This window comes from Stegastes partitus, unplaced genomic scaffold, assembly GCF_000690725.1.
Source record: "Stegastes partitus isolate 25-593 unplaced genomic scaffold, Stegastes_partitus-1.0.2 Scaffold264, whole genome shotgun sequence".
Taxonomy (NCBI): Eukaryota; Metazoa; Chordata; class Actinopteri; family Pomacentridae; genus Stegastes; species Stegastes partitus.
In genome coordinates, this window is record NW_007577995.1 from 166745 (window position 1) to 230164 (window position 63420).

Consider the following 63420-nt stretch of genomic DNA (forward strand, 5'->3'; position numbering starts at 1 on the left):
TACCCCAGCCAGTAACAACTCAATTAGAAAACAATCAGGGCTGTGGCTCCACTTGAGAACACTAAGGCCATGTCCTCTGTAGTTTTGTTTTCTGGGATGTTGGTTAATTTCAACAAGCCTGGGGGCAGTTTACATTTAGGAGTGAAGGGCTTTTCAGGCACAAGGCCACACGCCAAAACATTCAGAATGAAAATATAAAAAGTCAGCGACCAGTTATGTCTGGAACCAACATCTTGGGACGTTTTACTTGGAAACAGTCGACCTCATGGAGAGGAAAAGTCAAGAACTCACTAAATTTATTAAAACAAACAAATGCAAGATATAGATGTTTGGGACAAATTTGTGCCCATTTGTGTTGAACTTGCTGCTGGATAAGTGGTTAGTTTAACTGCTGCTGTTGCTAGATAAAAAAAATAAAAAATCAAGGAATTGCCTTTAAAAACAAAGCAGTCATCCTCTGGGGACCACGAATGCCTGTGCAAAATTACACACAGTCCATTGCTTTCTTCTGCAACACACTGCAAATGTAGATAAAAATGCACATAAGTGGTGTTTAATTGACTGATAACAGCAAAAATATCGAACATATGTTAATTGCAATAATGAAATTAATGATTTGTTATTCCCTCAGCAGGATAGTTTTGTTAAAAAAAATACTTCAAAATCTAAATTATTAAGACATTTTTTGAGACTTTTGTTGTCTGTTCATACTTTTAGCTTATAAAGGACTTGAGCTGAGAATTTCTGTTGGGATGGATCACGTTATTCCTCACTATCATTTAAACTTAATTCTTTATCACTGTAGCACAGTCGGTGCACACGTACAGTATAAGTGTAGAATGTGGTTTTGGAAACATAGAAAATGCCTACTATACTCCTCTGCTGTATATATGCATATAAACCTGTACGACAAAAAATTATCACCGTAAACATTCAGCACACACATAACACCATCTGATCTAAACAAGCTAGAGGGCCTCGTTGGCTGGTTGTCCAAGGTGAAATGGGTACTATCCATGTATACATTACATGTTATTTAAAATATAATGACAAGAACAATATTTTTTGAGTTTGACTTTGAACTATCACTAAATGTCACATCCCCAGTAGGAAGCCTTTACATGGCCTCCAATACGAACAATGTGTCTGTCTTGCACCGTTTTCAAGTTACAGTGCAGTCAAAATTTATGACCTGGAAATATCATCCAAGATCAAATGTAACATCACCAACAGAAAGCCCCAACATGGTTGCTAATCTGCACCAAGCACCATAAATCTACCTTCCACCATTTCAAAGGGATAAGGCATATTTAAAAACGTGACCTTTGACCTCTAGCGGAGCTGTTTTTGCACTGATTGACCTCAAAATCTAATCATTGTGAGGAGAGGCCATTCCTAGCTCACCTGTAAAACATCAGCTTGTTAGACCATAGCACTAAATCTAGAGACTGACACACAGACGGGACCGATTACTATTAATAATAGTTGAATCTACAGACTTTGCAAACATATTCTCCACTCTCTCCAATATGCTGCTCATGGAGAATTTTGGGATGCGCTACCTTGTCCATGGATGATTTTATAGGATGATTATCTTAATTAATAATCTAAAATAGCTGGGTAATTTGTGGTGGTCTTAAGCTTAATGTTTAAACTTCTTGGGTAAATTCGTAACACCAGTCTTATTTCTGAAAGGAGAGCAATCTGGCTCGACTGCTTGTTGTTTAAAACGTGCTGTACAACAGTGACTTGTCCTAAATATTGACTTCACTTCTGGGTATCACTGCTTTTGCTTTGTCTATCACACCCAGCTGATGGCATTTCACAGGATTTACAGTGTCGCTATCGTCATTGATTTATTCAGTTAATTGAGATCAATCAACTTTGTGTAACAATTAAAAATGCATGTACAACAAAAAATAACCCCAAACAATGAAGGATAAGTTAGATTTTTATGGATCAGAAATATCGACAGTAGCAATATATGACATGTTTTAAATATATTTTAGAATATTCAGTTATCAATAATATTCTCAGATGCCTAAATAATGTGGCTGGTGTCTTTATATTGTATCCTGCTGTTAATAGTCATGCTTGTTTTCTGTATTTTTATTTTTTAATTTTTTTTTAACAGCACCCTACTGTCATGATTTGGCTACTTTATAAGAGGGTACAATATGTGGCACTCACAACAACGTGGTGACTCTCTGAGGCTGGACTTTGGGATGTTGTACTGGATTACACATTGTTGTTTCTCTGCCCTCCTAATCTGTTCAAGAGGTGCAAATGTTTTGTTTAGCTACCAGTTGTTTTAGAACCATGAAAATCATCAACCTGGAACGAAGATAAGATAAGATACTGAAAACCAGAACTTTATTAATACTTAAGAAAACATGAAAACAAACTCGGTGCTAGTGTGACAGCAATTAGAAACAAGTATGATAGATAGTAGTAGCAAAAAAAAAGTAACCAGACTAGAAGAAGAAAGAAATAGCAGCAAGAAAGTAACAGTGCACATTATAATGAGATATTGCATACGACATAGAAACTGATACTGCACAAACTATTGAGAAAGTAACACTTTAAATGATATTGATGTTGTTAAAGAGGCCTCCCTGGGGGTAAATACACATCAGGAGTCATCTCATCAGTACTAACTTGATACTTGTGACATTGATTTAACTTTAACTGCAAAATGAATGATAAATAACTAAATGTTTTCTTCATTTTCTTTTAAAACTGTTTGATTATTGCCAGATCATTTTGAATTCAGGGGCAAAAGCTATACCTTCACTATCACCGATTTTTGAAATTCCTGGAAAAACAAAATCATATCAGTAATCATCAGGCGACAGTATTACTTAAAAACATGTTTTTTTGTTTAAACACACCCTTCGTAAGACTCTCACGTAAACAGTAAAAGTGTTTGATTCAATAAGACTAGCTAAGAGAAGTAATAATGGCAGTGATGCTGAAGCAGGTAAAGGGATGTTGCATATGAAAATGAAATATTGCTCATGATGCTGAGAGCGATATCGCACAAAACTATGGTGAAGGTAATGATGTTCATATTATTGTCAGATTAGAGTGTCTGATATTTCCTGCAGAAAGGAGGCAAACAGTTTTTGTGTTGTCAAAACGTTACATCAACATACCTCAAAAAAAAAAAAAAGTCTTATAATTTCCTCCCATCATCCAAGAAAAGCCCTAAAATTAAAATGTTCTATATCTAGTGGGGGGATTATTAAGGAGGGGGGGCTTCTTACCTCAGGGAGGCGTCTTATCCTGCTTTTACCCTGTCTGCATTTTTAATTGATATTCAGGGAGGATGGGGAGTGAATCCAGATTAGACTCTACACCAGGTTTAAAAATACATCAGTTAGAGGACAGTGAGGTTGTGTGCAGGTGAAGGATCAGTGTGAGGAGGCCCAGCATGCGGCTCCTCTCCGCCTCTCTCTCTCTCTCTCTCTCTCTCTCTCCGTGTGGAGGAGGCCTAATGGCCGCCCGGTACAACATGACAGCTTCAACTTAATCCTCATTAAGCACTGTAACAATGCAGGAAGTAGCTGCTGCAGTCACGATTAGACCGGCGCACTATTTGGCAGGAAACGGCTCCTTTTTCAGCAGCTACGTCCAAGACACCGTGAGCGTCCAAAAACTTTTTCTCTGCCCACTGAAAGCTCCCTGTGCGGGGGGGAGACGGACTCCCAGCAGCCCCGGGCACCGGCAGACGACGGAGGAGAGAGGGGGGGTGTGATTAGAGGCGAGTAGTTTCACTTATAAACACATATTTATTTATATAAACCGAAAAAAGACAAAAAAAAATTTGACGTTTGCAGAGGTTACCATTGAATACTGATATCTAGTTTTTATTTGTTTATTTGTTTTAATTTTATTTTATTTCGCTTTTATTCAGCTTTATTCCGCCCTGACATGAAGCGGTTTTGAGGTGGGATGATGCAATGTTTGACAGCACAAAAATAACTCAGCACACGGAAACCTCCAGGGAACCTTTTAAGAACTTTGCTTAAAGACGACTGAGCTTTTTCTTTTATACATATCCAAACTTTTTTTTTTTTTTTTACTGATTACATAAGACTGACATGGAGAGGTATGCCTTAGCTTGAACAAAATATAAATACATTTTCTGCTATGTGTAAAAGTATGAGGGCACAATGTTAAAAAAAAAAAAATCAATAAAAATAAACGTAAAAAATAAAAAATGGTGGAATTCACTTATGTTCAAAAGCTGAAAAAAAAATGAAAATAAAGGAAAATATCTGTAAAATAATGATGCTTTCGGCTGATTTAAATACAATAAAACTGTAGATTTGGGCCACATGTTATAAAAGAACAGTTTGCTTTTGGTGTAAATACAGATTTTTGATGTTTTTGTCGTTGTTGCTGTGATTTTACCAGATATTTGTAATTTAACAAAACAGGAGAAATCTGTAAAACAGCTGTTAAACAACTATTTACCGTTTTAAAATTCTTATTTTACAAAACATTTTTTTTGTTTTGGAACAATGCCAATATTTTTTGCTGAATTAAATACAGTAAAACTGTGATTTTACAGGTGTGCATCATGAAAGAACCAATTACTATTTGTAAAAATATAGATTTTTGATGTGGACATAAAGCACAGTTCCGGTCTTTTTAAAAAAAAAGTATCATTAAGATGTAAATTTATATTTTTATTTTGTAAATTTACTAGATATTATCAGTAATTTAGCAAACTAAGGAAATATGTCATAGATTTTTAAAAAATATTTACAAATTTTCAATCTTTGATATACACATTTTTTCTTTCAAATAATGGCAATATATGGGAAGCAATAACATTTTTAGCTGACTTAAATACAGTACAGCAGTTTCATTTTACAGTCACATATTGTCAAAGAACAAATTTGTGAAAATATTTATCTTGGATTAGAACATTATGTTCAGCTTTGGCCTTTTTTTTTTAGTAACAATGAATTTTTTTTAATGTTTTTTTTTTTTATTGTTGTTGTTTGGAATAGGCAATACAAAATAGTTGAACATTTTCCGAAAGGCACATATGCTTGTTCAATGTCCTTTCCCAGTCTTTTTGTGTGTGTGAGCACCTATAAGTCCTTGGCTGAAATTCTCCACTGGATGCTGGTGTTGTTTGGAGTCTGTACTTGAACTCGTCGGGGCTGCAAAATCCCCCAAAATACATCCCAGAGGGTAAGTCTTAATGTTCTCAGGCTTTGTTTCGCCTTCTTCAACCCACTTGACCATAAGTGACCGCCATCCTCGTTGCTCGTTTCCCTTGTATTGCTTGTTGACCTTTCTTCATCAACCCGTTGTTGATACCAAACAAACACAACATAGAACAAATGAACTGTGGGAGCTTACATTTCCAGCATTTCCAGCGATGTGAGAAGAGTTAGTGGATGAGCAGGAGCGGTTCTCTGAAGCTTTCGGAGGGCTGTGCAAAGTCCGCTCTAATTGGGGCTTTGCATTGGATCCATTTATTGCATATTTAGTGAAATGAGTCCAACTGAACTCTTCCATTTCCACTTCCATTTTGAAAATTTCCAAGATTGCACCGTACCAGTCCTCCACTGTAGGTGGTGATGGTTTTAGCCATCTCCTAGTGATGTTTTTTTTTTTTCACTTGCAGCCAGAAGGGCCTGCAGCAGCTTTATATTCCTCCTCAGCTTCAGACAACATTTCCCAAATATAGACTTTCAAAATTCAAGGGTAGTTGAACCTTGAATACCTTATTTATTGTTTTATGGATGTTGCTCCAATATTGGTTTAATTTAAGACAAGCCCAGAATACGTAGAAGTGGTTTGGCTCCGCTAAGCCACATTGCCTCCAACACTCTGAGTTTGTGTTCATATGTTTTTCTTGATATGGAGTCTTAAAGTATGTAACTGTGTTCTTCCAACAGTGTTCTCTCCAATCATTAGAGTTGGTTAAGGGACACTGGAAACTGCAGATTTCCTCCCATGCCTCTTCAGAAAGCCTCATTCCCACTTATCTTTAATGTGCCATTTTAGCACTAATAAAGGCACACAGACCTGCGTACCCCTTAATTAATATCTGTTAAGACAATTGATTTCATCAGGTGTGCAGTTTCATCAGCGCTGCAGCATCTGTAGTTTGAAATAGAACGTCTATTTCAAGACAAAACTGCTCATGTGGCCCAAAAAGAAGGGTTCATTGCAAGTTTTAGCTCATTCACTATAAATCCTGCACACATTTTTTTTCATAAATGCAGTGAGTGCAGATTATCATTATCCTAACAAAATAAAGTAAAACTACCATAAACTAATGCAGACTTCACAGCAACTACGTCAGAGCCCTCTCGTCTCAGTGTTTGTTCTTCTTAGTGTCGTAACATCTGCAGTTTTTTTCACACTGAAATTGAACTTAAAGACTTCCTACATCTGCACTAAAGTGTGTGTGACTTTTGTTTATGTAGCAAGTCTGATGTAAAACCATGTTAAAATCAGATTATGTTACAATGAGTGTGGTGTAAATGTAACGGAGCCGCCACCCTCTGTCTCCCTCTGTGGCAGGACTCCACAGGCCAGCTGCTCGCTGAAGAGTACAACCCTGCCACCCTCTGCCCCTGGTGGGCCTTCGTTCATACCTCACATGCACCTCGCCGGGGACGACAGACTTTCAGAAATAACCGCACCACTTACATTGTGTCCCACAGGGGCAAATATATCATCCTCAATGAGCTGTGGTTGTTCTGTGTTCAGGCAGCAAACATCTGGTTCTCCGCTGAGGTTTGAGTATGTTGTGACACACACCACATTCCTTTTGACCCAACATCTTCTGCAAAACATTCACTCAAATGTTATTTTGACTTCTTAAAAAAAACAACAACAAAAAAGCCTCGGAATAACTTCAAGGAAATCGATATCACCACTTCTGACCTGAAACATGAGGCCTTTTGATGACTTCTGTCCAAACAAGTGGTGATCCTCATCCCCCTTGTTGGTTTGATGGCCGCTGCGTTACACATGTTTTGTCATGTTGTTCACACTTTTCATCCGCTCGTTCCTCGGAGGTCAGTCGCTGTGTTTGGAGAGCTGGTGCCCACACGTACAGCACACTCTGTGTAGTTCTGCATTATTATACCTATGAGCTTATCCTTCTGCAGAGCTTAATAAAGAGCAAAACCACAAATTGTACACTATATTTTCTAACATCAAAACAATACGATGCTGCAGTTTTTTTTCTGTGAAACGTAAAAAAGCACAGATGCAGAGTGCACATGAACACAACATCCAGGATTTTCATTTTTTAACAGCGTATGGATATTAGTTAGCAGGCACATGATGACACTGATTTACAGGCTTTAACCCAGGGATGCTCGACATGCTTGGCCAGCCACTTTTGCAAAATGTCAGGAGGCCAGTTAATAAAAGACAATTATATCTGAAAAAACATGAAAATGCACAAAATTTCCCTTTGACTTTTTTCCCCTCTGCATCATTTCAAAGCAAAGGAGGCATTTTGAAGCATTTACAGTCTAAATAAACAAGAAAAATTCCCGGTGTGAATCACTTCATTTTCACTGTGAATGAGAAACTAGTCAGTGTGCCAGTTAGCAACACAGTGAGCATCGCTATTTGAACCAACTAAAACTTTTAATAGGTTAGAAATGAAAATCTCAGCTCTTGTGGTTAAAAAATGCACTGAAGCCTTCAATATGAATCTACCATGTGAGGCCTTAAAGACTTGTTCGTTGCAAGTTATGGTTCGTGTACAAAAGCAGCATTTTAACAATGAAAGCTGACTTTCTGATGATTGGATGTATTTTTTTTTTCTACAGTTTTACTACTGTTTCATGTCATTCCCGCCAGTGCGTATCAACCAAACATGCAGTGTGAGTGCAGATTGATGTCTCTACTCTCCATTATCTGAACACAAAGTAACCCTGACATAAAGTAATGCAGCAATCACTTTACAGTAAGAACTTAAGAGTCTTCTAATGTGCAGAAACTAATGGAAACCGATGGATGCGCTGATCAACTGGAAAAACAAACTCGTCCAGATTAAAACGTGACAGCACGGTTTGCATAATGGTCAGCTGTGATGTAGAGTGCACAATATGTGTTTGTACTAAGCAGCACTTTGACTTTATTGCACATTAAAAACAGTTATCTACTCCACCCACTTCTTTCACTATGTGTCATTTGTGCTAAACATCCTGTCAGTTATCAGTGTTGGTCCCTGATTTATTCTATGTGCAGTACAGCAGTGCACAAAGCCTCCACATTTCTCTATATTCATGACCAATTTCCACTGTTTTCATGTTTCATGTGAGATTAAACTGTAAAGACTCATTCAATAAGACAAATCAAGTCATTCAACTTTTGAGTTTTTATTTATAAAAGAAGTCATACAAGTGTCAAAGTGAAGCAGTTAAAAGGACAACAGGGAAAAAAACAAATCAAACATTTCCTTTTATAACATGCTGTAAAGTGCCAATAAAATAAATGGCATTCATACCGTCTCTTTTATTGCAGTAATCGCTATGCAGGTGACCAAACTCAGGAGCTTATTTTTCAATAAACTCTTTTATCAGTGCAGAAATCTGTATAGGTTGATAAAACTAAAATTGTAAACTACCTCTATGAGAATGATTAAATGATAGTCCTACCAGGTATTTGATAATATATCAAAACTGTAATCAGCCATACTGGCAAAGAAGATCTGGTATAATGAAAATCAACATTAAATAAATAAGTTATTTAAATACAGATTCATACCGCCATCGTCTGGAAGAAATGAGTAAAACAGGAACTGAGTAATAAAAACCAAACTGTTATTCCAAAAGGCTTCCATGGAAAAGATAAAAAATGTGAGTTTCATCATGAAACAACATATGTACAGAGAGATAAGAGTCAATCTTATTTAGTAGAAATATTATTACTGGTTTCTTGACCGTGGACAAAATGTGCGCGGCGTACAAACATACATGAGTGAAATGGCAAAACTCTAACGGGAAGAACAGTCAGGCAGCAAGTCGACTGAACCGTAGTGTCAAAAAATACAGTTTTTTTTTTAACGCATCACAGTTTAAAACATGTTTAAATACTACTGGTGTCAAGCAAGCCAGTGTTTCTACGGTCAGCTGGTTCCGAGGACTCGAATTTAAAATAGTCTTCAGCTCAACATTTGTTCCTTTTGAGTGAACAAACTACAAAGATACCACTACACTACATTAAGATCATTAGTGAGATTTAGTATAAGATATATACTGTGTATCGTAACTAATACTGTGTCAGAACTGGACATCCAGTTTGCTTTGGAAATGCAAATATTGAGTTCATGCACAACAACAGACTGAATCCAATTGTACTGTGTCTGATTGTCCAGCCGATGGTTTCAATTTAACAGTAATTTAACCTGAAAAGTTAAGAAGTTGCTTTTTTTTTTTATTTAAAGTTCTACATTTGGAAAACACCTCCCTGATGGTCTTGCAGAAAACAGTTCAGAGATGAGCTAAATGAATAAGTCAGACCAGTTTAAAAGGAAAAGCGTAACATATGGGAACAATACAAATGCTTTGTTTTTGTATGAACAGTACATTAGTGAGCTGCTGTTAGGTGGATTTTGTTACCTCCGCACACAGCCACACTATGTTTCCAGCCTTTGTGCTAAATGAAGTTAGCTGAACCCCCGGAGGGAACAGAGTTACCATACAGGTATAACAGTGGTAGTACTTTTCTCATTTAACTGTATTTTTTCATTATCTTTCGAGGTGGTGGAGAATATGTTACCTACAATCCAGTCCTGATGCCCCAGTGCCCCAAATAAGCGAAGGAATGCACCGAATGGAAACCTGCCAAATGACACAGTGCAGCGTCTCTGTCTAATTTCATTACCCTCGATTTCTTCTCACCCTTTTATCAGCTGCTTCTCTCTTTCCTCTCTCAGTAATCTTGTGTCATTTTCCTACAACAGCTCTTGTGTGTCTCATTTTCCCTGTCAGTGTGGCGTCTTGTTCTCAGAGCAGGCTGGCCAGGCTGGTCGTAGGTCCGTTCTGAGGCTGAAACTGCACGGGGGGGAGGCCGTCTGTCCACTGGAACGCAACGCACAACACAAAAGTTTCTTAGAGAACCCGAGCAGGGCGGGATGACTCACTGTTTACAGTATGACTTGATTGATGTTGTGCTTACACTGATGAGGTTGTGTTCCGGGAGGCTGCAGGCTGCGATGTGGTCCTGCAGGAGCTGCTGGGAAAAGTTCTGATGCATCTGGGCTGCCTCGTGGGCGTCCATGGTGTTTCCACACGCCTTGTTCAGATCTGCTGGGAAAAGATCGTCGTGAATACTGGCGACAGTATATGTTTAACTATGATTTTAGATCCAAACGTCTCAGCTCAACTTGAATAGATGCGTGTAGTTACTGCAGTGGGATTAAGTGTTTCTTAACCCACTTTGTTGTGTTCTCTAAGCCTCGTCCTCTTCTGATTCAGCCGTGGCTTCACTGCTCTGTGATGTACTGAAGCTATAACTGTGTGAGAAATGGGTAAGACTGTCTTCTTTGCATGAGATCTCTCTCTGTATGCTGAATACTGGAAGAAAATAAGATGGGAAACAAACTGCAGTGACACCAAAAAAGGTGCTCCAATGTTTTTTTTATGGCTTAGTTGTTTTTGTATATAAAATGGTTGTGTTCTTCTGTGCTAGCGATATGTTGAGGTGATGTCATGATGTGCTCATGTAATCAGTTACCTTTGGGATTAAAAAAAAGTCAAAATGTTGTCCAAGGAAACTAAATTACATCACCAACAACTGTTTTCTATAAGTGGGAAGCCTAAAAATGGCAGCATTCGTCAGCTGGTCAGTTTATCCTGCACGTCTATCTTTATACTTCCTCCTGGCCAGGCAGCCATGAAACAGAGTGTAGATAATCATTAATTTGTGACTACATTAGAGCTGTAGGCAACCTCGAATTGACTCGAATCAAATCTTTAACCAGTTGATTCTTGTTGCTCTATAACAGCCCATTTGGTTCTGAAAGCAGAACTATGTCAACTTGTGATGCCATGACATGAACTACAGAGGAATATAGCCCAGAAAAGTAAAACCTTTTAAGGCTTTTAGATGTTATATCATGTTGTTTGTTGAGCTGTAACATGCAAACTACTGTTTGCAAAGTGGACACTTGAGTATTTGGCAACCTGTTCAAACAAAATGCAGCCACACTAACGACTTCTTTGTTACGGCGTCAGTCAGTTTGGGGCTGAACCCAAGTAAATGTTTAGTAAATGTTAAATAAGTTAAATCTGGCAGTGTTCATTAGGTTGAGCAAGTCTCAGGTTGTGAAAAAGCAGGAATGTGCGCATGTCGTATGCTCTTCCTGTCGCAAAAAAAAAAAAAAAAGGGATTAATCCTGAAAGACTGCTGACGTAGTGCTTTCCTCCTCCTTTATAGGTAACACTGGTGATTATCTGACCAATAAGAATTTGGTTGGATGACAGCATATTGATCAACCAGTCGATATGGAGACTACAGCTCTGCTCCACATCAGATAAAAAAAAACTGTTCCTATGAGATCTGATACTGATCATAGTGACAAGATACCAAATGAGTGTTTAAACCCAACCTTCCCACTGTTGCCAAAGAGTCCAAAGGCAAGTTTGGATTGTTGGGTCCTCTGTTTGAATTTGTGCTATGTTAAGCGCTGTGACATATGTCGTAAACTGCGCTATACAAATAAAAATGAATTGAACTGAAGTGGCAATTTATTAGGTACACCAAGTTAAAACTAATGAGGTTTAATAAATACGATACATATTGAATTCATACAAGTCTGAAGGTTCAGTTTTACAGTCATAATATTTCTGTGTGCACTCTTGAAGAAACTGAACATTTTAACATTCACGAGGACGATATTGTCACAGGACTTTTGAATTAGCCTGATTAGCCTTAGCTAGACGTACCTAATAAACTACCAACTGAGTGTACAGTCGTCCTCAAATGTATTCATACCTTACCATTAAAGAAGGAAAAAAAACAGCTGTCACTGAAATAAGTTGAAATTGACAAAAGTATAATAAATAAAAAAGAATAATGAAAATCATGACATTGCTTTTGAATTGTGGTTCAACAAGCAAACAAGCATAATGAGGCCTGTAAACTAATATTTTGTTGAACAACCCTTTGAGCCAATCACTGCAATCAAGTGTTTTCTGTAACTCTCAATCAGACTTCTGCACCTATTGACAGGTGTTTTGATTCTGGCCCACTGCTCATCAGCAAAGTGCTTTAATTTGTCCGGGACAGTTTTTTTTTTTTTTTTAAGTTATTCTTTCCAACCACAATTCAAAAGCAATGTCTTATTTCACTCAATTATAATTTTGCATTTTTTTTTTTTATTTATTATTCATTTTATTCAGTTTCTAGTTATTTCAGTGACTATTGTGAATTTTGCCTTTTCTTGAATGGAAGGGTGTGAATATATTTGAGGATGACTGTACACTGTAGGTTGAAGCTGATCCAGTTCGGGACACTCCATATACTTGGCTCTTGTGCCCCCTTTGGGCCAAAATGTAAAGTAAACCCTCAGAGGACAAATTAATCCTATTTTTTGTGGGATGCAATTTCAAACAGCATTTCAGCTGGTACGAGGCCCACAGCAGGACATTACACTTTCACATTTTAAGATCTTTCAGTTGACAGTTGTACCTTTGAGAAGAGCAGAGGACCAGAGCTGCACAGACATGTCTGGGATCTTGCTGGCCAGCTGCATGGCAGGAACCACCATATTGTTGCTTTCCTGAAGAAAACACGCAGAAGCAAACATGTAGTGAAGATCACATCTGCGGCCCGAAGATAACGGCACTACGGCACGTGTAGTCTAACAGATAGGACACGTGACAATTTGCAGACTCACCCTGTGGTTGCCTAGAACAAAGAAGATGTGACCCAGTAGGACTAGTGAGCAGGCGGTCAGCCGATTTAGATCCTCTGCATTAGACATCTTCAAAGTCTCCCTTAGAAATCTTCTGTTGATACAAACTGACATGTTAATCTCTCTTAACCTAAACTAAATGACAAGACAAAATAGCTTTTACAATAACACATTATCATTGTACAGTAGCTGTTCTTACTTGGCCTCGTTATAGCGTCCCTGGAAGAAAGACAGGAGCCCTCTGATGTAAAACGCTGCAGCTCGTAGACAATGAGAGCTGAGGATGCCAAAGTTACACAGTTGTAAGATACATAAAAACACAGAACAAGTTTATATCATGTGCTGTTGTCTACATAGCATCGAGAGCTACCTGACAGGGAAGTTGTGATCGGGGTTAATCCTCTCCAAAAGGCTGTACAGCTGTTGATTCGAAAAGCAAGTGAGAACCAAAGATGAAAAAACACAGATGTGCTTTTGTACTTGTTCAAATGCTTGAGAAAGCACAGCAGCAGCTTTCAGACCTCTTGATGTCTGTTCCCTTCACGGATGTAAACGCTGGCCAAGTTTGTCACAATGAACGTCCACAGCTCCTGGTGTGTTGTCATCTAAGAGAAGAAAGAAGAAAAGAGAGACGCTGACAACCGAGTTGGATCTCACAGTCAGAGCTTCTATACGCCAACTGATACCATTTTGCATTCTTACATTTATTGCTGACACATGGTTACTTTGTGTTTTAAAAGCTTTTCAGAAACTGATACAAACAGATAGTTTATTTTAGATTTTCTGCTCGAGGTTTTCAGGGCTCAGAAGGTGCCTTTGACATGTGAATAGACACGACATTAAGATCAGTCCGTGTACAGGAAACAAGTCTTTGTTGCCATATTTAAAAGAAATCATGCATTTTCCTATTATTTCTGATCACTTCATAAACAAAAATGAAAGTTTGTGTGAATGAAATCCCAATGAACAAAAATGGCAAATACACACATTCTTAAACTTTCTTTTTTTTTTTGTCCAAATTGTGAACTACTGCTGGTAACTTTCTGGAACGGTGCCATTTCGGGGCATGCTCGATGGGAGCCTTCAGCTCTGCTCTCTGCAGGTTGGAACAAAGCAACGAGGGAACAGAGCTGAGTCCAGACAAGCCAGGACAAGTCAGATCACTGGACAGTTAGATGGACGAGCTAATGGTCCTGGTGAGAAATCAAGAGACTTAATGACTGTGCTGTGAGATGCTTCACAGAGACATGGCCACAGGAATAACTGTTAATCCGATCGTTTTCATGACGGCTCTCAGACAAATTGGGCTTATAGGAATAAATCTGAGAGCGGCAAAGAAAGAGGCAAATGGCATGCTGCTTTTCTAAACAACAAATGTTGTCACTCTGATGGCATTACTGTAAAGAAATGTCTCTGCAGCCCACATACTGAACTGTTAACTGTAGGGCTACATCTACACTACACACCCAGGGAGTTTTCACATGGCTGTTTTTGCTGCTAACCCAGCAACTGTGTGTGACATAATCTGCTCTCTTACTCCAGACTCTGCACCCCAGAGATTTCACAGTCATAATCTAGTCATGTATTGCTTGTATTCTTGTAGAATTTTACAACTGCAACATATTTGAGCAACTGTTGATGAAGCAGATTCCCTTAAGGGATTATTGAAGTTAAAAAAAAGAAAGAAAAACTTCTGAGAGCTAATGGGGATGACATGAAACTAACCTGTAGTGCAGCAGTGAACTGCGCCTCAGCGTTGTCCATGCAGTTTACTGAGATACAGTAGAGGCCCTGACACAGAAAAAAGAAAAGACAGCTGTGAATGGTTCATATTAAATGGGACGTGTGCAGTTGTGTAGATTCTTTAGTCTGTAACCAAGGCTTTTAGGCAAAACAGTTGTTGAGAAAAAAGGGAAATGTCTGGGTTTTCTTTGCGTGTGGACTTACCAACAGTGTATGAAGCTGGGCAGCATGATTTGTAAACAACCTGGGTGACTGCTGACAGAGCTGACAAACCTGAGAAATCTGAACACAAATCATCAAAAACTTAAGCTACAACCACAAAGTTCAGACAATCTCCAGAGAAAGTTTGTGTTACAGAATCTGTGCTTTCGTTTCACTACCAACAACTATCTGGCAAAGTACAGATGGATCTTTGCAGATGATGACTCACTTCTTGTAAGGCTGTGGCCTTGTGTCCAGTGACCAGCCGGCACATGATGATATGCTCTAGCAAGATGACTTGGAACGTGGACAGGATGGGACTGTTGTCCAGCACTTTGAGAACACACAGATGGATCAGAGTTGATTCACTAGCACCGTCATCAAGGAGGAGCGTATTCCAATACACTTACTCTTCAGCTTCTCCAGCTGCATGAGAGCTTTGTCCGTGTACTTCTGTGCCTTCTCCAAGTAGCCCGCCTGCATGGAGTGCATCACTGTCACCTTTTGTACAAAAAAACAAGACACGTTTTGTGTTGCAGTTTCAGAATGCTACACTCTTTTAGAAGCTGTGTGGGTGTGATGAAATCTCACCAGGTACACGAGCACACACATATGCTCCTTGGGTAACCAGTGGAAGAGAGCTGCTGGGTTAGTGGGAAGAATCTCATCATCGTGGAGGGTGGAGATGGTCTGGATGCACTGCTGAAGCTGCTTTAGACACGGCTTCACACTCTTTACCTAAACACAACATATATACATAAAAGACTCTTTCAGCACTATTAGAAATTTTATACCATAATCATGAAACTCACTACAACACAAGCATGTTAGGCATTAGCTGACTACAGGTACTGTAGCAATTTATATTCTAATCCATCGATTTACTCAAAAGCACAGTATTTTTCACAAGTTTGAGTTATGGGGCTTCACATCATTCAATGAAAAAATATTGCAGTTATAACAGTAGCGTGCATGATCCTGGTATCGATATAATACTGAGAGCCAGTGATGAAACATGGGGATGCAGTTGTACCTGTCCGGCATCCAGGTAGTGTGTAACCTGCAGCACCAGGAAGAAAACTCTCAAAGACTCCTTCTGAATGGGGTTTCCCTGCCAGTTTTCAACAATAGTCCCACACAGCGTCAGCAGTGGGTGCACTTCGCTCAGCTTCCTCTCCATCAGCAGCAGCTGCAGAGCCGCAAATGCACATACAGTTGACAGAATTGTACAGTAAAAAGAGCACAAATGATACTCGAATGCAGTTGACAATGGTTCAAGCTTACCATTCCTTTACTTAACAAGAACAGAGCTCTGAAAGAAAACAAAAAGAACAAAGTCAATGCGAGATAACGCACAATCGCAGATCAATATGCAATCTCTTAAAGCGTCCAGATGTAAATCCAATCTGTTTACCTCGTGTATTCTGATCCCATGACTCTTGCATACTCGGCACCCATTCCTAAGAGGTCACAGGCAGATACTAAATCTTTCTCTAGTGCGTGTAGTTGCTGACAGAGAGAAGTACATCACACACCTAAATTAAACATGCTTCGAATCAATTAACCAAACACAAATAAGTTGGTACTGCATGACACTTCTTACTGCCAGCTGGAAAAGCAGTCTGCAGTGCCAGTAGGGAGTTTGCTGAGAAATCTGGATGGCCTTCCGGAGCACCGGTTTTGCAGAGTCCACCAAGGTCTTAAAAAAGAAAAAGCCAAAGGGTGAGATATTAATACCAAACATACAATATCTGCACCAGAATCAGCATTATTTTTCCTACATATCTAAGTTATAACCTAATACACATTTATATGTGTGTACTAAAGTTTCCCAACCACTACTTTTTGCAATGCATTACTATTACAAACAACATGTCATGAGATGCATGCACCTACCTGTTGACAGTAGAACTCTGACAGAATACTTGCAGCTTCGAACTTCACATCTTCAAACTGTGAGATCTGATGCACACGATTAAAGAATACAAAATCCCAGCTTCTTCATATAGCATGGATGTGTGGTTGTAGGGAGATGCACTGATGCTGGAGTAACACATTAAGTTTGTATGCATGTTCCTATTGTGCACGAAAAGGATACTTGCTGTGATATGAACCACTGAGGAAAGAAAAACAGCAGAGTGTTAGTGAGAGCATCACAGCGGGGTTTTGACAGAGAGCTGGTGCAGTGAACAGAAAAGCATCACACACACACACACACACCGGTGGACATGTTTCTACTGCTACTTGGTTTGTACCACAGCCTGCTATCACACACAAACATGGCTCCTGCTCACCGCTTTCTCCAGGTGAGTCTGGGCCAGCTCGCTGTTCTTTGTGTGTCGGTACAGCACCGAGCCCAGCTGGAGGTGAGTCCGGGCCTCGACCCTCGGAGGCGGCTTGAACTGAAACACCGCCTGCAGACAGTGGACGCAGAGACGGATCTTCGGCGGACTCGACGTGCGGAAATGTTCTGCGAAGCCCAGCAGGGCCAGGTACCAGGGCTCCGGGGCCTCCGTGCTCGCTGCCATCCCGACTGCGTCCGGAGACAAAAAAAAAACAACGACAACAACAAACAGTTCACCGCTGGGACGACGTCCGCCGAGCCTGCTCTCAGCTCCGGCCGGCCGCTGCGCTGTTTCCCTCCTCACTCATTTACGTGAATCTCAGAAACAGCGCCAAGCTAGCGGGAGGAAAACCACATCCGGTGGTCGTTTTTCAAAATAAGACCACACACGTATCAAACACATGACACGTGTTTTCTGAAATTCAAATTATTGTAGTGATTTGGTATAAAAACAATAAAAATGTTCAAATCAAAATTTACATTTCACGTAATATATCTACTGAGCATTGAGATACTGTAAATGACTAAATTGCTTCTTTTATTTTGAAGGGTGAAAAATTAACACTTAAAAGTGGTATTTACTTTCCACTATATGTTCAGGGTTTATGTTGTGGATAATTACACATCGCTCCTCTCTAATGCGTCATTAGCTCCTACATTTATATTTTTTTTTGACAAGTCGTATACCTGGTAACGAATGTAAACGAAGTTGAGTGGAACTAATGTTTTAAGAGCTTTGTTCCAACCGACCAGATGTATCTGTGGGACACTTGGCGCACTTTGCTATTCACTATTGTTCCGCAAACTTCGCAGCAGCTAGCAGCGACCACGCAGCCGGCAGCGGAAAGTGCGTAACTTCATTCAATAGTGGAGCAGGTTGCCTGTCACTGGGCGGAGGTAACAGTTCAGGGTTTTCACTTAAATTCTTTAAAGTGCACCTTTTTGAATAAATGTCAAAAAATTACATTACAACAGCAGTTTTATTGAAACGGTAGGTCTTAAAACTACAACGCACAAAGCAACAGGAGAAGAAAATTACATCCACTAGCTAACAATAGCTGACGTTATAACTAGCTAGCTCTGGTAAGACTCAGCGAAAGTGATGCTTCTTATCTTTTGACGTCTGTGTTTCCTTTCAGACTGGAAATTAACGTGGCAAAATGGCAAAGCGGAGGATCACGCAGGAAACCTTTGACGCTGCTGTCAGGGAAAACATGGAGGAGTTTGAAATGGATCCCGAAGAGGCTTTGAGGGAGGCTGTGGAGCAGTTTGAGTCTCAGGGTAAATATGACAGTCATTGCAGTGTCTCATTGTTGGTTGATGTACACTTATGTTGTTGACTGATACTGATATCGATGTTAACTTACAAAACAAATTAAGTGTATCTTTATATCACGTTTAAAACAAACTGCGTTGACCAAGAGCAGTCAAGGAAAAAAAAAAATCGGTGCAAAAACCAAGACAGGATGAAAAATCAAATTGTAAAACAGACATTGTTTAAAATAGTAAAACAAGGCAAAACAGGATAAATATAAAATAGTAAACTGTTAGAAGCAACCCAAAGCCTTTGAGAACATACATGTATTGAGTTTTTTCTTAAACATGTAACTGGAGGAGTAATATTTCTTTAAAAGAAGCTTTAGAGCTTCTACTGCAAAGACACAGTCTCCCCCATCCTGTGCCGGTTAGCAGCAGTTAGTCTGAGGATCTAAGAGGAATAAAAGAGGCAGAGAAGTTTAGAAATGTAACCGTTTTGAGATATTCTCTTGGCATTCTCTCGATATTCCAGGGAGAGTCAGACAGACAAAGTGAAACATACACTTCCTAAATATCATTATGTCTTCCAAAGGAATGAAATCATTTATTGCCAAGCTGCAGATGCTGTTCTTTCTAAAACCTATTAAATTATGTATCATGGCAGGAGAATGGTCTCAAATGAGACAGCTTACAGGAGCCGTGAGGTCTGATGGGTAATATTAAATCTTAGATCTAAACCTGCTTAAGAAGATGTAACCATGTTTAGGAATTTGCTTGTAGAGTGTTTCAACTTTTTTTCCCCCACAAATTCCAAATTGATAGTAGCTGTCTCCAACACATCTTTTAAAGTTCCTCTCCAGCTGCTGATTTACCCCTGAAAAAACTATTTCTGTGTACCAAAGTTATATAAGTTTTTCAATAAAAGTAATGCCTTTCTACCTTAAAATAGCTTAGATGTAACTACACTGTTGTGTTCTCTGAAATGTACAGATCAACTAAGTCCCAACCTCTCACCCCACCCACCCTTCCTCACTTGCTGCTCCTCGAGCACACCAGCTCACCCTTCTGGGCGATGTCCATGTGCAGCTCAAAATCTTTCTGTCTGTGCAGATTTGAAGAAGATACACTCATACACACCAGCCCCTGCTTGCATATTTTTATTCTGACTGTACACTCCTGAGATGTTATTCGGTTTACCTGTGAAGTTATGTTTTGACTTTCCCGCTCGTGTACTTGCTGGGTTTTTTGCTGTATAGAGGGATCTTTGGTGCCCCCCAATGCAGTTTTAGGCAGTGCATATGCATCGATTTGTCTAAAATAAGGTAACAGACTCGTTCTCTTAACTGCACATGGACAGATCAAGCTTACTCTTGTGCGTATTCAAGCCACAAAGGCCCATTCTGAGACAGGTAACCCCCTGATTTAAGACTGCATTCAGTCAGAACAATAATCCTGATCGTATGTTTGGATGCAGGTGTGAACCTCAGTTGTATAGTAAAAGCGGTCCCAGCTGTATCATCTGACGACAAACAAGAAGAGCAAACGCATGAGGTCTTACAGGTGAGTAATGAGCTGTTGGGTGAAAAAAAACTTGCTTTCTATGAAAGTATCTGCTGTCAAAATCTTATACTTTGCTCATCTCTGGCAGGCTTTGGATTCTCTCCGTATTGGAAAAGACTCTGCTAGTGTAAAGGAGGTGACAGCGGATATAAAGTGCTTCACTGAGCAGTGCTCGCTTGGATTTGCCCAGAGGTACCTGGCTGCCCAGAAAGATGCCTACCCGATCATCTTCTCCTACTGCAAAAAGAGCATGGAGGACCAAGAAGCTGTGTTGGCTGCGCTGTCCGCTCTGGCTGCACTGACAGATGGACAGCCAGACTTGTTGGATGCAGAAGGCCAGCAGTTTCTTTTAGATGTCTTAAAGAAGTATCCGGCAGATTCCTCACTGACGTGTGTCGCCATCTGCGCTGTGCGTCACTGTTGCTTAAAGCATGAACAGAACAGGCAGGATTTGGTGAAAGGCGGCGTCCTGCCTCTTCTGACTGGTGCCATTACTCGACACAGTGGATCTGCTGAGCTGGTCAAGGAGGGCTCTGCAACTCTCAGGGTCATGACCTTCGATGATGATGTCCGAGTTACGTTTGGGCATGCTCATGAGCATGCCAAGATTATTGTTCTTGAGAACAATGGACTGAAGGTTTTAGTTGAAGCTGCAAAAGGTAAGACCAGCAGATCCCTTGTTTGTGTGCTTATCATAGTAGTATAGATGTAGTTACTGCATTTTCATTTCATTAATGCAATATCTTTATTTTGTGCCTTTCTCACAGCTCACCTAGGTAATACTTCTGTTCTGAGTGAGCTGTGTGCAACTTTGTCCCGCCTGGCTGTAAGGAATGAGTTTTGTCAAGACATCTGTGATCTGGGTGGATTAAAGCTCATGATGACGTTGCTCGCAGACAGCTATGAGTCAGCGGTAATGTACAAAAAACAAGGATCATCATGCAAATTAATTCAAGATGCAACTTCCATACTTGTTCTTCTCACTGATGTCTTTTTCTTCATGCAGGAGCTAGTTCGGCAGGTTCTTAGTGCAATACGGGCCGTCGCAGGAAACGATGATGTGAAAGATGCAGTTGTTAATGCTGGTGGGGTTCAGCTCATTGTCATCGCCATGAACAGACACATGAGCAACTCTGCAGTGAGTTCAATGTCATACTTACGTGCACTATTAACAGTTTTCCTTTAGCATTAATTAAAGATGTAACACAGAAAATGTTATTTCAAGTGATAAAATCAGTTTCAGTCATATGCAACAGATGTTCTAATGTTGTGTTTCCATTCGGCTGTAGGTGTGTGAGCAGGGCTGTGCATGCCTCTCTGTCCTTGCTTTGCGCAAACCCAACAACTGCAAAGTCATCATGGAGAACGGCGGCGCCTTGGCTGCTGTGCAGGCTATGAAAGCTCATCCTGACGCGGTCAATGTACAGGTAATATGAGACCACTAATAACTGATGCACTCCCTCTGATGGCGTTCCATCTCTTTATGTCGGGTTTTCTTTCTTTTATCCACAGAAACAAGGATGCATGGTGTTGAGAAACCTGGTCTCACGTATGCGTAACCTCAGCCAGCCGATCTTGGAAATGGGAGCAGAGGCCCTGATAGCTCAGGCACTGCAGACCCACCAAGACTGTGGTGACGTGGCTAAAGCAGCCCTCAGAGATCTGGGATGTCAGGTGGAGCTTCGAGAGCTGTGGACCGGCAAACATGGCAGCCTTACCCACTAAAAGTGGAAGAGAACTTCCTCAAGATCATACACATTACAATGAGTTTGCCTGTTGGCAATTTTAAACAAAATGAAATGCTGTGATGTTGGTATATACTACACAGTATAGCCAAAAGCTGAAGCTTATGTACTTACCTAGCTAAACATATTTGTACAGTGTAGTAGTTGTAGAAAAGCCTTGCAGGTAGTGTGAACAGCCACATAATCAGTTCCACACACAATGCCTTTGAGGTTACATATGTTTTCCAGTACGGTCCAGTTGCACATGTTTTCTTTAATTTTTTTGTATTACATTTATGTTAATGTTGTGTGTTTTGTACAATGGGTTAATATAAGTGCATTTGCTGATATGCAAGTAGTTGCACTGGATTATGCAAGTTCTTTTGTATAGCCTTTTTCAGACATGGAATATGTAAAGTTTTTGGCTTCATCAGTCTATAAAATGAGAGAATTTTCTCATTCAGATGTAGGTCACTTTATTGTTAATGTTCTTGGTGGCTTCATTCAGACATTCCCACCACTGTGACAGAAAGCAAAAAACTGTCAAGTGAAATATAACACAAAATGCATGAGTAAACAAAACAATAAATCTTATCTGACAGCAGGCTTATCAAAGTGTCCAAATAACTAATTGCCTACTTTATTCATGAGTTTCCTGGTTACTGAAAATCCTGTCCAAGTGTGCTGATAGGCTAACTACTACTTTACTGAACAGTAAAATAAAAATATTCCAGCAGCTGTGATGGAGCTCAGGACTCAACCAAGCAGATGATCTAACAACCTGATTTGAAGAAATGATGTTGACACAACCAAATGTAACACTTATAGGATGCCTTAGACTTTATACTAAAACCAAATAGTTCTTTTTTTTTTTTAATTTAAGCTTGTATATTCACGATTACAGTGTTACACTAAATTAAACTGTGTTCTGCATGGCCATGATAAAACCGACTTTGGTGCTCCAACTTTCTCTTACTGTGTGTGTATATGGTATCAGTGTCAGTATTACATTACATCTTGTGGGACTTTGGATGAAAATACTGCAAAAAAAAAGAAAATCGATTCCACTGTATTTGAAGGACATGAAAAGACACTTGAGGAACTGTAGTAGGTCCCCTCGTTGCCAAGTGTGTCTCCGGCTCACGCCCCTCTAACCGACCTATCCACGCTGGCCCCACCTCGGTCAGACTCCATTTCCCACAATGCCCCTGCGTTCGTCCTTGTCAAACCTCGCTGTGTGGCCGAGCTAACGTGAACTGGCTCGGGTCGCTGACAGGAGTAGTAACGGCAGAAACACAGCAGCATGGAGGATGCCTGTCGCCTAAAGTCACCGCTGGGCTGATGGATTTGAGAAATGTACGGACGACAGTGCCTTTAACACCGGGACACATTTTCTGTCAAGACTCAGGTTTCCTGTTAATATTTCCTCGCCGCTGTTGACGAGAGTAACACTGGCGTTAGTGTGTTAGCAGTAAGCTAACAGCTAGCTTACGTTACTTAACCTGCTATTCGGCTAACTTAGAAAACACCTCCCGAACAAGCCGCTAACAACTCGAATTAACGCACCGAGGGCGAAATATCAAAGCGTCAGAAATCTCCGTGCCGGTGTCAGATTTACAAGGTAAGAAATGCAGTGTTTGTGGGCAGTGACAGCGAGCTGGCTGCAAAGGGTGGCTGTGTTATGTTGGTGGGCAAGTTTCGACTAGAGCAGCCAGCAGCACACACAGGCTTGATGTTTATCTCATGAATGAATGTCTAATTCCGCTGAAATGCTGTTGAACTCTAACTGTTGGTGGTTGAACTGTGTCCATGTTGGCACAAACAACAACAATAATATCACATTCAAGGGAAAATGGTAACATATGGGATTCAAAGCTTTTGCAAAACTATTACCTAACACAATGCAACAGTCCACACACCAGGAGGTGGACAGAATAACAGGAACACCTCATGATATAACCCACTTCACTACAGAAATATATTTTAAATAGTTTCTGCACCTCTTTGCTTTCACATTCATCTTCTATAATGTAATTTTCAACTTAAAATATACAAGTGAATTAATTAAATCGAGATCACCAGCAGTTGGGATCACCGATTAATAATTTGACTGCACTCCTTGTCTGTTTTCTATTTGTATACATTGAATGTCATTTAAGTTTTGGACTGTTGGTCTGATAAAATAGCAGTTTTGAAGCTGCATCTCACACTTTTCCATTAGGATTGGTTAACTGTAGTGGTTTTATTGTGCTGTGAACTTTGCAAAGTTAAGAGTCACCGTCATTTTCATGCACTTGCTCTTTGCAGTTTGTGGCACACCATTTAGCTCATATTGTACTCACAGCCATTAGGTGACTCAGTTGAATGGACAGGTTGGTTACAAGAGGCAAGGGCTGTGAATTACACTGTTAATCTACAGCACAGGGCAGCGCTATCTGCCCTTTGCAGTATGTATAGCATGGGAATGAGGTGTTGAGCCATAGATCAAGTCCAAGGCACACAAAGCAACATAAATAGCAGTCAGGAACAAGGAACTGCAAAATGATATGCACGGGGAAGGAGGCTGCAGGGAGGGGTGAGCGACGACTTGTGAGTAAGGACAGCGGGTGAGGTGAAAGGGGCCGCACCAGGGGTCTAAGTGCACATTTGAGGATCTGGCTTGCAGCCCTGTTGTGCTGATGCCAATATTAGTTGCCCATGACTACCCAGCTTTTCAGCAGACCCTCTGTTTGCACTCTTGTCTCATCGCTTTCTCTCTCCATCTTTTTGTGCTCGATTCTCCTCACTGTTGCTAAACTCTTTTGGACTCTGATGTCTCGGTGTGTTTTTTTGTTTTTTTCCCAGTAATGTTTTAACAGATACCCAGAATCTACAAATTCTGGACTGAACCTGTATTTAGTGAAGTATTAAGACTAGGAAAGGCTGTATGTTTTCATGTGGAATCATCTCAGAAGTAGTGGAAAGGCAAAACAAGAATTTGAGACACTTGGATGTTTTTTTTTTTTTTTAGTAACTCATCAAATTGGAATATTAAAATGTACTCCTTCAGGTTCATCAGATATGTGTTGTTTTCCTCTAATTTGTATAATTGTTACGGTTCAGACATAAACTAAACCAGGGAATTATCTGGGTTGCAACTTTTTGATGAATCTGTATTTGTCTACTACCTCAAAAAATGATAGTTTGTGGAAATGCTGATCTTGGCTATAACCTACATTTGCATAATATAAACTATGTGTCAAACAGCAGTATGTAGGTGTACTTTAAATCTGTAGCTCACTTCAGCTTTACAGAGTTTAATAGGGAATTTCAGCTAATTTTTTTTTTTTTTGATGTCTGGCACACGATGTACTGTTTCGGTGTCATTGTAGGTCACAGCAGACAGCTGGTTTCAAACAAATGGTTCTTAAACTGATCTATATCCTGCTGGCTCAGTACCAAACAATACATCCACACTGTTGTGGACAAACTAGTGAACGTAGCTCAGCATTTAGTAACTAAAGTGGCAAATATTTCCCTTGGGAGTTGGTAAAGGCCAGCTGCTTTATCAGTTCTTTTTTTTTTTTTATTTTATTTTTTTTACAACTATGCAAATAAATAAATAAATAATTTCAAAACAGCATTATATAAACAGCATTCTATATCGATATATATGTAATTAAATATAACCAAATATGTTTTTAAAGCAGGGACAGCAATCTTTGCAGCACCAAAGTTTCAATATCTCCCTGGAAACAAATCTAAACCCTAAATAATGTAAATAATATTCTGGATATTACACTGTCCAAAGAGTAAAGGTTGTACATATGTGACAACTTTATATTTGTGTTCTGAAGTGGAGTTGCTGTGAAACTAGTGCAGTATTTATGAACAAACTATGGAGCTTGTGGGGGCTGAAGGTTGCATGAATAGGTGATTTCTCTGGTGTAATGATCAGCTCATTGAAAACCACGAAGATGCGCTTGTTTATGAAAACGGTGAATAACAATATTTGTCCTCATTGTCCTCAAAGTTCATCTCATCTTTATTAACTAGATAGACAAGAATGTGCATGGACGTGGTGGAACTGCCGTCTGGTGTTCCAGAAAGGGAGGAGCTTCAAATGTGCTCGAGTTGTTTAGACTGATACCTTTCACCTACAAATCCTCAGTCCTGTCCTTCAAGACATTTTTATATAGCCTTCATAGGTGTGGCGGTTGTGTAAAGGTAACTGGATTATTGTCCATGCAACTGTTAGCCCGAGGTATGCATTGTATTTATAGTTTCTTGTTTAAAGATAACCACCCTGTGTCAGTAATCACCAGTTTACATGACGTTGCAAAAGTGAGCAAGGGAATGCAAATAAAGTACTAGACAGACTTTGTTCATAGGTTTCGTCAATGCTTGACTCAAATGCTATCTCCCTGCAATCTGCTTTTTTTGTAAACAGCGTTTGCATGACAATTCTTCAGAGTCATGCTTGTCACCTGATCCTGATGCTGTTATCTAAGAGTAACAAGAATAGAAGCTTGCTCACCTAAATAACTTGACATTTGTTTTATATTTAGGCTAACCTAAAACTGACCTCTGTTTTTTTTGTTTTTTTGTTTTCTCTCTCTCTCTGACCTCGTTCTCTCCTCTGTAGCTCTCAGCCCCTGGTGTTGTTGCCCCCTTCCCCGGTGGTTGAATTAATGAGCGTGCTCGGTGCTTAGTCCTCGGGGATGGGGAGTGGAGTCCAGGAACAACGGGCATCACTCACGCAGGGAGAAGTGCTGCCGCTGGCTTCGTCCAGTCAATCAGAAGTAAGCTATGAGGTAAAGTCTTATCCACGATAACACTTTAGGGGATGAAAATATAGATCTACATGGGTGACAAATTAAAGGAAAAAACCCCACTTAACTCTCAAATGTGCTTTCAGCTTTTGTGATGAGGGGTTTCTACACTGCAACCCTACACCAGTCACCTTTGTAGAAGCTGCCATTCCGGTTGTCATTGCATGTCGCACGAATGCACGAGCATTACGGTCCTCAAATGTTCACTGTTCACCACAGTTTCCAACCCGATTTATTATCTTTCCCACAGATCTGAATGCAGATGTCACTTTATTCAGTGTTCCTATTGAAACATTAACCAGCTGAGCAGTCTTTGTGACTGAAGCTCCTCCCACCTGTGCCCCGACAATGAACCCTCTCTCAAAGTCTCTCAGATCTTTACCTCTGGCCATTGTGATACAAAGCTGCTCCGCATTATTATACATCCAACAGAGCATGACTGGATGTTAAACGTTGGATTTTACCAGTGCACAGTGCACCTGTGGGGAAGCATCTGCAATCATTGTGCTTCTCAACTTATTTATTTGAGATTTTTCGTTCTTATTTGTAACACAAACAGATCTGTTCCAGTGGATTTTAATCTTTTGTGTCATTTAGAGACAAATAACAGGGCTGGTCAGTTAATACTGAATATGGGACAACTCAGAACTTTGATTTATTAAAAGCTCTGGGCTGCCACTTTAGCTCACCTGGTTGAGCTGGCGACCCATGTACAGGGGATACGGTCTCTGATGCTGTGGCCATGGGTTCGAATTCCGCTCATGGCCCTTTGCTGCAACTCCTACCCCCCATTCTCATCCCCCACTTTCCTGTCTCGCTTTCAACTGTCCTATCTATTAAAGGCGCCAAAAAAAAAAAAACTTAAAAAAAAGAAGTTCTACTGGGTCACAGTTACTATGTCCAATATTTAATAGTTTCTCATGAGAGATGTCCATGGTTTTTGAGACTTACAGTTTTGTCAGTTTTGATGTAATAGTGTGTTTGTGTGTACATAGTGACATCCTTATGTCATAAAGTTATACATTTAAAATAGATTCCTTCGTGTTTGTTTGTTCTGCCACAGTTTATTTTTGTGATTGCGTACTGTAAAGGGAACCTGAAACATTACTAAAATTACTAATAGTAATAGTTGTGCTGTGACTTTGCAACCTTCACTGACAGAAATGTTACGACATCACATCACTATTTCACTGTGTTTAATCTCTGTACTGTCTTTATTTGAAAGAAGTTCAGTTCAAACTCGACATGCCTCCGTCTGCTAGTTGCTGTAATGTATCTGAAAGAGATGAACCGAGCCGAGCTCGGTGGCTTCGTTGCCACTTCGGTTCATTTAACAACATCTGCTCCCATGCGTGAGGTTTTGCGAGCCGGTTAGTCAGATGTGATCTATTATCCTGATGTGACTCTGGCTTAATGATCAACAGCACCTCATGTACCTTTGTTCATGTAAGGAGGCAGTTTACAGGATTCACTCTGTTGCTGTTGGTGACCCTAAATGCGATTCCTCCATTGCCGTGCAGGGCCTGAAGCACACTCGGTCTGTCCTCAACTCGCTCTTCTCGGGGGCTTTAGCCGGAGCTGTGGCCAAGACAGCTGTCGCCCCTTTGGATAGAACTAAAATCATCTTCCAAGGCAAGTTGGATGCTCTGTTGATCTGAAAGTGTAAATTGTTTTTAGACTGCAGATGACCTGAATGGATGATGTGGAAGTTGTTGTGATGTGTGAAGTTCAGAAAATGTGTTGCTGGTATCACTTAAAATGAGAGTAGCTGGATTTGCAAGAAACTCTGCTCAAACATTATTTATATCGCTCATATGGTTTGTTTTTCAGTGTCTTCAGCACGATTCTCTGCCAAGGTACGTTTGAGCATCACATATTTCATGTTGTTTGGCTGCTTCTCATTCATAGCAGTGTAATTTATACCCATTTCACTTAACAGAAGCCACATGTTGTGTTCAGTTTAATTCACGGTTAAAATAATTCAGTCAGTTGACCTTCAAAAAATATTTAATGAGAGAGACTTGAAAGGCAAAAATAGCAATAAAAATTGATGTATTATTCATTCAAATTGAGAACACGTGTGTTAATGTGTGCACGCTGCATTGCAGGAAGCTTACAGGTTGATCTACCGCACCTACCTGAAGGATGGCTTCTTCAGTTTGTGGCGGGGCAACTCTGCCACCATGGTGCGAGTCATCCCGTACGCTGCCATCCAGTTCTGTGCACATGAGCAGTACAAGGGGCTGCTGGGAGGATACTATGGCTTTCAGGGGAAGTAAGTGTCCTGATTTTGTTCTAAGACCTGCTGCACAACTCTTTTGCTTGTTTCTGAGCTTCTGCATCCTATAGGAAGTCATTGAAATTTGGAAAACTGAGACACATTTGTCCGTTTCAGAGCTCTACCGCCATTACCAAGGTTACTGGCCGGGTCTATGGCTGGCACCACAGCAGCCATGCTCACCTACCCTCTTGACATGGTGCGAGCAAGGATGGCTGTAACGCCAAAGGAAATGTAAGGTCAATTTTAGTGTTTTTTGTTTTGTGAGACCCTTGTGTACAGCTAGATATGAATATTATGGTTCCATCTCTGGAAAATCATTTGCAGAAATATTTTCAGACGAAGAAGACGGGTCAGAAAAGAAATTCATTTCACTGCGGGTTATACTGTGTGTAATTATGTTTGCTGACAAATAAAGGTCTTGAATCTTGAAAAAGATGTTGCAATCAAAACACAGTAAATATCACTCAAATTGTTTTTAATGACCGAAAGAACGAGATCGCGGATACAAGCAGCCGAAATGAGTTTCCTCCGCAGGGTGGCTGGGCGCTCCCTTAGAGATAGGGTGAGGAGCTCAGTCACGCGGGAGGAGCTTGGAGTAGAGCCGCTGCTCCTCCACATCGAAAGGAGCCAGTTGAGGTGGCTCGGGCATCTTTTCCGGATGCCTCCTGGACACCTCCCTGGGGAGGTGTTCCGGGCGCGTCCCACCGGGAGGAGACCTCGGGGAAGACCCAGGACACGCTGGAGGGACTATGTCTCCCAGTTGGCCTGGGAACGCCTAGGGGTCCCCCTGGAAGAGTGTGTGTGGATCGGGAAGTCTGGGCGTCTTTGCTAAGGCTGCTGCCTCCGCGACCCGACTCCGGATAAGCGGGAGAAGATGGATGGATGGATGGATGGATTGTTTTTAATGATCAGAGTTTCTTTTTGAATGATAACAATACTTTGGATGCAGTCATGAGTGTCTTATCCATTGTTGTCCCACTATCAAAGGATTTTCTTAGATCTCTTGTCATGTCTCTGTGTTTTAGGTACAGCAACATTCTGCACGTGTTTGTGCGGATTTCTCGAGAAGAGGGTCTGAAAACCTTGTATCGAGGCTTTACTCCCACCATACTGGGTGTCGTTCCCTACGCTGGTCTCAGCTTCTTTACCTACGAGACACTGAAGAAGCTGCACGCAGGTACTGCTACTCTTAAAGGTCCCATATGGTGATAGGCTGGTTTTATTGTGTTTTGTGGTTGTTGTAAACTTACAGGTGTAAAGTAAAAGCTGGTAAGATATGAGGACATTTACTTGTACCGTTCCTTTAGCTTCTCCACAACTACATGGACTCTTACCTTTACAAGCCAGTAGGAGTTTGACTAAGCTGTTGCGTACAAACTATGGAACCAATCACAGATGCAGAGAGCCATCTTCCTGAAGCCAGCAGGGATAGAAGCAGTTCAGCTGTATTTAAAGCTATAGAAACTGACCTGTGGTTATACCATCATTGTAAAATGAACCATCTGCTGCAGAATTTTGAGCTAAAAATTGAAATGCATTCAGACGACATATGACACTTGAATAATTTGCTGATAGTGGGCGCAATATATGACCTCTGAATTTATGTATGTATGTTCTTTCTTTGCATAGAATAGAATAGAACTTTATTGATCCCTTTGGTGCAAACCTCAGGGAAATTGTTGTAATGTAAACATGCACACCTCTAATGTTTGTATTCAGTGCTTACACCTTCTACCTTCCTCCTCCTCGTAGAGCAGAGTGGCCGCCTGCAGCCCTACTCATATGAACGTCTGGCTTTTGGAGCCTGCGCAGGTCTGATTGGCCAGTCGGCATCTTATCCTCTGGATGTGGTACGGCGGCGCATGCAGACCGCAGGTGTCACAGGTCACACGTACGGCACCATCCTGGGCACCATGAAGGAGATTGTGTCCGAGGAGGGGGTTATCCGTGGACTCTACAAAGGTCTCAGTATGAACTGGGTCAAAGGACCCATTGCGGTGGGGATCAGCTTCACCACGTTTGACCTTACTCAGATTCTCCTGAGGAAGCTGCATCAAATGGGATATACAGCTCGATAGTAGAGATACAGAGAGAGGAAAACGGGGATGGTGGCACGACAAGATCCCCATAAGCCCTCTGAAGTGAAACAAAGAGGGGCGAGTGAGAGAGTGAAGAATGTGTATTGCTGGATAGAAGCAAAAGCACAGTGGCTCAGGATGCGTGGGTAATATTAAGTTATTCTCTCGCTTTGTCTGTGTGCAACAGAGGTAAGTCGGATGGTACAGAGTACACCCTGTTGTCATGTACATCTAAGTGCAATATGATCAATGAATTTATGCTCATGCACGTAAATTGCAATCCCTCTACCCCCCGTGAACCAGAGGGGTGTACTACAAAGTCAGATTTATGGGTTAGCGAGGAATGTACCAATTAATTTCCCGATCTGTCGCAGATTCTCAGCTAAGCTAACGTGCTTTTTCTGCAAACCTGTGAAGCTATACGATAGCAATCCCACTGAATGAAGCTGCGCCGTTACAGTAATGCAAACTGTATTTATTGCGTTGCCATGGGAACTCTACATGCATTCAGCTGGTGATGCAGAAAATGCAAAGATGTGTATCTGTACTTGGTCCTGATTTGCCAAGTCCATCTTACACTGCTGGTGCTGCAGCTAATACAACACTGATTAGGAAATTGGGTTGTCCGTTGGTATTCATCACACAACATTAATTTCACTTTGGTTTCACCAGAAGTGATTTCTACATATCCTTTATGATAGGACAGACCAGACCTAAACACACTTCCTAGGTATCACGTTTGAATTAATACATTTCTTCATAGCTCTCCAGTCACGTTTATGCTCGCGTACAGTCTGAAGAAGACGACTTGCTTCGTGTTACACCCCTCAGTCCTCTAAATGCATTTATCAGATAGTTTAGAGGCTCTCACACACACACACACACACACAACACACACACAGGTCTCCCAGTTGCCGTGTGTCTGCTGAAAAAAAAGACACTGCAATGCAGATTTCACTCTTGGTTATCTAATTTTACAAAGCATTTCATTTATTAAGAGTAAAGAAAACTATGCCCCCTTGAGATTTGTTTTCTTCAGAGCTTGTTTTTACAAATTACACCAAAGGTTATTATGATCTCATAGCTGCAGATTATATGATGTTCGTATGTTTTAGTGAGACTTTAGCATTTCCCGTCGCAGAGATTTATAGCAGCTCCTAACTCCTATCAGGTAGTTTTGCTTTTGTTTGAGTTGAATATATTAAAACCTCTATGAGTCCGGTATCGTTAACAGACGCTCCTGAGGATTGAATTCACAACTTTATTAGTAGTTTAGCCGTGACAGCAGACAGATGAGCTATATTTTTTTTTTGGTCAGTGCCAACAGATCTGAAGAGTGCCCATATTGTTTTATGTTTGTTTTCACTGTAATCATATCGTGGGCTTTATGAAAGACTGATTTGTTGTATCAATGCAGACTTCACTCTAGTTTAACCTCCTTTTGACATGCAAGTAAAGCACATCAAGCAGTTTGATAAGTAGTTCTCCAAAAGTGAGATCCTTTACTCTGATTTGACAGATTAGTAGGAACTCTGTCTTGTGGAATCCAAAACAGCAGCCCTCACTGAACACTACCTGACGCTGGGTGAGAGGTGTCGCTTTAAATACATAGGGTGATTTCATTTTTTTTTTTCGCCAAGAAGTTGTTTTGGATTGCAATATACTGAGAGGCATAATATTGTCACCCTCATGTGTATGTCGCTTGTGTTGGACACACACACGGAGTACACACAAATGTTGTCTTCCATTTGCTGTCAGTGCGGCAGCTGCGTGCTCCGTCTTCATAACCGCCATTCAAGCCTGTATTGTTTCCAAACTTCACAGACTGTGACAGGTTATTGAAACACCTTTTTAAAACTCGCAGTGTACAGCTGTAGCAGTATTTGCTGACAGACTAACTCGACTGGATTTATGCAAACGTGAAGGGATCATTCGAGTTCTGTTACCGGCATAATTTAGCGCCTTTTTTTTTTTTGTGGCATTCTCAGTATTTTTTTTTTTACCTCAACACAAAATCAAATGTTTGTCCAATTGTCTCATATCAGTGTGTTACGTGGAGTGATGGCAAAAAACGAACACAGGACTTGTGTGAGACAGATTAACATTTTGACAGTATTGATGCAGGCTTAAGAGTGTCAATAGCTTCTATACTTAGACCACACATGCCGAGGCAGGATGGCTGAGCCGAGCCAGCAGCTGAATGCCGAGCCAAGTGGGGCAGAGGACACAAAGTGTCATCTGTACCAGAGAAAAGCTTCGAATGAGTATCAACAGGTGAAAATAATAATGATTACAAAAAATATATGATTTGAATTTTTAACTTTCAATCAGGGCTGCACAAATGAATTTTTTTTATTCGTGATTAAAGTTAAGTTTCAGTGAATAATCACAAGATAAATCTGTTTAACAAGATGCCAGAAGTCAGTTTTGATGTTGACAAGTGTTGTCACCGGCAGACAACCTAATAAAATAATGTTTTTTGAGATATTATTGGGCAGAAAAAAGGGACTCTTGTGAATCTCTAACAGTAAGTAGGTTAGTGTTTTCACTGTGTAAACCTGCAATTGAGCGTCACAACTGGAATCGATGTTTATCAACTAACCAACTGACTCATCCAGTGACTGTTCCAGTATTAAGGCTGATGTCTTTTTTTCTTGCTAGTGCAGATTTGACAGAGTTCCAGCACAGACATCAATTTCCTTTAAATATTGTTTTTTAAAAAATCACAAACTGTTTCAGATTTGAGCAAAAAACTAAAAAAAAGACAACACATCTAAGCAAAAACAGCTTTCAGTGTTCACAGTGTGGTCAGTATAAAATAACATTTCCAGCTTCATCCAATGGGTTTTACCACTGCAGCCCTTATTGATGAGCTGTCCTCCAACCTGCCTTCGTCTGACCTTCATCCACGTCTTCTCCTTGTGCTCGTGGGTGTCGTGATCGTTTTCAAACAGGATAAATGTAGCGTTCTGGTGAACACCGGAGCAGCAAACAGTAGAATACCTTGATGGTTTGCAGCAGAGCAGAGAGGCTGGCAGGTGAATTGACAGGTGACGCTCTCGAGTTTGATGTTTTGCGGCGCCCACGCATCTGTTCTATCAGCTGCAGGCAGATGCAAGTTTCAGCTGGCTGTCTTTACCCCTTGCCTTAGGTAGCAGGAAGCAAACCTGGATCAGTGACTGGTCTGCAACCAGCACATCCTCTGTCTGCGAGAGAGCCGCTTGGTTGAAAGTACACAGGAACTAAAAGCTGAACGAAGGGTAGTCAGTGACTCTTAAGTGCCTAGCGAGGAATAGTAACGTTTTTACTATGACTGAGCTACTTCTACTGACCTTTTTTTCAAGGTTGCTTCCATTTTTCTAGCCTTGCTTCAGTCTCGAGGTTACGACTTTTTAAGAGGCAGCACAGGGTTTCGAAGGTTTGGGGATCGTTAGACTCAGTGACTGAATGTATCACTTCAGGTCCAGTTTTTTTGTATGTGAATTTTGTAAAACTTCAACTGCCTTGCAGAATATCGCTGTCTACGGTGACAAATGTGATTCTCGGTTCCCAATCCATTCCAACAAGTTTAGGACTAATTCAAAGGAATGTAGGAAGAATTTAACAGCACATTTACTGTTTCTTGTGCCCTGATTTGAATTGGAAGAACATAACGATAATTGTGAAGTTATTATCTCGCTGTGATCTATCTTTAGATTTAAAGGAGGTAGTGAAGCACACGTTGACGGGGAGAGTCTGTAGGAACTTGGGGAAAACTCCCAGACAATCATTAAATGCCAAAAATGTTGTATGTTTTGTTAGTGACTAATCTTTGATAACAGTGGCTTAATGAGAAGAAATAGTGAAACACTACGACGACTACTACGGTGCAGGTTGTGATTTTGTTTCCTCTTGTTAAATCTAGTGTACCCGTTGGAACCCTCTTTGCGGGTGCGCGGACATGCAGACATCTACTGTATTGGTGTGTTGCAGCAGATCATCTCGTATGGTTCTATTTCAGTGCAGCGTCTGTTTTGTAAATCCCGGTGATTCGTGCCAACTGAATGTAAACGTACCTGCTAATAACCACACCCACCCCGTGTCCAGTCTGTCGTGATGATGGTGTATCTGTAGGAAAGTTCTGAAATATCAAATTCTCAAATAAAACTGGATGTTGACAACAGATCGACTGGTGTTTGTTATTTCATTGATTTTAACATCTGTTGGTGTTTGTGGAGTTTGAGTCGTCACTGTTTGATGTTGATGTTTTCATTACAGATGTGTGGAACCTGAGTTTGAGGTGAGTACCTGCTCCAACAGGCAAACTGACAGCTGTGTGTGATGGAAACTGGAAGCTCCTTCATTCAAACATGCAGAGTTGACTTTTAATTCTGTAGATGAATGTTCCTCAAACAGGGCTATGAGTACCTCTGCTGGTACTTTGGAGTACAGCAGGCTGTACGCAGGTTTTTACACAATGTTCATCAGTCTGACTCTATAACGGGTGTCCAATCCTGGTCCTGGAGGGCCGCAATCCTGCAAGTTTTAGATGTGTCCCTCTTCCAACACACCTGATTCAAATGATCAGGATCGTTATCAGGCTTCTGCAGAGCTTGACGATGAGCTGATCATTTGAATGAGGTGTATTGGAAGAAGGGAAACATCTAAAACATGCAGGATTGCGGCCCTCAAGGACCAGAGTTTGACACCCCTGCTCTACAATATAAATAGTTAAAGGTAAGTCCAATCAAAAGTGTAAATCTAAGTTAGATTAAGCACATTTCATGTTTGGTATTTTTAGTCAATAATTTGTCTTGGTGTCATTGCATAATGGAAAATTATGTTTCCAATAAATTCATGTGTTTTTGGTTATTCATGTGTGATGGTTTTAAATGATCTTGCCACGTATGTTCTGACGTGTGCTGCTGCCTTCTTGGCCAGGTCACCCTAGTCCTAGAGATCCTGGAGTTCAATAACCTGGTTAAATAAAGGTTAAATAAAATACTGATAATTATTTTTATTTGTTTTAGTTACAAGGTGGTTGTGTAATTCATTGGACTATATTGTCGCAGCCCTTTATTGCATGTTTTTACATTGTCCTTTGTTTTTCCTACCAAAAATGTTTTGTGCTGCTGACCATAGGATGGCTGTTAAAAATTCTGAAGAGGAATATTGCAGAAAAAAGTTTAACAGCCGCTGATGGAGGAGGCATCTTGTAGCCACTAATTAATCTTTTGAAAAAAAAAAAAGTTGATATATTTGCATATTTCTGGCTTTTTTTTTTTCGGAGCAAGAGGAGGTCCAGATGTCATGTCGAGGACCAACATTAGCAGGTAATTAATCTTTTCTTTTTTCTCTCTCTATTTTCTGTCTGTGTGTAAAAAGAATCCTATCAACACAAACATATCACAATATATCAAAAACAGCATTTACAGTGTCGCATTTTTATTAAAAGCTGGCAGGTATGGAAAGCATATTTAGAATACATGCTGGTACAATAACTTTTGAAGCAGATTGTTTACACGTGCCTACTGGTCATTATGAGGAAGACAATAATTAAGCCTAATATGCAATTAAATGGCTGAAAATAAGAAAAGTGTAAAAATGAATGTGAATAAAAGGTTTTAAAAATTAAATGTAACCACGAACACATATAACAACAATAAAATAAAGATGTATATTTAAATATATATATATATAATATTAAATGAATATATTAAATGAATGCATCCATTATGAGTAAAATGAGTGCAACAAATATGTCAAAGGAAAAATAAACAATTCTGCATTAAAGATGGACAAAAAAGTATTTATTTTCAGTTAACTCCGTTTGTTTATTTGTTTATTCACGTATGTGTGTCCCTTTTGGCCTCCTCTACCAACCAGGTGTCTTTGTTTACTCCGAGGACACGTGGTGTGTGTGATGACCGCGGACTGACACTAGAGGGCGCTCCGTCACCACCAACCGGCGGCCTCCTCCTCGGGCTGCGGTGCCCGACTTTGGCCGGCAGGTGGCGCTGCAGTCCGGCTCCTGGAGCTGCAGGCGGGAGGTGAGCTGGGTCAGATGGAGCCGCTGCAGCTGCTGCCGATCAGCCCGAGGCCGAGCCGCCGCCGTGAACTTGACCGTGAACGCAACACATGAACCCGAAGAAGAAACGACCTGAGAGCAAACCGGACTGATTAAAAAAAAACGAGTGAAATTATGAAAATACCGAAGACGGGCGAGGTAAGATGTGTGTCAGGTTTGTAGAGAGAAGGAAAAAAAAAAAGAAATCCCCCCTTTTTTTCCCGTTTAAAGACATTTTTTTTTTATTGTCAACTAGGCGTTTCTGTTCATTCAGCGTCTTTGTTAATCAAAATATTCCGTTTAGTCCAGGTTTTCTTTCATGAACCGGACCAGCTTCTTTGTGCAGAGATTTTTTTTGAAAGAAGAAGGGAAAAAAAGCAGTAGAAGAAAGCAGCTATAGGGAAGATAGAGGACTAATTAGAGAGTGAAGGAGGGAGGGATGGATGGAGGCTGTCAGAGGATGTGGTTGCTATAGATACTTGGCATGATGCCGGATGGAGGCAGAGCCAATTTGCATTTATTCAGATGATGGCTGCTCCCACAGTCCCCTCTTCTCTCTCTCTTTCTCTCTCTAAAAGAACCATTTCTTCTATTTTAATTTCTTTCTTCTTTTTCTTTCTTTCTTTCTTTTTTTTTTTTTTTTACATTTACAAAAAAACTAAACCCAGTGGAAATTGATTTAAAATATTGCGTTAACCTACTTACGCCTGATGAAAAATACATGTGCTATTCTGGGGGACATTATTAATAGCAGGCTGTTTTTATTTAATGGTGTCACAAAGCTAAATGTTAGAAAACCGTGTTATTTGATTTCGTAGCTCAGAACTGTAAAACCAGATCTTGTTCTTCCTCTTTTTCTCGTTTAATTACCTGACAAATTTCTAACGCATTTAAAATCCTATTTTTAATTTATTTTTAAAATCCTACACACCTACTGTCTTTAGGCCTGCTTCATGTAGGCCTGAATTTGTTCCTCAAGTTAAGGGAAATCCTACTTTTACAATTATCAGTTGCTGTTTTTATTTTTAATCACATGAAAAAGCATCAGTAGAAAAACCCTTTTTTATTGCAGTTTTGCCCTTAAAGCTTATTCAATAGTAAGTCTTGGATGAGGGTTAACGAACAGCATGATAATTAAGGAGCCTGTACAGTGGCTCAGGTAGCTCCTGTGGGCCTGTGGAATAATCAGCAATTATAATTTTCATTTGGTAATATTGCAGATTAGTGTAAGATGTCTATTTCTCTGCACCAATAGGGAAAAAAAATAAAACAAATCAACTTTAACAACAACAAAAAAAAGCAGTCTTTTAACGCTATAACACAAGTTTAGGGGAAAAAATCTGTTTTTTAAACACATTTTTTTTTAAAGCTACTCAATTCTTAACTGTTGCTTTATGTGACAGTAACTGTTAGTTTTAAAGTTAAGAAAAATGGGCTTGAATTAATTTAATTTATTGGAGAAAATCCCCGTTAACGGTGTGTCCTAAAATATATTATTACACATTTTTATTTTTATTTTTGCTGCTCTAACTACAAATGTGGCAGCATCGTGTCATTATTATTACAGCATTATTAGATATTTTAGAATAAAAATGCATTTAGTTTTTAGAGAAGAAAATAATAGTGAAACTTAATGTTTACTTTACTGACCACATGTATACACCAGTTTATTAGGTACACCTGTGAAATCTAATCCATTACAAAGAGCTTTACGATGAATTCTACTTTTACAAATCCTCTAAATGTTCAGGGGGTTTTGTCAAATGTTGATGATTGTAATGTGTTTATTATTGATGACAGGTGTATTGGACTGTATTACATTTAAGTGTGTCTAATATTTTAGTCATCAGATTAACATACGTGATGGAGGGAGAATTTTAGGAAATGACGGTACAGGAAGACCTCAGGATGATTTTAAAGTGACCTAACTTTAACATCTAGACAGAGTTTGTTGTGATTTTCAGATTTAAAAAAACAAAAAAACAGTCAGTGACTCTGGAGAAAAAAATCTTCTCCTTGCTAATAGCAGAAAAACAGCATCGAATACGGCAATGAAACAGTTTTATAACAATTTGTGTAAAAATGCACACGCAATTGTTGATTTCTCTCAACAAACAAAAAGCAAGATTCACTTAAATTTTGATATATTTCAATATATTTATTATCACATTTGCTGGTTTGCAGTAAAACATCTCAAGGCACAGCTGGTGGAAACAACAAATATATATTTATATGTATATAAATGTCTGATATTTACAGTTTTTTGACAGTGTTTTTGAATGTTGGATTGTTAACCCATACATCAGCAAGCAGCAGAAAATCAACAACAACAACAAAAAAGCTTCAATTGTTCCAGTTTTTGAGTCAAATGCAGCCAATCAGAGATGTTTTTTTTTCTCTCCAGAATGCCATCAATCTGCAAGAGGACAAGAAGACACAGGAAATTAGTGATGCAGAAAAAAGAGACAGAGTCAAATTGTCATATTTTTCACAGTCTGGATCATCAAGGACAGTGAGATTTCCTAAGATGTAACTGTCACAGGACTGACGCAGCAAAATTGGAGTACAATTTAGAAAAAAAAAAGAAGAAGAAGAAGAAGAAGACAGGGTTTGGGAAGGGACTCCCTCCTCATGACTACCAATATCTGTCTGTGTTTGAGTCTGCACTCATTCACCTCTGACCCCTGAAGTCTGGAGCATCAAGAGGACACACAGTCTGCCGGGAACCCCACAATTACACACACACACACACACACACACACACGGTTCTGCTGTCTGGTTTTGCACCGTCATGACTGAACAAGATAAGAAGCTGACTAGCAGAGAGAAGGGAGGTAATCCTAATTTGTCCAGACTTTAATCCTGGCCATAAATGAAAAGCAGCGACAAGAGGACAGACCCTTTGCACGTTTAAATTATTCAGCAAAAACCCTCCATAAAACCTACAATCACTTCAGCTTGATAGATTTGAAATGTCTTATTTCTGCTGCTGCTCCAACAGCGCAGCCTGATGGGCAGTAAAAAAAAAAATCAAGGTGTGTGTGGGTTGTGAGAAGGAGGAAGTGGGTAGTTATGATTGAAGAGATCAGAGCTAGACTCCAGTCCCCGGGTGGATGCAGGGTTTCAGACATTGGACAATTATGAGGGGCCTTCCCGAGCCTGTAGGGCTCTCCAGGGCTCCTCTCCTGCCCACGCTGTCCCAACAACCGGTTAATGTATGCAGAGGGGAGCCTTACAGTCCTGTTCTCCTCTAAGCACACACAAACACACTGGCAAAGGCTGCAATATGACACGAAAGTTTTGTTTTTAATAAAAGCAGGCGTAAAGGAAGGAACGATCGCTGTGATCCAAAAAACGACGCAACAGCGAGGAGACCAAAATAGGAACATGAGCTCAAGGAAGACACACAGACGCAGGAGGTGGAGGTACTATTTCCAATCACGATGTATTTTAAAATTCCTTCTTTGCGTTCTGTCTTTCCTTCTCTTTAGGGTGTTTTATAATCCTAAAATAACTACAGGAGTTTTAATATCTTTGTGGGGAAAAAATAACACCAGATGGCACCTATGGTGGTCACATGACTGTATATGAGGAAACTAAAAATAGCCTCAGACAGCTGAGTAAAGCCTTTAGAGCACCGGAGAACAACTCTGTTTGGCAAAAAAATTTAGTCTGATACTTGCGATTTTCACTGGGCTGCTGGGAAGCTTGGCACCATTTTTGGAAACTTCAAAATAAAAGTCAAACAAGTTTTCGCCAATATAACAACCACAAAGCAGAGCAAAATATAATAACAACACCAGCCGTCTGTCCTCAACAATACAGGTCAACTGTTATGAAGCCCACAATTTAAAAGATTAATTAATCCTTGCAGCTTGTCTTAAAAACAGCTGCTCACATTTCACTGTTCCAACTTCTCCAACACACTAATTCTTCCTCCCTCCCCCTGAGACGAGGTCAATCTGTACATCATGACGTTCTCACGGAAAAGACGTAAACGCAACAAGCAACAAAACAGAAGAAGTGTGTGTGTGTGTGTGTGTGTGTGTGTGTGTGTGTGTGTGTGAGGGACAGAGTTGATAAAGTGCAGGAGGTGTAAAAAAGACACAGAAAAAGTCTGAATTTGTACCCATGAGGAGGGTGTATATGCATGGGGGTGTCTACGGGACTCTCTCCCCTTCTTTCTGTATTTGACCCCTCCTCCCCCAACACACACACACACACACACACACACACCCTTATTCTGACATTGTGTCCATCCAACAAAGACGTCCCTGCAGCCCCCTCATTATAAATACATGTCATTGGATCACAGCTCGTCTGAATCCCTGAGTCTGCTGCGCTCTAAGTGGCCGTGACTGAGCCCTGAATGGGTGGCCGAGCGACAGCTATACCAATAGAGCCAACAGTGTGTGTGTGTGTGTGTGAGAGAGAGTGTGTGTGTGCGCAGCCTCGGCCTATGGGAATGAAAGCGTCGCAGCAGGACAAGGTCAGAGGTCAGGCTGTCTGTTATGTGCAAGAACATGTATGTACACATGCACTCTTCTGGATATTGAGTCCACTGCTTGTAACTAAGAAGTGATGCAGGAGGAGGAAGAAAAAAAAAAGTGATTAAAACAGAAGCGTGTTAACAGTTAAGGGCTGCATCTGTGGAGGAGGTTTGCTTTAAATCTGGGGCAATACGTTTCCTGCTGCCTCAACAACAAAGCTGCACGACTCCAGTCCTGGTTCACTTAGAAGGAGGGGAACAAGGTGTGTGTGTGTGTGTGCATATGTGTATGTATATGTGTGTTAAAAGAGCTCATCCTATCTCGTTTTGCAGGGGAAATGCGAAAGTGTCTCTCTCCCTCTGGAACCACAAACCAGGCCACAGTGTTGTACTCTCATTCCTCCTTCTCAGCCTCCCTCCCTCTCTCTCTTGCTCTCTCTCTTCTATTTCTGAGTCAAAGTTTGCATTTCTCTCCGGGTATAACAAAGTTTTCCTCACTCTACTTTCACTCGAGTTCGGAAACCCCCCGGAGACGTGACCCGAAGTCGACTGGAAATCAATAATTAAAGAATAACTAATCACCAGTAGGTACGCTCAACTTCCACGCCAACTTCTCTTGCAGCGAGTTCACTAAATAACAAAAAGAAATACGAGGATTTCACCGAAACAAATGAATGACATGTGCTTGCTTGTGAGTGATCTAGATAAAAAAGGAGGTGTTTTATTCAATCTAAATGTGTGCGTCACAGATTGTCCGCTGCACACTGACTGGGCTCATTAATGCAGCGCTGCAACAATGAGAAGAAGAAGAAGAAGAAGCAGCAGCGATGGCGGCCGTCCATGCTAATCACCTCTGCTATCCCACCGCCATCCAGCATGCATCTCCTCCCTCACACTAGACGAGGACCCCGAATAGCTGCCCGCGTGCTCTGCCTGATGGGAATCAGAGGTGCCATGGCATCATCTGAGCTGATGGTAAGCCTTTTTTTTTTGTGCTTTTAGGCATCACGTCTGTCAAAAGTGGCACTCAAGCTAGCCTGCAAAATAGTGCCGGAAAATTGCTCCAATTAGAATCACATTTGCTCAGTTACAGAGATATTCTTTCTTTTTTTTTTGCCCCCCCTCCTTGTTTAAGATGATTATTTTAGGTGTTTTGCTTTTATTTTGATAGATGCAGTAGAGCTAGAGAGGGAATGTGGGAAAGAGAGCAGGGGAATGACATGCAGCGAGGTCCAGCTGGACACAAGTCAAACTGAAGACTCAGCTGTTGAGGGAATTTTAGTCCGTGCGGTATGCACCCTCACCCCTCGGCCATCGGGTCGCCCACTGAGGTACGAGTTAGTCCCCGTGGTTGCAAATGTAGCCTGTGTTTAAGCACAATTGCACCGCTATAAATAACAGAAGGGAATCTATGTTTTGAAGTTTTTTTCTACAGTTTGTGTAGATTAAGCTTTTTCTTTTTTTTTTTTTAAGTACAGCCTTTATATAGAGTCAATAACATGAAGAGTTTAAAGTCAGGCAAAGTTAACAATAGTGAATTTAAGTGAAGGAACACTGCTAGGAACTACATTTTAGCAGGATTGCTGCCACAATCAGAGGGACGCTGAACAATCCACCAACAAACGCGGCCCCGTTGTTTTTTCCTGCATCTTACAACTAACATGCTCCACATTTAGGACTAATACGTCTCTCTGTTTCTATAAGGACGCTCAGTGTCACAGCTAATACGTCAATCTTATATCCCCATAATGCTTAGAAATACTGTACACAGTCGTGCCAATTAAGCTTACCGAACTGATTTTAACTAAACGTCAGGAGTCTAAAAAAAAAATACGGTCTGAATCCTGTACAGCATATGGCCCTTTACTGAATGTTCAGTTTTGTGAGAGATCCAAGCCAGAGTCGGATAAAGCGACTTTAAGAAGAAGAAAAAAAAAATAGTGAAATGGAGAATAATGGAAAGCATGTGAGAGAAAACAAGAGAACGAGGGACAAAGAGAGAGCGAGAGAGATGTGAGTCTTAAAAAAGTGTCAATGCCAGGCTTCCTTTAGGCATGAGTGAGAAACTATGAGCGGTGTGTCAATGGTACACACACACACACACACACACACACACACACACACACACACACACACACACACACACACACTCCCTCCCGCTGAGCCCGAGCCAGTGCCAGAGACAGGTCTATGGGTCTATTGAGGGGACTGGGAGGGAGCTGTCCCTTTCTGTAGAGCTAATGAAGCCTGGACCCACAAGCATAAAGGAGTGGAGAGAGTTAGCACTGCGCTCCTTCACCCATTCACTCACTTCCTTCCTTTACACAGCTCCTGATGAGGTAATGCTGCCTCCCTTAAAGGGATACCATAAGCAACGCACCTTTATGCACGCAACGCTTCGCAACAGGCCAACAACAAATAAATCTTTTGCTGGCGTGATACTCCTCGAGATACGACAGAAGACAAAAACTACAAGTTCAAACAGGCTAAAAAAAGCTCTTAAAATGCTGACGTGTTTCTATATTTTAATTATTGTCCAAAAAAGCCAAAATCAACAATTGTCAAGTTCGTTTTTCTGTACATTCGGACTTCCCCAGCTCGTCTCTTGCACCTTACTTCCTCCTAAGAATGTAAATCTTTAGAAAATATTCACAAATGTATAGATTTGATTTCTCGTCACTTCAGTTTTTTTTTTTTTGGCAAATGTTCAAACATTAGCTAACAGAGCTTTAGGTGAGGACTGTTTTCACCTGCACATTTATACACATTTATGGTCGCATGGCAAAGTATGTAGGAGTGACGTAAATGAAAACACAGCTGATCGTAATGAAGAAATATGTGGTGTTTTTAATCATTTATGTACAAAAACACTGCCAACACTGCTTTATGGTGTCACGGAATAAGATACTGTAAGCTGCACAGGGAATATTTATTTGAAAGATCAATTAAAAGGCATGCCATAAATATTGTAATAAATCAAATTAATAAATTATTAACAACCCAGAATGCTGCATTTACTGTATTTTAAGATGTTTCTTCAAATTTAAAATTTCAGAAATAAAAGGCACGATTAAGGTTTTCTTTCGATGTAAACTGAAGTCTGCTTAATGCTCAAAAGAAACAGAATTTCTTCGACTTTTAAATTCATTTTAGCCCCTTAAATAACAAAAAAACCCCGTTCTCTTTTGGATGAAAAACTTCCCGCATCAGTGCCGCTGTTAAGGTGACACCAAAAGAAGAGAAATAACCAGAGGTTCCTTTTTTTCATATTGACTTTTTGTTGACACACACACAGAGCATCGCCAGCCTCCTCCTTTAAGATGAAAGAGCTGTAAGAAAACGGTGTAAATCCGGCGTCTAAACTGGCGCGCTCTTGACGATTTCCTCCATGAAATGTGGAGTCTTGGTACAAAGCTGCCGTCAATCAGCGAGAAACAAAGACAGGCACCACACTGGAAAGCCTGAGACCAACGTGTCACTCAGAGAGGAAATGTCACAGAAAGCAGAGATGTGGGTAGAAAAGGCTTCCAGACAACACAATCACACTTTCAGCAGGGGAGGTCTGACTTTAGGCTGCCTGTCTTTCTGCCTGTCTGCTACTCCGCTGCGACTACAAGATGATGAAGGAGCTCTTGTCCAAGTTCTACACCCAGACTTGTCCTCTCTGAGCAACCAGACTGAGCTAATAATAGACAGCAGTGCTTATCAAACAGCCCCGGCAACTTCATTTGCATCCTACAAGACCCAGACGACAACCAAAGAGGCCCTACACACACACACACACACACACACACACACACACTTATGAACCAGACAACCCCTCCGCTGGCCTTGACCCCTGAACTCTAGGGTCCTCTTTCACCTGCTACAGCAGTATTCATGCTAGCGGGGCCGTCTCGCCAGCGCCCCGACTGTTCTGCATATGTTCTCCGTGGATTCCCACGCTCCCGAGCTCGGGACCTCCAGGACGGGAGACGATCAACACTTTATTCATACGGCAAATTATGGAGATCTGCTTTGTATGTGTGTCTGGCTGTCTGACTTTTGTAGGGAGTCATGGCGACCACTCCGTCTTCATGCGAGGGGAGGCTTTTCTTTCTCTCCACCCACCTCTCAAATTGATATATAAGCATTCTTTAATCCCATGTCTGACTGGCACACAAAGAACATGTGACACAGTGCTCGTTCTCCACTCGCTTTATTCTCGCTCCAACACATGCGCTTCATCGCGGCTCCTCACATTGTTCCCACCATCCTTTTTTCTTTCCCCCTTCTTGATTTCCATCTCGGCTGAAGCTGTTTTTGTTGATTCCCTTTTCCTCCGGCACATCAAGGGTAAACTCATGACTCCCCTTTTTGCCTTTTCCTTCCTCTTCCTGATTCTCTGCGGTTCGCCATTGGCCCGACGCGGCTCGGCGGAGCCTCATTGGCCGGCGTGACGGACGGAAACGGTGATGCGACCGACACGAGGCTCCCTGTATAGTAGGAGCGTTTAAGTGTTATTGTGAGGAATGGGTTGGAGCGTGTTGCTTGCTCCCCTACAGATAATGTGACTGTCAGGAAGGCTGCAACACACTCTGCAGGTTTTCGTTGGGGAAGGCGTGCGAGGTGCTGAATTTGCCTCGCCGCGCAGCATATGGACGCCCTGCTCGCTGTATGCAAATGGCCGAGACGACACAGACACATGTTCGCAAATGCAGACAAACTAACACCCCCCTCCATCACCACCACCACCACCACTACCACCGACCCTCCAGTCCCTCATTAATGGTCCCTCCTAAAACCAGACGCCCCCCTCCTCAAATAATAACCTCTCCACTTACACCCCCCTACTCCATCTCCCCCCACCACCACCCCACAGTCTAGATCCCACAACCCACTCTCTCTCTCTCTCTCAAACCAGACACCCCAAAATCCCACCGCCCGCCCCTCCCCTCCCTCTCCTCTCGTCTCCTCAGCTCCCACGACCGGCAGACAAACCCTATGATTCGCGTGACCGCCATTTTGCTGCCCACAGTAGACCTAACTGTACAGCACAGCAGCTGCCTTGATGGGCAAATGCAAATACGAACGCTGCATTGTTGCTCAGCCGTCGCATGAATTAACGCCTCCCCCCCACACACACACCCCACCACCCCAACAGAAAAAAAAAACAAAACAGAAGACCCGCTCAATCAAATGCGACTGCAAAAAAAAAAAAAAAAGACGCTCTGCCATAATGCAGAAACGTGACATATTAATTTACACAGCGTTTCAATCCTCCGACTACGAAAGCAGCTCTGGATGTTATTATGCAAAGTTATGAGATCAGGCTTGTTCAATATTTTTTTTTTCTTCTTTCATTTGGTGAAAGGCACTTTTTTTTTTTTCTTCTCCTTTCGACGTCTCGAATAGATGTGAAGCGCTTGATTCGTCTCTTATTTCCCTCTAACTGGTGTGTTCTTTGGGAAATGGCGTTGATATACTTCAAAGCTGCAATTCAGTTGGTCTTCGGGCAGCAATTTTTTGTGCCGCCGCCTATTTATATGTTTCATGTGCAGCTCTTTTCTGGCAAAATCAGTCATCCCGCGATTTGTTCAGTGCCATGGTAACCAGACACCCATGTGCATGAAAATGAGACTATTATGGTCTGTCTGTCTGGAGTTTGTTGGGCCTATGGATCCCTTCTTAATTAGAATCCGTGTGCGTGTCTGAGCTGCTCTGTTTGCTTAATGCTTTCATCTGTGCATTATGTATGTCCGCGCGTTTAAAAAAAAAAAAAAAAAACGGTGAGTGTGCATGCGTGACAGAGTGCTATCTGATTAAACAAAGCCTCGGCTTAATCTTTTGTACAGTGTCACATTTGCATGTGGGCGAATCACATGCAAACATGCGCGCCATATGGCACGGTATATGTCTAGACTCTTGATCTCACATGCGCTGAACACCTATCAAACACATTTTGGGGTGCGAATACTTGCAACCCCGAGAGGAAAAAAAAAAAAAAAAAAACCCCCAGACAAACAGCGACCGAACGCGCTTTAAAACATCACTTCACTCCTGCTTCGCTCGCCGCCACGCCGCCCTCGTAAGGCTCAATTATCAGCGCACGCCAACCGCACGATGGTTGGAGGTTATGCAAATGCAATTAGCTTCGATTTGCATTCGACAACAGCTAACGGATGCACAGATGGCAGACAACAGGGATGCACTCGCCATCTTTGGCAGAGGGGGGAAAGACTGGCGGCCATTTTGTCTGAAGCTGTGCCCATCTGGATGGAAACAACCGCGCTGCATTACTGTGACGACGACAGCAGTTTGGGAGCTGTGGGTGCACGATGCTGCTGCTGCTGCTGCTGCTGCTGCTCAAACACTCTCAAGGCCAAGCGCATACCGCCCATTCATACTCATGCAGATAATAGGAATACGGAGCAGCGTAGCCGTCTCATATGAATCAAAATGTTCAGATTTGAGTGACATGTTACGATGAAAAATATGAAATTAACTCCAAACATTTCTCAGAGTTGAAGAAACACCTTTCACAGCTGTGCTCATCATCCTAAATCATCCTCACAGGGTGCCAACTTACTGTCTCTCTCTCTCTTACACACACACACACACACACACACACACACACACACACACTCTCGCAGGCTATTTTAGGCAGTACATGAGGTAATGAGAGCACATTCAGACTTGTTCATAGAGTGGAAAATGTGGAGTGCTAAAGAGAGATACTTGCCATTTTACCATCTCCACTACAAGGTCTGTCTGCTCTGTGATCTTCAGCCCTCTTTACTGTTCAGTCAGTTAAAAAAAAAAAAAAAAAAGTCTGAAATTGAATAATAATAGACATCGTGGAGGAAAAAGAAAAAAAAAAACGAGGTTCATACTTCGTGTGCCAGTATTTCGGGTTTGAACAGACACGTGTCTACGGCTCACCATAGTAACAGCAAGCCAAGAGAGGAAGAGAAAATAAAGATCGTACTGTCTCTTTGTCAAATGTAAAAACTAGTTGGGGAATAAACAACGGGTGAGCTGAGGATGGAGAGTGAGTCAAAAGCAGAACTCCCAAACTGGTTTTTAAACAGCCGGAGGCAGAAGGTGGGGGGGTATGTCAATCTAATGATGGAAAAAAAAAATCAAGAGAAAAGGAGGATCCCTCTTGGCAGTCTTTCAACATTCTGGGTATTGGGTATTATTTGGGGAGAAATCCCCTTCAGCAGAACCACACACACAGCCAGTGGAGATCCGGACTGAGGTCCAGTCTGAGGAGCCGGGGCTGCAGCTGAGAGAGCCACGCAGGGCCTGTCCTTTGGAGGTCTGCGGGCCCCTAGGCCACACACTTAAAACACAGGAAACCCCACTCAGAGCTGTGAAGGTTCTGTGTTTCATATTGATTTCTCCTGCATGCCGGTAGCTCCAGAGGTGATTCTAGCCTTTGGGGACCTTCTCCATCCTTCCCAGCCCACTCACTAGCTCCCCGCCTGGGCTTCGCTGGCTCTGCTGGACCCCTGGATGGAGGTACGAGCCACAGGAGGAAGAGGAAGAAGATGAGAGCCCATGGCAATGATGATGAGCTGCGCCGGGTCTCTGAGTTCAGTCATCTACCAGCCTTTATTCAGCCTTCCAACCACCCACCCTTGTTTCCATCTGAAAAAAGGGAAAATAGAGAGTGTTTTTCAAAATCTCACCTTTGGCATTCAGCATCCCTCTGCTCAATGCAAATGCAAATGTAAACACTAACACTTTGATTAAAAATATGTGGGAAGAAAACGCCAACTTGCTCTTTTGTAACCTGCCCCAAGGCTCTCGCTGCTATACAGAAACAAATAAAAATGCTCGACATACTGTATGAAACACAGAAGCATCCATTTCTTGTTCACATTTTAAAAAATGTTGTCCAGAAAATCTGAATCCGTCAGGTTAAACTGATTAAACACAACCCGCGTTGTTAGGAAACACTACCGAGATGAAACAATTTGATGTCAACAGATTCCTTCGCTGCCGTGCGTCCTGAAAGTATCCTGAAATCTGTTCTCATGCTAATACGATATAGCCTTCTATGTGTCTCTTTGTTCTTTTATAAGGAAAAAAAAAATGAATTGCAGGGGCCTCCTTCAGCAACCAAACACCCAGTGGCCCCAATTTCTGTCAAACGCAGCAACAAAGACGCATTCAGCTCAGCGTGCTTCGCTGCAATAACACACAGAGAGTAGAGGGTTAAAACGGCCAAGGTCAGTTATGGGATGGTTTGTTAGTGACTTCGCTGTTATGTGCATGTTTTCATCGCATAATAGACGAGCAATCGGAGTAGCCCCTAGCTTGGCCTGTGCAGAGGAGGGGGTGAGGAGGAGGGGGGGTGTGTGGGGTGAGATTGGGTGAGCCGGAGGAAGATTCAGACACAATGCTCCCATTGAGAGGGTTCAGACATGGGTGTTAACTCGCCATTCCTTCACACACAATAGGGCCCCCCCACTAGAGCCAGCGTAGGGGGACAATGTTGGTTCAGGGCAGCCCTCCACCCAGTGAGAAAAGAAAAGAGCTGCATTATCAAGATGGGAGGAGAAGGGAAGGGTGTTGGAGGAGGAGGAGGAGGGGGGGAGACGAATAGGAGATAGAGGGATATGTTTGTGTATGAGGAGGGAGGTAGAAGGAGGACTCGGGCAGAGACGAGCCCTGTGACCCATGGCTTTGGACTTGAGGAACAAAACAGAGAGACGTCACCAAGCAGCGGCGTCGCACACAATTAAATATCCGACAGATTTAAACGAGCAGTTTGTGGGAATGCGCTCGACAGTAATCAGCATCGTCAGTTTCACGAGACATCCGTCGGTTTAGTTTAACTTGTTTAGATTTTCTCTTTGCTTGGTTTTACTATGCTATGAGGGACAACAGATGAAAATTCTTTTATCGCAGTGATTATTGTCATCAATAAAATAAAATAAAAACACATTGTTGTTAATAACTATATCCCCTCCCCACATAAGGCCAATCTTTAAAGCATCAATTACAACTAAAGACACCACATTAGAGCACAGGCACACAACAGAGTAATATTTCTAAATAACTGATATTTTTTCATATTTAATTTATATAAACGACTCATAATAACAGCTGAAAAGAAATAGGTGCTGTAGCTGTCTGTTAATCTAGACAGAGAAGCCTTAAGTATAGCTGAATATCACAACTTCTATTCAAAATCTTTCTGATTGTTAGTGGTTTTCTTCACAGAGAAATGTGCCACGTCAGGCCTGATGCGCTCTCCTCTTTCTAACCGGAGTCTTCACTCTGTCATCTAAAGCAATGTCCCTCCCACAGCACAGCATCTGACTGGTGCCACGTCACATCCTATTAGCACCGACGGATAAATGCTGAAAAGTTGTCTTTTAATTAAACACATAAAAGATAAATAATTTTCAAAATGATGTTTTGTGTTGTTTTATATTTTGGCGGCAAGGTTTTTACTTTTAGTGCTCGGTTCACTTGATTACAAATATAAAGGAAAAAACCACACATTTATCTTTAATTATACTTTCAATATTATATCCTGTTTTTAGAGAGTGATTTAAAAATTTTCAGCAAACACCTGCCAACTACATTTTTGAAGTCTGTAGTTTAAAGAGGCCTGAAATAGATATAATAGAAGATGGAACTTGAGGGAGCCAGAGGTTGTCTACCGTGTATTGATGCATACTGACTTGGAGACACTGCATGTTTTATAAAACAACACACATCACTACGCACATTTGAAATTACTTATAGCACAGACCATATATACCACAAGACTGCAACATCCCACTTTTGATTTTGACCAGTGACGTTTTCATTCTCATTTCCTGTTTTCAGTATCTTAAAATAAGTGTGCATGTATGAAAGGAGTGATAACAGCAACAGTCAACAATTAGCATATTTATTTTATAGTTGTCCTATAATTGGACGCAACTTGTCCTCCGACGAAATACCAAATTGCATGTCTACTTTTTGTTATTTCAGTAAGACAAGAAGCCCGTTCCTGTGTTTGACATACAATGTGTGCACAAAATGAAGGATATCTGCAGACTTTAATGGCATCATGCTTGCAGCAGAGAGCAGGAATCACATCCTCCAATGATTTCAGCATTTTTGAAACATCTTTAGCGTTTCTCCAAAGACCACATAACAAGCATTTGCTTGTTCGCAGTCGCTTGTTATATACTCGGCGGTTGTAAAGGAACACTGTTTTGGGAGTCAGTTTGGGAGCGAACCTGACAGCGTTAACAAGCCGTTGGTAATGTAAGTGTACATGCTTTTATTCTACCATCCGTTTCCAGACAGGTAAAATCTCCTCTGGCGAAACAAAAAAAAAGGGAGGATTCTGTTTTAAAATGTATAAAGGAAGCGATCAGTTTGACTGCGTTTGAGGCCACGAGGCGGTATAGGTGGTGGTGGTGAGGAGGAGGAGAGGGGAGGGTAGTGGGTAGCTGGAAAATGTTTATGGAGATCCTGTGTCTCTCTGGGAGCCTAATAGAATCCTGTGGCTGGAGTGAGAGCTCATTGTGCCAGTGTAAAGGATTACACTGGTAAACTGGTAAAACAGGGGAAAGAGCCCAAACACTCTCTACCTCCTATGGAGAGGCAACGAACCATCGAACAATGAGAGGGGAGAGCATACTGCAAGCTGACTCATTTCATCAACAGAGAGGAGAAAGTAGTGGAGGAGCTGTGACTGGTGGAAGATAGAGGAAATAGATTAGGGAGTTCATATACATGCATGCGCACGGGCAAAATGAAAAAAAAAAAATAGAAAAACGCCTGCAAATGGAGCGAAGGATAAAAAAAAAAGAAAGAAAGAAGGGGAGCAGAGGGGGCTGCATGGACGACAGTTTCAGTATTAGAGGGTAATATGGGCAAATGATGTCTGTCTTGCTTGTCTGTCTGCATCCTGAGTGACAGTTTACAATCTCTGAGGCAGCAGGCAGGCCCAGCAGGTCGGCTCTTTGGCTCCATACAATCCCTCATTTCCCCAACCTATTTTTTTTTTCTTCTTCCTCCCCTCTCTCCATCTACCCTCCACCTTCGGCTCTCGTCTGTTTCCAGCCATCTCTAATCTCCACCCTCGTTCCTCCACCGCAAACACCACCTTCCTTCTGCATTCTGTCTGCATTTTAACATCGTTTTTCTCTCCCTGTTCGGAGTTGATCACCTGTTATTTGTATCTTTAACAATTTCAGGCCTTAAAAAAGAAACTCTGCAACGAGTCCGTGTGAGAAGGTTTCTGACCGGCCTTCTCTTGTTCAGTGAGCCGCCTTACGCTCTCTTTGCTTTGCACAAATGATGAACTGAATCAGCTTTCTTTATTTCCTTGCTTTTGTTTCTCAACTTGCTGTAGCATCTGCTGAAAACAAACCCACAGAGGATGTCACGGAGTCACCGCAAAATTTCGAAAGGCGCAGAACATCCGCCCGACGCCCGACGAGCACTATGACCCCCCGTATATTTCCCACAGTTTGCATGGACAACATGTAAGTAGAGCATTATTCCTCCTCTTATTTGCTGCTGGAATGGAAAGCACGCTGGGCATAATGCATCATCTGCATTCTGCAACCTGCCACGCTGAAAGACTCCTCTCTCCTCCTTCTCTCTCTTCATCTCTGTTCCTTCAAAAGCTGCCGAGGGTGTATTCAAACAGCAGGATACACACTCAGCTAACAAACCTCATTAAGGGCCCATACACACTTTCTCAATGCTAACACTAGCTGTCACACATCCTCTCTCAATGCACACACTGGTGGCCACACTGACCGCAACAAAGCATCTTTACAGAGCTAATTAGAAGGGTCCCCCTCTCTATTTGAAACTCATCTGAATAGGAGGGAACATGATAATGAGGAGGAGAGAACGAGATGGAGAAGGAGGGACGGTCAGGAGCGAGGAGGAGAAAAAAGGGAGTCGGTACCCGAGAGCCAGAGAGGATGCTTGCTAATATATTCGACGGAGATAGCCGCCGTGTTTTTCATAGTGTGGAATTAAAGCGGGTGGGCTCACGCAGGCAGGGGGAACCGAATTAGTGTGACACCGCTCTGCGATGGCTCTGATGCAGCGATGGAGGCGAGCGGGGAGGGAAGTGAGTGCTGCACCATTTTGATTGGTGTGCCAGTATCTAGAGAGAGATAGAGGGAAAGGAATGGGTGGGACCCCACCTTCACGGGGGGAAGGCGGCAAAAGAGCAGCTGCTGACATGGACGGCATTTCAGGGAGCTTCAGCGAGGAGCCCGATTGTCTCCTTAACGCGATTAAACAAACTGAAACGAGCAATAAACGTGGAACAATGAACGAGACGTAAAGCAGATCAACTCAGTAAACGCGGCGTGTTCTGTTCTCTTTCTTTGCTTTTGCTGTTCATGCTAATTATTGCTAAAAGAAAAAAATAAAAACCCACAGAGTTTCCTGGCGATAAAAAAGACGGCGTGTTCTATAAAACACCGTGGTTTTCTTTGAGCGCCTCACATTTTGTATTTATGGAAGGACAGAAGGTCACATTGAAAGTTCAGCTCCTGGACATTCCTCTGTAGTTGCCATATCATTCACTAGCCTCCCTCTATTTCACGTTTAAATATTTCTTTTGTGTTTTTGCCGAAGCCGTGTGTGTTTGTGAGTGTGTGTGCGAGTGTGTGTGTGTGTGTGTGTGAGAACAGACAATGCCAAGTTGACAGTTAGGGTCTCGGGTCAAGCACAAGGCCAAGTTTGTCTTCACAGACCGAGTGAATGGACACATCAATAGCTGCAGAAGTATTCCTTCAAAAGGTTAACAAAATAAAAATCCAAACACTGAAAAAAAAAAAAAAAATCCACTAGTTTGAAAGATTAAATTTGAAAAAAATAAAAAATGAAAACATGAAAAATTGAAAATGCAACAAGAACGAAGCGCACTCTGCCAAGTTTTTCAACATGCACAAAGAGAAAGGGGGTGAAAAAAAAAAATCATAATCCAGACTCTTTTCAGTCCTCAGCAGAATTTTAAGTTCAAGTTGAAGTTATGACCTAATTGTTGTCTCATCAAGCCCAGTGGCCCCTGATGGGAGTGCAAAGCATTCTGGGAGAATAGCAGGTGTCCCCATGTCACAGAGCTTCCCAGACAGCTTGTTAATTTGCACAACTTTTACACACGATCTCTGCCTGGATGTGTGTGTGTGTGTGTGTGTGCGTGCGTGCGCGTGTGTGCATGCGTGTCTATGTATGTGTGTATATATTAGCGATGGGACTTGACCCTAGTGAGCTGCGGCACTGTTTCGCGTCTTGCTGGGCGTGGGAAAAAGACGGGACCCCTTTTCACAGCTGCCTGGCCGAGGCCTGGACTGCTGGGGGCCCCCTGTACCCCCTGCACACACACCCCCAGTTACCCCTTGTCCGACTCCCCCCCAACCCACCCCCACAACACCACCACCCCCACCCCCACCCCACCAATCCTCCTCCTCCTCCTCCTCCTTCTATCCCATTCAGGCTCCAGCCTACTGGCTTTCAAAAGCGGGACCCCCTTCCCAGCCCTTCATAAATACATCTCATTATTCAAGCCCTAGTTTGCATAGGGATTCCAAAGAGATCTCCACTCTGCTCGTGAGGTCTGAAGCCCCTCAGCCTTTTGGACCGCACAAGTGCAAATTTCGACTTAGTAATCTCCCTGTGTTAATATTTGTTTTAAAACGATGTGTGCACACTCGCAAAACCGCGTATCGCCCCTAAATTGCAACTGTGCTAAAATATTCCTGTTTTGATTCGTGTTCGTCTCAAAATTTCTTTTCTTTTTTTTTTTTCTAACCCGCAGAAATGAGGCAGAAAATCTGGAGAAACTAAAGCCGATGAAAAGAGAGTTTAGCATGACTATTAGCAAGTGCTTTGCTAGTCTGTATTCCATCTGCCACAGGCTATTGTACAGTACCTCACACACACACACACACACACACACATTCACACACACTTCAAACCCTCTACAACACGCCCTCCCCACCCCCCCTCATTCTCCATTCGCTGCAATGCATTACTGCAGAGATTTATCTCCTATCAGCCTGTATAATACTGAGGTTATAATTTACATCCACTTTAGAAAACAGCAGCACAGGCCGGTCCTTGCATATGCTAATATAAAGCTTGGGAAAATCTGGGTGACTCAAAGAACTCCATACTAAATTTGAATAACTGAGCTTTCTATTGAGCTTCAAGGTTGTGGAACCATGAAGATTTGACCTTGCTAACAATATGTACTTACTGTTTAATTCCTGATTCTCAACAATTTAAGGTGGGAATTGAAGGGAACATTTTGACAACCTTAAAGCCGGGAATGTTTCTGTTGCCATCTTGCAGAAATAACTGGAATAATAAAATTCTGGCAGGGAGGGGTTTGTGTCTTAGAAGCCGTAAAATTGTGAATTTTAATTTTGATATTAGGGTTAAAACTCAAAAACAAAAAAAACCTTGTGGCATGCTGTGATCTGAAAATAGTCGACATATTCAACTGTTTTGACCTAATGCTGCTGTCGCTGAATTATGCATGTTGCCATACCTTCATGCAAATCAATTTCTTGCTCGCAGTAATCAGGAGATTTTGGACAAGGGGAGGGTGGCTCGTCAAGGCATTAGGGGCGAAAAGGACAGAGCCACCCAAACGCTCTTTCCACATGAGCAGGTCCAAACCTTGGGTGAGCCCTACGCCTCGGCTCTCCTAACGGGATAAAGAACCGCAGCAAAGATTACACGGCAACCTCCCCTGCACCTACCACACACTCTACCTGACAAATAGGATCATAGTGTTTAAAGGGATAAAACGCTGAATGTATGAGAATGAAAAAGAGAGCTGCGTGTGTCTGAGTGCGAGGAGGATGAGGAGGAGGAGGAGGAGGAGGAGGACGAGGAGGAGGGGGGCAGGAGGGTTGATGTACAACGTAAAAAAATGTTAATACTTCAAAGGAGAAAGGAATGATGGAATTCAACATGGAGGTCCTACTTCACTCGCTCAAATCAGGCCGTTTACACTCTGTGTGGCTGCAGGCTACAGCCTATTGCTGCTACACGCTGTATGTATATTCAGAAATATACAGGAAGGGTACAAAACCGACATTTAGACTGTGTGCAAATTAAAACGTCTCTTTTAATGCCCTCTTTTTGGAGCAGCACTTTAAAAATCATTCCTGATGCAAAAATGATAATAATAAAAAAATACTCCCAATATTTCAAAATTCAAGCTCAGTCTGTTTCTCTTCCTGTATCTTTTTCACACCCACACAACTCCAGCCACACAAAATATGGACAACAATCAACCACCAGCGAAGCTCCATCGCTGGCTGATGATACAAAACTATTTGCGAGCCTCCAGCATCTTCAAGTTTGACCTCTTAACTCCGTGTACTTATTGTTATACCCAAAATATATAAGGCAGAGGATGCTTCTGCATTTGGCAGCATCAGGGCTTGTTGTTCAAACCACATCTGTGTCCACCATGCATGTCTTCTTATATTTTAAAAAAAACAATATTTACCTGCAGGCCGATTGTTGCTCCTCATTCTGTCCGGTTTGTCTTCATTGTGAGTTAGTACAAACTTTAGGCTTGAGGTCGCCGACATTTTCCTTTAAAGACAAAAGAAAAGAGAATCAGTGGGTGTGAAGTCACATATGTAGCTCTCATTTTTAATAAAACTTTTTTATTTCAGCAATAAATTAGTGGCTTGTAAAGCAAAGAAAGAAAGAAAGAAAGCACAAGACAGAAGGGGGGGAATTAATGCGTTTGTGTTGACCTTGCAGCTAAAAGCAGTCTCCTAAACTTGTTTTACTTTGTGCACAAGTGCCTCTTTTTTTTCTTCTTTTTTTTCTACATGCACTTCTCATTATTCCGCAAGGTTAAATATATATTGTGTTGTGTGTGTACAGTAAATCACGCTTGAAGTGTTTGTGGGGAGCCAAAAACAAAAAAAAGTCAAATGACACAGAAAAAGCCACACAAAGTATTTGCAGTGAATAACTACACCACAAAGCCATGGTGTACATAATGTTTTATCTGGACAGCATCACAGTTGCTAAGTTACTAAAAAGACATGACAAATGTTGCATGTAAAATAAAAGGAGTAAATTCTAGAGAGAGAGGGGAAAAAAAGAGAAAACACTGTGCAGATGCAGATGACATAATCCCACAAAACATTTTAATCCCTGACTTTCTTTGCATCCATTCAAGATGGAGGACGTGCAGGTCAAACCGCATGCACCGGCTCAAACTGCACCCTGGCAAACGTCAACAACACAGACACAGCATCTGAGCTCCCTTGTTTAACGGCGCACATCAAATATTGTCAGTCATGGTCTAAATAGAGCATGCTGGGACTTCAGGGATATTCAGTCATCTCTGAGGCTTGCTGATTCTGCTCTAAGAATAGATCAAACTCTGAGCCGATGTCCTATTTTGTTCTTATCTAGCAGGCGAACGCAAAAAATAATCCACGCAGCGAAACACAAATTTGAACACATCTGCCATGTCTAACTCGGTTTCAGCTCGAGAAGCATGTTGGGAGCGGGCTGAAGATGGCCTCTTTAACCCTAAACGCCTGATGCGGTGTGGTGTTGATGTGTTACACCCTGCAGGATCTGGATTTTGGGCAGCAAAGAACCAAAAAAACAGTCGGTATGTGACACCCAGATGGTGGAAAAACACTGATAGCAGGTATGTTAGCACACAGCCTTCTTCATCATGCACCAAGCGATGTGCAAGTGCATCCAATTATACATCACACTCCTAATGTCAAGTTAATCACAGCCAGGGGACATCACTTAGACTACACCACTCATAAAGGAAATACACTGAGAGGAGCAGAGGAGTCAGGGAGTCTGCACTTGCACTGGATGCAGCTCTGCAGCACCAATTCAGACTGTCTAATTAGTGGCTTTAATGAAGCCTGTTTCAACTTCTGGGGGCCCCAACAAGCAATCACCAGAACCAACATGTGAGATCTTAGAAAGCGATCTGATGCTGCTGCTCCTCCTCCTGCTGCTGCTGCTGCCAACACCGTCACGTGAGTCCCGATCTGACCAATCGTGTGGCCCCTTTAACTATTTCTGTCTCACCCCTCAAGATATTACAGTTATAACACCCACACAGTTATGACAACTACACAACAGCACGCGCAGTGGGTTCTGAGCGTGATTTGCCACATGCAGCTTCCAAATCGTGTCCTTAAAGTTGATGGAAACGCTGATTTATTGATGCCCAAATAGGCCCCAGCATCACCGCGATGCCCAAATCTCCCCCCCTCCCCTTCCCTCCCAAAAAAACAGCAACATTCACGCCCTCACATCACAGACACGCGAGTGGCTCTCTGAACACCTCTCCACACCAAGTGGACCACCACCTTTTAAAACCATCCTCCCTCCCCTCATATTTCCACCACTCCTCCTCCTCCTATTCCTCAACGGTGGTGGCGGCGGCGGTTGCTGCGCTCAGCCTCCCCTCAGCATCTCGTCCCTCCCGCCTGCTCCATGCTGCTGCTGCTGCTGCTGCCGGCATCATCATCATCATCATCTCCTCCTCCTCCTCCTCCTCCTCTTCTTCTTCCTCCTCCTCCTCCATGGCCAGAGCGAGAGGACCCCTCCGGCTCCGAAGTGCTCGGCGTCAGTTCGTACTTTCGGTTCTCTAGCTTTATGAAATTAAAACTCATACAGCTAGATAACCAAAGACACAAACTAACCCGTCGTCTCTTAAAGGGGCCGCCTCTCCGGTAAACAGAAGAAAACAGAGAGAGAGAGAAAGAGAGAAAGAGAGAGAGAGAGAGCCTGCCTGTGGTGGTCACACTGATCCGAGAGCCACACACGCGCACACACATTTATTTATCCAATATTTATCCAATTACTTATCAATCACCACACCACAGATGGAGATAAAGTGCAGGTTGTCCATGTTTGTCACACTCACACCTCCACTCACACACACTTTAAAAGACACAGAGGCCCCAAACTCCCCCAACTATGACAGTCTCTCACCATCAAAAACCAGATTTAACTTGGAGCCATCATTACGCACAGTGTTGCGTAAAACCAAACCAAAAAAAAAAAAGGAAAGAAAGGAAACAAATACTTTACAAGTGTACCACAAAGTCTGGTGCCAGAGCATCATTTTTGTTTTGCACATGCAGCATCCCCAAGTGCATGTAGCTCGCAGGCCGGACACACTAAACAGGCAACTAACCACCTTATTTCTAGGAGCTTTTTTTGTGTGTGTGCCAGATTTGAGCCTTTATTCCACAGCGTCAATCCGAACGCACGAGCAAAGTTGCCTTTAAACGGCCTTCAGTTGTGCCGTTAAAGTCCCTGCTTTCCAAACCACACAACGCCTGCCACAATCAAACATAATGATGAAAGCAGCCCACGAGGCTATTTCCATACCGGTTACATCAGTCAGCATCCCACTTACTTGCACATCAGGCTAACTCCACTCCACCACAGTCAGTGTCCTCCAGTAATTCTCAATCCCTGCCTCGGATTTTCTCGTTTAATTCACTGCCGGGCGGTTCGAGCGCATCCGACGAGAGGGGAATAGCGTAAAAGAGCGAAGTGTTACGGCTACAAAGTGTCTCTCCTCTCTCTCTGTGTCTCTCTGTGGACTTGCAAAGCGAACGCACGGCGTCCTCTCCCTCACGCATGCAGGCTGCGACTGACAAGTGCGGAGAGTCCACACGGTGAGCAGAGGGGATAAACTCCGCCTCAGAGAGAGAGAGAGGGAGAGAGGGAGGGAGGGTGGGAGGGAGGCAGAGCGAGCGAGAGAGAGAGAGGCGGGAATCTGAAATTATTAAAGCCAATTTGAAAATGAATGCAGGTGTGTGTCAATCAGGAGCTGATTTCCCCCAATTATGCTCATTAGTCAGACCTTAACATGGAGAAAGACGCGCGTAAATGATTTCCAAACGCAAATCCGGATGCATGCAGATGGGGATGGATGGAGTGAGGGTGTATTCTTGAGAAATTAATTACTGTAGAAGTTCCCCTTCATTTATTTCTTCTTACAAGCCTCCTTTTGTGTCGCACGTATAGAGGTCTTTTCTCTTTTTAAAGCCAGAAGCTTTACGCTCCTGTTCCGAGTGCGTAATGGAAGCACAAACTTCTCAAATTTTTTTTTTAATCCTCAACGCTATTCTTCAGGGCTTTAAGATACACTGGAGGAGCAAATAATCTTCAAAGCCCGTCTTTTGATTAGAGCTGTTATTGAAATAGTAATAGTTTATTTTTATGCCTATAATTTAAAAAAAAGAAGATAAAAAGAAGAAGAAAAAAACACACAAGCTGGTGGATGTTTTTGATCATTAAAAAGAGGCAGTTACTGAGATGTAAGATATTTCAAATACTAACAGTGAGCCCCAGTTTGCTCTCCTGCTGTGCACGTTGTAAAAAAAAATCCAAATATGTGATTACACAGCCTACATTTTATGGGAGCAAATGAGAAATAAGGTCAATTAGCTGGCCTACATTCTCATCACTGCACCATGTGAGCCAATTAGACATTTTTTACATTATTACTACGTTATTATGAGAGAAGCCACTTTGTGCTTATAGTCACTATTAGTGGGTTTTAGTGCTGCTGCCAGTATCCAGATGCTCCATAAAGGAAAGGAAATGTTGCAATAGCATCTCTTTCTCTCTCTTCTTTTTCTTTTTAATTCAAATGCTATAAAAATGTGTGCAGCGTGCAGAGGAATTCAGGGTTTATGTCCTTGGTGCAGAAGAGGCCCACGCCTATATAGCCAAATCCTGATAGCATTGAGAATGTATGCAGCCTTATCGAGTGCGATATTATGATGTGAGTGATACCTGGGCTGAGCAGATGAGATAGTGGCCACGATAACAATCACGCCCTTTGATAGAAGAAGCCAGTGGCGGAGACAAGACCCGGATAGCAAGTTGCAATATCTCCCAAAGTTTGAAAGGATATTTAAAAAGCTGCAGGAATCAGTGTGTGTGTGTGTGTGTGTGTGTGTGTGTGTGTGTGTGTGTAAACCAATAACAAGAGCAGGGAGCTACAGTCCGGGTTTTCAAACGAAAGCTTGCATCAGATAGCAGGTACATATCTGATTATTGCGCATGGGCAATCTGTTAGTATCATGGAGGTGCAGCTCTCCTGTCAGGCTCCTGCAGCACAGGTCGGACTCCATACTGTATGAATCCTCTTCTGCTCTGCATCATTTATAAATAGATGCAATCAGCTGTGTGGCCTCTGCCGCTGTCATCGCGTAATTGAACTTACAGCACAAGACTGCGTTGAAAGGGGAAGTAAAAAAAAAAAAAAGACGAGAAGGAAGGAAAGGCCCGAGTATTTAAAAAATAAAACCAAATCAAAATAACATCACTCCTGCAGGATTAGCATGAGAGAGAGAGAGTGAGAGGAGCTCGTGATTGCACCTGAGCATGCGCGAGGAAGTCGTGGGAGTAGGTACACGTGGAGCCCTTGTGATAAATCTGCTGGCAAACTTGCAGGGATGCATGTGGAGCTGGTAGATTTAAAAAAAAAGATTGAAGGAATTGTCACTGCGATGGTTTAGAAATGAGCAGAACGTGGGGTTGTTTGTCTGATGCATGAAGTGTTTGATCAGTGGATGATGATGGGATGTGCAGCTGCTGCGTGATGCAACAAAATGCGTGAAGGTCTGCAGGAAATGTGACATTATTATAAATATGCAAGGAAATTATTAATAGATGATCAGATGGAGTGCGTTCATTCAACTGTGCTGCATGTTTGTGAGATATGTGAATAGTGTGTGTGTGTGTGTGTGTGTGTGTGTGTGTGTGTGTGTCCTCAGATGGATTTTCCCACAAACAAGTGACAGGGAAAATTTGCCCCCATCCCTCCTCCCTTCTGTACCCCCCCTCAGAAAAAAAAAAGAATAAGGGGGGTTAAAAAAAAAAAAAAAAAAGAGAGAGAGAAAGAAGTCAACATCAAGTTCAACAACGTGCCGGAGAGACATTTACATGACAATCAGGTCTGGGATCCTCCAGGTCCCCCCACCCCGCACAACAGAGTCTGGCGTCAGCCCCGCTACACTTTCCCAGGCTCACAACAATATCTCCCTGCTGAACTCTGCACTGCAGCGCTGCCTGGGGCCTCCTCCTCCTCCTCCTCCTCCTCCTCCTGCTCTACTACCACATGAATACTTCTTACATGAGCAGCGAAGACCCTCATTAAATATTCCGGAGTTTGCATTAAACCTCAAAGCAGCCTAATTGACATTCTTCCCTGCATGGTGAGAGAAAAAAAAAAAAAATTAAAGATGTATTTGCAGCAAGTAGATGCTGATGAAGGGGCCTTCGTGTGTATTATTCTTTATTATGACATTATATAAATGTGTTGTTGAAAAAGTTGATTTATATTAGAATGAATCAGAAAAATAAAATTTAGATGAAAAAAAAAAAAGCTCACTTTTGGTATTAGTTTGCCACATGTTCTCCAAGCGTTATATTAACACGTGTTTTGAACGCTGCTGCTGCACCCACATGGCTGGTAAAAATATTAAAAGGCTACTTACAAATGACTGGAGAATAATCCCAGAAACATCCACGTAGATCTTTTTCTTATTTAAAAAAGATGCACCATTTAGTGGATTATAAATGCCTCCTTCTTCATTCTCATCCAGAATAAACTGGGCTCCACATTAAGAGGATAAAAAAATAAAAAGATGGCTAAAGTGCCGCCTGGATGGAGCTACTTTCCTCCCAAGAAAAAAAAAATATTAACTGTCTTTCACCTGCTGCGTAAAGATATTATGTAGAAAAAAAAAATCCTCTCTTACCGGATAAAGCGGGTCAGACTGGAGTGTGAGGAGCTGCGGCTGCGGGCAGCGAGAGAGGAGGAGGAGGAGGAGGAGGAGGATGGTGATGGTGATGCTGAGGAGGAGGAGGAGGAGGAGGAGGAGGAGGGAGGCTCAGGGCCTATCAAATTTGTCAAACAGGCCCTATAATATTTGGGCTTGAATAAACGAGGAGTATAAAACAG

The 63420-nt window shown here is 41.8% G+C and overlaps 3 protein-coding genes and 1 long non-coding RNA gene across 8 annotated transcripts; 2 read left to right on the forward strand and 2 right to left on the reverse strand.

The window, feature by feature from the left end:
* Positions 1–8353: 8353 nt before the first annotated feature.
* mau2 (MAU2 sister chromatid cohesion factor) lies at positions 8354–17498 on the reverse strand. Its single transcript, XM_008282229.1, has 19 exons — positions 17152–17498; positions 16956–16973; positions 16754–16819; positions 16461–16556; positions 16272–16366; positions 16142–16169; positions 15891–16046; positions 15449–15595; positions 15268–15358; positions 15087–15190; positions 14861–14938; positions 14639–14704; positions 13435–13518; positions 13284–13333; positions 13113–13190; positions 12896–13007; positions 12688–12778; positions 10174–10301; positions 8354–10076 (listed from the first exon to the last, which is right to left on the reverse strand). The coding sequence occupies exons 1-19, from the start codon at positions 17383–17385 to the stop codon at positions 10002–10004; spliced, it is 1797 nt and encodes a 598-aa protein (XP_008280451.1). The 5' UTR covers positions 17386–17498; the 3' UTR covers positions 8354–10001.
* A 596-nt stretch (positions 17499–18094) lies between these two features.
* Positions 18095–22707, forward strand: armc6 (armadillo repeat containing 6). The gene is made up of 8 exons (XM_008282231.1): positions 18095–18192; positions 18341–18482; positions 19933–20018; positions 20107–20677; positions 20786–20931; positions 21025–21156; positions 21308–21445; positions 21531–22707. Exons 2-8 carry the CDS (start codon positions 18362–18364, stop codon positions 21741–21743), a joined length of 1407 nt encoding a protein of 468 aa, XP_008280453.1. The 5' UTR covers positions 18095–18192; positions 18341–18361; the 3' UTR covers positions 21744–22707.
* A 263-nt stretch (positions 22708–22970) lies between these two features.
* slc25a42 (solute carrier family 25 member 42) lies at positions 22971–40227 on the forward strand. 4 transcript variants are annotated; one of them, XR_520213.1, is made up of 9 exons: positions 22971–23363; positions 26367–26535; positions 28074–28185; positions 28384–28409; positions 28662–28828; positions 28949–29065; positions 29860–30011; positions 30587–31814; positions 40214–40227. XR_520213.1 is itself a non-coding variant. In XM_008282232.1 (8 exons), exons 2-8 carry the CDS (start codon positions 26443–26445, stop codon positions 30910–30912), a joined length of 993 nt encoding a protein of 330 aa, XP_008280454.1. In that variant the 5' UTR covers positions 22971–23363; positions 26367–26442; the 3' UTR covers positions 30913–35076. The 4 variants fall into 4 exon arrangements, 3 of the variants coding, with proteins under 3 accessions (XP_008280454.1, XP_008280456.1, XP_008280455.1); XM_008282232.1 differs by lacking the exon at positions 40214–40227 and having other exon boundaries at positions 30587–35076; XM_008282234.1 differs by lacking the exon at positions 40214–40227 and having other exon boundaries at positions 26367–26523; positions 30587–35076.
* On the reverse strand, positions 39355–60071 carry LOC103357613 (uncharacterized). Of its 2 annotated transcripts, none has more exons than XR_520211.1 (3): positions 59854–60071; positions 56938–57026; positions 39355–39374 (listed from the first exon to the last, which is right to left on the reverse strand). It is a non-coding gene; the product is annotated as an uncharacterized LOC103357613 (long non-coding RNA). The 2 variants fall into 2 exon arrangements; XR_520212.1 differs by lacking the exon at positions 39355–39374 and adding an exon at positions 48432–49079.
* Positions 60072–63420: the final 3349 nt, after the last annotated feature.

Coding starts and splice junctions, on each gene's coding strand:
- armc6 (XM_008282231.1), top strand. CDS start 18,362: ATGGCAAAGCGGAGGATCACGCAGGAAACCTTTGACGCTGCTGTCAGG. Junction 20,019..20,106: donor AAACGCATGAGGTCTTACAG/GTGAGTAATGAG, acceptor CATCTCTGGCAG/GCTTTGGATTCTCTCCGTAT. Junction 20,678..20,785: donor TTTAGTTGAAGCTGCAAAAG/GTAAGACCAGCA, acceptor CCTTTCTCACAG/CTCACCTAGGTAATACTTCT.
- mau2 (XM_008282229.1), bottom strand. CDS start 17,385: ATGGCAGCGAGCACGGAGGCCCCGGAGCCCTGGTACCTGGCCCTGCTG. Junction 15,191..15,267: donor GCAGCTGGAGAAGCTGAAGA/GTAAGTGTATTG, acceptor GTGTTCTCAAAG/TGCTGGACAACAGTCCCATC. Junction 10,077..10,173: donor CGGAACACAACCTCATCAGT/GTAAGCACAACA, acceptor GTTGCGTTCCAG/TGGACAGACGGCCTCCCCCC.
- slc25a42 (XM_008282232.1), top strand. CDS start 26,443: ATGGGGAGTGGAGTCCAGGAACAACGGGCATCACTCACGCAGGGAGAA. Junction 26,536..28,073: donor AATCAGAAGTAAGCTATGAG/GTAAAGTCTTAT, acceptor ATTGCCGTGCAG/GGCCTGAAGCACACTCGGTC. Junction 28,410..28,661: donor CAGCACGATTCTCTGCCAAG/GTACGTTTGAGC, acceptor GCTGCATTGCAG/GAAGCTTACAGGTTGATCTA.